The sequence below is a fragment of the Aristolochia californica genome, unplaced genomic scaffold (genome assembly GCF_029961685.1).
Source record: "Aristolochia californica isolate CCGP_79_NKW_82.1479 unplaced genomic scaffold, dmAriCali1.0.hap1 SCAF_6, whole genome shotgun sequence".
NCBI classification, from domain to species: Eukaryota; Viridiplantae; Streptophyta; class Magnoliopsida; order Piperales; family Aristolochiaceae; genus Aristolochia; species Aristolochia californica.
The window spans coordinates 7,322,844-7,381,192 of NW_027182257.1; the positions used below are offsets into that span (position 1 = coordinate 7,322,844).

Here is a 58,349-nt window from a genome sequence, read left to right on the forward strand (position 1 = left end):
CGGGATACGATCATGTCCGGATGTACCCCTCTGATATTGAGAAGATGGCGTTCCACACACATCATGGTCACTTTGAGTTCGTCATCATGCCTTTCGGGTTATCCAATGCACCCTCCACACTTCAAGCTTTGATGAACGAGGTATTTAGCCCCTATCTTCAAAAAAAATTTCTTATGTTTTTCGATGATATTCTTATATATAGCAAGTCGGTTGAGGAGCACTTGGCACACTTGAGGATTATTTTTGACTTGTTACGAGCACATCAGCTCTATTTAAAACATTCTAAGTGTTCTTTTGCGGCTTCACATGTAGCTTATCTAGGACACATTTTCTCACATGAGGGGGATACGGTGGATCCCGAGAAGATCCAAGTTATTCATGAGTGGCCGAAGCCACAATCTTGTTCTGCATTACGGGGTTTTTTGGGTCTTGCGAGATACTACCGCAAATTTATTCACAACTATGGGCCGATGGCAACACCATTGACCAGTCTGCTCAAGAAAAATTCCTTTATTTGGAATGAGGAGGCCACCCAGTCATTTGCGGCACTAAAATCTGCTCTCGCATCCGCACCAATATTATAGCTTCCCAACTTTGACGAATTATTTGTGGTAGAGTAAGACGCTTCGGGCGTGGGCATTGGGGCGGTTTTACAATAGTTGGGCCATCCTATAGAGTATTTTAGCAGACAGTTGGCAGTCCGCCATCACAAGCTGGCAGCCTATGAGCGAGAATTGATTGGGTTGGCCAAGGTGGTCCAACGTTGGAGGCCTTATCTATGGGGCCGGGCTTTTCTCATACGCACGAATCACTATAGCCTTAAATTCTTACTGGAACAGCGTTTGATGACGTCGCCACAGCAGCACTAGATCAATAAGTTGTTGGGGTTTGAATTCTCAGTGAAATATCGTACGGGGAGATTGAATAAGGCGGCAGACGCCTTGTCGTGGTGTTTTGAGGATCAACAGTCGGTCTATTCGATCAACTAGCCGAGATTTCTCATCCTAGACTTGGTGAGAGATGCACATGCCATTGACCCTACACTACAGGAACTGCATCAAAAGATTTTAAAAGGGACAATGAATTCGAAGTGGTCCATCCAGGATTCACTTATTTATTAAAAGCAACGGCTTTTCCTTCCACCTGAGTCCAAGTTGATTCTAGCTATTCTCTCGGCCTACCATGACAGTACACACGAGGGGATGCAGAAGACCTTGCACAGAATTCGAGTTGATTTTTTCTGGCAAGCCATGAATCCCTCTATTGCCACTTATGTGGGCAACTGTCAGGTCTACCAGAGTAACAAAGCTGAGCACTTGAGTCCAGCCGGTCTTCTCCAGCCTCTGGCCCTTCCTACGCAAGTTTGGGCCTATATTTTGTTGGATTGTGTGGAAGGTCTACCCCTGTCCTCCGGTAAATCCGTACTTTTTGTGGTGGTTGATAGATTCTCCAAGTACGGACATTTTATACCATTGGCTCATCCTTATACAACAACACAGGTTGCTCAGACTTTCCTGGAGCAGATAGTCCGCTTACATGGCATTCCAGAATCCATTCTGAGTGACCGAGATGCAGTTTTCATGAGCACCTTTTGGCGGGAACTCTTTCGCTTGAGTGGGACTAAATTGAAGTTCTCCTCCGCCTATCATCCACAGACAAACGGACAGATAGAGGTGGTGAACCGCACCATCGAGATGTATCTACGGTGCTTGGTGGGTGATTGTCTGCGGCAATGGGTTCAATTGCTTCTGTGGGACGAATACTGTTACAACACTTCGTTCCACTCTGCCTTGCAATCCACTCCTTTCCAGGTTATATATGGTTGAGATCCATCTCGCCTTCTCTCGTACAACCCAGGGTCCACCCGAGTGGACGCGATTGATCAGGCACTCATGGATCGGGATCTGCTGCTACAGAATATCACATAACAGCTATGACGCGCCCAAGTTCGGATGAAGGATGTCTACGAAAAAGGCCACCGTGAGGTCTCTTTTGAGGTTGGGGATTATGTGTGGCTACGGCTCCTGCCTACCGCCAGCAATCTCTTGCGGGACCTCCACAACATAAGCTCTCTCCCATATTTTTTGGGTCATTCCCCATTCTTCAACGTGTGGGACCAATCGCCTATCAGCTCAAATTACCGGACGGCCAAACTTCATGATGTGTTTCATGATCTCACCGCGTTCCGGCTCTAGTACTTAACCCCATGACCATTACAATACACCCCGCCCTCCCGAGCCGACGACCACGGCGGCCTTAACACGGCAACAGGGACCGGATCAGGAGCCCATACTCCCTTACGGCGCCCCACCAGGGGCGTGCGGTCCACCTACGCACGCGGGGACTCGAAGTCGGGATGTAGCGCCTGCTCTGATACCAAATGTTAAGCACCTAGCCAATACTATCCAAAAGACAAACCCGATTAGGAGTGGAAGGCATAGGTACTTAACCCCATGACCGTAACAACTGCATCAACAATAGCTATTCCAAGAGGAGGGTCACACTTGCTCCATGTGCCTCTAAATACCAATGCACCCGTTTCCTCATCCATAGCATATTTCTACTCAGGCAAAACCATAGCATCCTGCACTGAACGAGGAATAAAAGACAAGGACAATGACATAGCAAAGGATTTGTATGAATAGAACAAGAAATAAAAGAATACATAGTGAGAAATAGGAAAAGAAGTACATGACCTTTTACCTTTCCAAAGACGGATATGAACATTCAAGTTTGAGGCAGTAGGATCTGTAGCAAAGAACAACATGGTTGGTCATGAGAAGAGAGTTGGATAGACTACTAGTGTTGATATTGGCAATAGACGATGTGAACATCTATTATACACCTGAGTGGTGAAGTGGGACCTATGGAAAGTGCATCTATAATAGCAATAGGAATTGTGTTATCTATATAAAGTTCAAACTAAGATTCTGTAGAAGATGTAAAATATGGAGTAGACTCAAAAAATGTGACATTAGAATAAATATGTTTTCTTTTTAATTGGATCATAACACTCATATCTCTTCTAATTATGTGAACCCTAGAAGATACATTTGATAGCACAAAGAGACAACTTACCCATAGAAGGACTAAAAGAATAGACAAAACAAGTAGATCCAAATATCTGAGGAACAACATCAAACAATTTAAATTCTGGTTTTAAATTTTGAATTGAATTTTTTCCTTGCACAACAAATGATGGCATTCAATTAATAAAAAAAATGGACATCAACATTGCATCTCCCCAATATGATTTAGGAACATTCATATGAAATAATAAAGTATGAGTTACTTCAAAGAGATGTTGATTTTTATGGTCAACAACCTCATTTTGTTAGAAAGTAATACACACATGAAGTCGAATGAATAATTTCATGCAAGGCAAAAAAAATAAAAAATTGTTGGTTGAGGAACTCAAGTCCATTATCAATATGAACACACTAAGGCGTGCATCAAAATAATTTTTTATTCCATTAAAGACTTTACAAATACATGAAAGACTTCAAATTTTTCTCGTAAAAGGTGCAACCAAGTCACCCAACTGAAGTCATCGATGGATAGAAAGTACTTACCAAATGGACTTGGGACTCTACATGGTTCTCATACATCAAAACAAATTAATTCAAAAAAGACAAGAATTACGACTAAAAATGACTTGGAGACTAGATCTATGATGTTTTCCCACTTGACATGACTCACACTCAAAAGAAACATCAGCAAGTAAAGATGGAAAGTATTGACTGGGTTTTCTGGTGATGGATGCCCCAACCTCAAGTGCCATAAAAAAGGTTAATTTTTTATAGATAGTGCCACAATTGTGGAAGTAGATACACCATCCAGCACATTGATGAATTTAGGACCCTTTACTAAAAACTAGAGCAAGGTGAGAGAGGGACAAAGAAAAAAGAACAGAGAGAGAGCTCTCAGGTAGAGAGAAGATAAGAGAAAAAAACAGGGATAAGAGTTTAGGCTAAAGAGGAAGGCTTCATGAGATGAGGAGTGGAGAACTACTTCTTTCTTATTATAATTCGAGTACAAGCACCTCTATTTGTAGTAGAGGAAAGTAGTAGAGTCCCAATACAATTAAACTATTATTCTCCTAATTACACCCAAACTATAACTCTTAAAGATAAGTCTATCATAATTAAATAACTCAATATAATTAGAAGACTAACATAACTCAAATTCAAACTCTTCTATGATGCACATGATTCTATGATAAGGATTTCAACTCGTGGTTATCATGGTGGGTCCCACTTGATCTTCCAACTCATGTGATAAGGATGCCAACTCGTGGTTATCATTATGGGTCCTATTTGATCTTTAAATCTTCCAACCCATGCCATATCACGTTCTCATGGTGGTCCCACATTGTAACACACATAAAGCCCGTCTTTCTCGCATCCTAGAACAAACATGATATAGGAGAAAAAGTTACAAAAAAATGTAGGGATTTAACTTTCCTTTTGGTATTTTGGTACATATGTACATATCAAGACCAATTCACATAATTCGAATCATTCAATTTGATTGAAGTAATCTGAATAGTACTTGAATCCTTACCCCAAATGCCTTAGAATGTCTAATGCAGCAATTTGCGTGCTTGATTTTGTCATTTAGAATCTTAAAAATACTCCAACAAGCATACAAAACTGATGCGGGGAACCACCAAACTCAATTTGAGAACACTTCAAAATTTTCAAAATTAAGGCATGTGCCCACACTTCCAATTAGGGGTACACCTTTCTCAAAGCTCACACAAAAAAAAAATCAACATAGCATATTAATCACTTTTAGCATGATGATGTAGGCGTAGTTAAGATTATGTAGGTAGTTAGGGAAGAAAAAGTATCATCGAAGTCCCCTAGGGACAATTGGGCATTATAACTACTTAAGTAGCAACACTACCTACCAACCAAAGGAGGTTATGGCAGTAGAAAAAAGAAAAATTGAGATTTGCCCTACCATAGAAGAGATCAACTTGAGTTATTCCTTTAGGGTTTATAGATTTGTGAGAGAGACAAAATCTGCAGTAAAAGCCCCTTAAATCCAAATCCATTGCTCTAAAACCATGATAAAATGCAAAAAAGGATGAAGATATGAAAACAGAAGAGAAGAATAAGCAAGGGGAAGGGTTTCTGAGAAGTAGCACAAAAGGTTGCATGATCAGTATCGAGATTGATCCCTATTATATTCACTTAAGTGAAGTTATAACAAAAAGGACATAAATGCCCCTTAAGTACAAACACTACACCTCTCTCTATACAACTCTGATTTTAACACATGACATGAAAACTATCATAGTGGTATAATATGTCACTTATCATGGACAAATGATCAAATTATCCTTGCCTATGTAATTTAATAACAATTTACATAAATCACCAGTTGTGTTTTACGAGAGCTATATAGGACATTTGAATCCAAAACTGTGTTCCCAGAAACAGGTTATCCTCGTGGATCCTCTTCCAAACCAAGCAATTCATCCTTCCATAACATGAATAAAATAAAGTTTAAAAGTGAATCTTAGGTGTTGTTAGTGCATGATGAGTGAAATTGAATACACTTGCACTAGCCCAAAAGCCTTAATGTGTGCCACTTAAAAAGAGTGAAAGTGAGTTACCTTTGTAATTCAATTTCACTCACTCTTAAGTAAAATGACTGAAAGTGAAATCCGATGCCTCACCCTCTGATTTAATTTTCACTCTCGCTCTCGACTCCCTTGCCTCCCATTCTCCCGCTTCCTCTCACTCTTTTTTTCTCTCACCCTTCTCCTCTCTACCCATGCTCCGATGCTCTCCTATTGTTGGCCTTTCACCCTTTAACTTTTTACGAAGAAAATATATGAATTATGTATTTTTTTAATATATTTTTATATAATAAAATATCATATTTATTTATTTATATAAATTTATTATTTTAATATTGTATTTTGATTACTAACTTAAGAGTGAGAATTTAGATATTTTAAAGACATTATAAGAGGAAACATTTTTGTTTAGGTATTTCATTTTTTATACAATTAATTTAATATTTTAAATTTTATTTATTTATTTATAAATTTAGAGAAGTCTAAAATCTATCTTATTTTATTAATAAAAAATTAAATAAAACCATCTTAAAAGTTAAATCTATCAAAGTATTTTATATAATAAAATACCCTCTTTATTTATTTAAATAAAATTATGAATTTCAAGATTATATTTAATTATTAATTTAAGAGTGAGAATTTAGATATTGTAAAAGTAACAATTTTAATACCCTATTTATTTATTTATATAAATTCATGACTTTTAATATTATATTTAATTACTAATTTAAGAGAGAATTTAGATATTTTAAAAGTAATAATTTGATTAAGCATCTAGACATTATAAAAAGTAAACATTTTTGTTAGTATTATATTTTTTATATTTTATTAAATTAATTTTTTTCTACTTATTTATCCTATTTTATTAATAAAAAAGTCAAATAAAACTATCTTACTAACGTTAAATCTATTAGAGTACTTTATTAAATAAACTCATTCTCCACTATCTACTACTTTTTTTATTGTGCATACTAATACGAGAAAATACTTTACACAGTATTTTCTATTGTGCACACTAACATAAAAAAGTAATTCACTTTTATTTTCACTTTCATTAGGGCATTCACTTTCACTTTCCATTTTACTTTGAAAATACATACTGTTACTTTATATGAAGTAATTGACTTATTCCTCTTATGTAAGGACAGAACGTAATAAGTATGTGGCAATAAAAAATCTAATCTTCAATGCATTTCAAAAGAGAAATAAAAATACAGTAGAGATTTAGCTTTCGGAAGTACCAAAAGGAAGCAAAGTACATCATGTAAATCAAACATGAAAGTTCCAAAAATGGGACCCGATGTAGTTTGAAAAATCATCCACTTGAATGGTCAAAATTTCCTTCATTTGCCCGATCAAGAGCACACGGAACAACAAGAAATTCTGTCACAACCAACACAGTCGTTGAGTTAACCACCAACGGCTACAAATTCAAAGCAGCATTTCGACAGACACGTCCTGGGCAAAATCTCCTCACTCCTAAACTCATCCAATTACCGAAAATGGTCAAATCTCTCGTAAAACAGTAAGCAACCACGTGTTTCTATGAAGAACAAGGAAAGTTTTTCCGACAAAACAAGATAACAGTTAAAGAAACCAATGAATTCGACTCATCCTCATTCGCGCAAACACATAACACGTTGTCTAGAAAGCACCAATGAAGAGAATCAGACAGTGTCTTAGGAATTTGTGCAAACAGATGGCATGGAGGTAGAAAGTAACGACACTGCCCACAGAGACTCGTCAAAGGGAAGATGAACTCGACGCGATCCGAAAGGAATAATGTGAATTTACAGTGTGTTTTTTAAAGAATAAATGTACAGGGAAGGCGGTGCTCGACATCTGTCTTTTCCTTCCGGTCGGCTGAGCGCAGTTCAGGATCTCTCGCTCTGCCTCTCGAATTTCTGGAAGGGACTGAAAACTTCTGACAGTCTTCTTTACTCGGTGAACAGAGAAACAAGACGACAGAGAGAAGAGGAAGGGGGATTTGGCAGGCCGCTGGGGGCCATTCTTCTTTTGAAAATCAAGCGATTACCACTAATGGTTTTAATTATGCTAACTAAACACTTACTTTTAAAAAACAAACTTGAATGATCTACAAGAAGTTCAAGACAGGTTTTTGAAGATTCAAGTTACCAAAGTAAAAACCCTGGAGCTAAATATGGAAGAAACTTTTCGAGCTTGCAAAAAGTCATTGCATGTTAAGGTCACATTTTCCACTTAAAACCTCTATTTATCTTCTTAGTCCCAAGTTTTTATGGGCCTTCATGTATGTGCTACATTGAACTCAATTAAATCCCATTTAAATACCACGATTGCTAGTGAAATCTTAAACAAGTTTGCTTCAGTGCCAATTAGGCAAATATTGGCTAAACTGCGTAAGAAAGCTTACGTGCGGCAAAAAGAAAATGTTAACACGCAATTCACCCCCTCTTCAGTGTGGTACCTAGGCCAACATTTCCTAAGTTTTTCAGTGTTTATCAGAAAAGTACTTGGTGGTAATTATCGTTAAGTTTTTCCACTAGTACTGGTAAATTTGTGCCAGATATGAAAAGAAAATCCAGACCTTTTAATCAGCAAGTTACCGTTTGAAATAACATCCCTATAATACAGCATGTGCTTAATCAAAAGAAATGAATCCTCTCCTCAGAATGAGAAAATCAAAACCCCTTAACACCCTCGTTAAAACAAAATGGTAACAGAAACGACCCAATCGCTATCAGTATCATCTGTACCTGAAACCCATATCAAGCTCCGGCGTAATATACAACCCAGGGGCCTGACCAGCACCAACTGGGAGAATTTGTTGTTTTGTGTTGGCTCTTGACTCCATTTCTAGCCATTCCAGTGACTCCGGGTGATTTATTTGCCCTGCAACCAATAAAACAATTTAGGGGAGGTAAGCAGCACAATTACCATGTGCAATGGAAGTTTACTTTCTAAGGTTGGCTGCATCAGTAAGATAGCACAGACTACAAGTGACAAAAACCCACATCAAGCACTCGAGACGCATAAAAACACAAAAGTGATGCGTCATCCATGTGAATGCTCAATCCAACAATATCTAAATCTTTACATATGGGATTCACCAATTCATGCACATCCAGACAAATATATTTTTCTAATGTTGATTAAACAAGCACACCACAAACATTACATCAATAGTCCTTTTTTTTCTAACTAACACATAAAATACTTTCAGCAAAAGCAGGATGGTTACTTGATTTGCCATTTGATGCTCTTGTTGACACGCACTTGTCCAAGCGAAGGAAGCTTAAATTGGAAAGACCATTGGGCCAGATACTGTATGTATTTTTTTACTGTTTATCTTGTTATTCAACATTTTCTCTGTACAATCTCTTCAGAAACAATATAGGACGAATCTTATACCTACTGTTAAGGCTAGGAAGGAGAAGAATTTGAAAAATTCTAGACCCAAATTTAAGCAATTTCCTCAATAGTGAGGCCCAATCAACAAAAGGTAAGTATGAAAATTTCTCTGATGGATCCACCACCTGAAAGAGATTCATACACTCTTGGGTCGCATATCTCGTTATTGTTTTGAGTATGAATTCTGAAATCTGCAAAGCAAATGACACGATAAAGAATAATAGTGTAAAGAAACAGAAAATTGAAGACTAGTACAGAAGCAAAAAAATGACTCACATTAGGGTGAAAACAGTGAGAGCGAAAGAGTGAGAGATAATTAGTCAAACTAGGAGTTGACCTCACTTTTAGACAGAAAATTAAAACTTTGTTCTATTTCACCTGCTAAATTCAAAATAAGTCTTCCAATTTTGATCTTACATGATAAGTATACGCAGTAAAATAGTCAATGAACAAACTCCAAACTGCAAAGTCTATAACAAATTCAAGGGATATACTCTTTCACAGAAAACATTAAAATCATTCTGCATCTATTTCTCCCACATCAATTTATTTTCCTGCTTTCCCAATCAAATAGCCATCCAGCCAACTATGGTAACTTCAATGAACGAGAGAAACACTTACTTCATGTTCTTTTTCTGGGCCCTAAATTGAAATTGAATAAGAACTTGACAACAGAACCTACCTACCACCTACCTACCTTTAGGTCTGGGTCTCACTATGACCAGAGCACAATTCAGAACACAAGCATCACAAAAATAGATAATTCAAGCAACAAAATGAATCAAGTAACATGGGCCCGAAATTCAAGAATCATGGCTTATGATGCAGTTCAAAAACACAGTCGTTGACAGTCCTAGTCATCTGAGTATGCCGTTTTCAGATGGACAGCCAAGAAAGAAGTTTCAAGATCATGACCAAAACACAATCAGAGGTAGGGTGAAAGAAGCTCTCTTATTCTTTTCTGCTCCCCTCTTCTTAATAACCTTATCACTTTTCTTTGAATAAAAAATTAAAAGAGAAAAATGTTGTGACTAAATTACAAGCATATGAGGCCCTGCAAATTCAAACTGAGAGATTTACCTGGTACCATCATTCCACTGTCAGCAAAATTAGGCTGCCGGTGGTTCAAACCAAAACCTCGCAGTGGGCCCAGGTCTTGTGTAATATGACCACCCACGTGACTGATTGGTGGAGATAAAGGTACACCTCTTGGCAATCCTTGGAGCATGTGAGATGGTGGAAAATTTTCATGTAAAGATCGCATCTGCTGCATTACTGGATGAGGAGGAGGATCAAATCTGGGGCCCCCAGGAATGCTAAAAGGATGGGGATGATGGGGGATGTTTTCTGCACCAATCACCTGGGGGTTCCTATGGGTCTGTTGATCTACTGTCTGGGAAAAAGGCCTTGCATTGTGATGATTAATCTGATGATGAGAAAATGGTGGAGAAGAAGGTCGGCCATGTGACTGCTGGAATGGAAGCTCAGGATTTACAGGTTCGTAAGCACCATGGAAAACAGGAAGACCACCATCCACAGCAGGCACCTTTGACCTTTCACCCTTAATTATAGCATTCAAAGTGGTCAGCTTATCAACAATCTCAACTGACGCCTTAGACGCTAAGAAATCCCGAGTCTTAGAGGTTACAAGCTGCACAGCATCACCACCCATAGTGATCAAACTCTCTTCTTCTGGTAGTTGCAGTTCCATGGCCCCGTCAATTCTCTCTTCAAAACCCACACTGCTCAGGTTTGATCTATCAATTCGAGGATTATCAAACGCTAACCATTCCCCCTTAAAGACATCTGATTTTGTGTCAGTATGGTTAAAGGGCATTAGATTAATTTGAGGGTTAATTTTGCCAGGGCCACAATTACCAACTGTAATGCCCATTGCAGTCGTTCCTCTCTGTGCTGATACAGGGGCTCCCACCAACTGCAGCTCCTTCATGAAAACTGAACCAAATAGTGTCTCAAGAGTAAGTGTTTTCTCAGCACTATGAATCTCCTCAATCTTTCCCAAATTTGCACCATTATTATCAGTTGTCCCCACATCAGAACTTGGAGCTAGTGCTGATTCTTTCAATCGAGCACCTTTTTGTAGCAGAGAAAGAAGATGTTGGGAAGCACCATTGTCCACTACATCTGATGGAGGTTCAGCATCTGAGACATCCCATGAACCACCTTGGACCAAATTCTGCATACTGCTTTCACTTGCCTCCGCCAAGATGACCTGTTCAAGGTCTTCACATGTAAGCACAGTTGAGTTTGCTTGTGATGTTACACTTTTATGTGGTTCTACAAGCATCTGAGAAACTTGGCCCTTTTCAAACAAAACAGAAGCGGGGAGGTGCTCCGCAGCTGTTTTGTCAGAAGCTTTAGAAACTCGAAGTGCACCTTTCTCACTAATCAGTGAAAGTAGATCTCTAGATTTGGAAGATGAGTGGTCGTCAGCAATTTTAGGCTCTGAAGCAAGATGAGATAAAACTTTCAGCTGTGTTGTCAATTTTTAATATACAATGGTCTAAAGTCAGAATATTTAAGCCTGTAAACTCGTATATTACCTTCATCCAGAAACAAATGAGCAAACTTGGAAGAAGACATGGGGTTCCAATCGTCCTCATCTAATTTGACAGCTGGATGCTGCAGTAACAAAAAACAATTGTTGTTAGCACATAATAGTTAATATTGTATCTTTAGGAGGTTTGTTGGAGACCAGCAATTACACCATTATATTGGTGAGTAGCTTTTTCTCTTATGGTGACATGTTAATCACATTAAGAACAGTTAAAAATGACAAATGTGTAAGTTACCAAGTCTTGCCACATCAGCTCAAATTAGACAAATTAGTTTTTTGCCTGCACATAGTTGCTCATATGAAGAAACTAGGTGCAATAATATAGATAAACTGCAAAAAAGAGGTTAGCTGTAGCCAGCTTTTTCACCTTTCAAAAAGTCATGGTATTTGCAAGATTGGCACTTGTCAAATAACGTAAATTTCAAGGGTTGGTCATTACGCTTATGGGTAAATGAATAATTTAGTTACCCTCTCACATAGGTACCTTAGTAGAGTGTTAGTCATATTTCTATTTTTATGCATGTGATTCTAATGAGAAGGGTATTTTTGTCTTTTTTGTTATTTTAAGTTAAGTTAGTATCTATCTATCTATCTATTGATGGTCTAATTCCTCCCAAGGTTTTAAAACCTGAATCTGAGCTGTCTGCTTGTCTCCGAGAATCTTTGGTTATTTGTGTTTTGTTCATTATTCTGGACACTAGTCTGATATGTTATCACCCAGAGAGACGTAGAGTGTATTTTTTGGGTACTCAAGGCTTCAAGGGTACAAATGTTATGATCTGATCTCCAGAAAAAAAAAAAGTTGTTGGCAGATATCACAGTTGTTAAGGCACCCCTTATTTTTCCTCTTCTAATGTTCCTATTGTTGCATGTGTGAAGTACTCATCAGACATTCCACCTCTTTCCATCAATGATGCTCAAGTGAAGAAGCCACTAGAGATCTATCAACAGCACTTGAAGAAACTAGTGGTTGAACAACTGTGCATTGTTGAGCCTCACGAACCTCCTCCTATACCATCATTGCTCTTTTTTTGTTTTTTTTTTTTTTTAAATGGTGCTAGATTTATTAAGAGCAAAAGAAATACAAAGGAATAGGGAGGCCTTCCCCTAAAAATGAGAGATTGGAGGGAGGCCCCACTTTTAGCGGCTCGTGGGCAAGAGAATCCACAGATCTTGGCACATGAGCCCGAGTACAAGAAATTACAGAAACAATATCAAAAATAGAATACAAGTTTATCCCAGTGCTTCCAAGGAGGCGAAGTCGAATCGGAGCACCACCCAATGACCACTATGGAGTCACCCTTGATGAGCAGAGGGCCAGAGAGGTGGTCCCTGAAGATAATAAGCCCCTGGCAGAGAGCAAAAACCTCAGCCGATGTAAAGTCCATTATAACCATAGGGCCCGAGTAAGTAATGAGAGTTGTACCAAAAGAATCCCTGAAAGCACCGCTGAATCCATCAATGTCGAGGCAGCCAAGAGCGTTGCCATCAAAATTGAGCTTAATGACCCCCGGTGGGGGGGACCACTCAGTCATGGTGAGGGGTCGAGGAGGAGCCGACATCTGAGTGAGCACACACCAATTGATCCCGAGGGGAACATCAACAAGGGCAGTGAACTCCTTCCTGGTGTGAACCCAAGAGGAAACGAGGCCGATTATGTTGTTAACAGTGTTGCCAATGTTGCTAGATTTACCATTGAAATGCCTGCCATTTCTTTCAAACCACAAACACCATGGGACATGAGCTAGGCAGGTGGATATGAGGAACTTGCCAATTTTGGGGAGGGTGGTTCCTAGGGCAAGCCAGACATTACAAATGAGATCGCATTGAAGACTTGGAAGATAGCCATCTAAACCCACCATGTGTAATCACAGTGGAGGAGGAGATGGTCAACTGATTCATCCAAAGAATTGCATAGGGGGCAAAGGCTGCAAGGGATGAGGTTGGCACCAACATTGCTCATGGCTGCAAATCCTCATCGTAATGAGCTTGATTTGCCTATTGCCTAGAGGAAAGGGGCCAAGTCCAAAACCAAACATCCTATTGGTAAATTTGTTGTTTTGATTTCTTGTCTTCCCCAAATAAACCTCTTACTACTTCATTGTCCTCCATTGTTATTCCCAAGTTTGTGCGCGTCTTGAGATGTTCAAAGTGGACACAAAGCAATAGATGATGCGATGGATGTGTTGCAATCTAGGCAAATTTGTTAGTTTAAGTGTTTTTTTTAATTCTTATGTATTAGGGCATTCATACCCCACTTATATCAATAAGAAAGAGAGGGGGAAGCCCATTAACAAGCTCTCTTCTACCCTAAGCAACTCTCCTCAAACTCGTGCCCTTGCTCTCTTCTTCTATTCTCTTCTTCCTTTCTTCTTCTTCTTCCTTGTTCTTCTTCTCAAACCAAGTTACCTATAGATTAAACCTTAGAATTCAACATGATATCAGAGCTGGAATTCTAGGGTTTAAAGTTAAGTTGATCAAGTTATGACAGTCTAGTGAAAAAGGAGACTCAATTCAGGCTTCAAGCGACAAAGGGTTCGACTAGTCTTGAAGAGGAGCAAAGGTTGAAGACAAGCAGCAAGTTTTCTCCTTAATCAGCTAAGTTACATCTTATGTTTCACATTATGAGGGATTCAATTCATGTTTTTGATAATCACAAAATTGTTTTTACTCGAGCCTAATTATCCCTTCAAAATTCGTTTTTTTCTTTCATATTAAATGGCTGAAATCACTCTTTTTTGTCATGCGCATGAGTTTCCTTCATCCCTTGTCTTTTTTATTTATATTTTATGTCAAAAATTCTTTCTAGGAATTTGAAAAGTCCTCTTGAAACCCTCCTTAAGTTTTGGTTTGTTGAAGGAGTGTTTGTTCAATTAAGTTATTAAAACCCTAAGTTAGGGTCTGAAGAATTGTTTTGGAAAGTAATCACTAGTTCTAGTTTGTTTTGGATTGCTTTCTTACCAGCACCTAATTCGTTTTTTCCTCTTTTCTAATCACCATTGGTTATTGATTGATTAGAATTCTGGTCATGCTCGTATGATCTATTGGCTCATTTCCTTGCTTGTTGTTTGCTGAATTTGATCTCTTGACATTACATAGTTTTGCATTTCATAGTTTTAAATACTTATTAGTTTGATAAACTCTTGTCCTCTTCCCTTCTAAGTTAAACTAAAGAGAACAACATTCAGTCTGTGGACAGGATTATGAGTGGGCCTGATACAATTCAGAGTGGTTGTGTTTTCCTCACAAGTTTCTTCTAAGGGATCAAAGAATGTAGGGTTAGGCTCGTACTCCACGTTTTCCTGCTCTTCCTGCTCTTCCTGCAGGTACTCATGATCCTTGATAAGAAGGGCTCGAGTGCTACAATTGGACACGATGTGCTCAACTCCTCGACACTTGTGACACTGAATCCTTGAATTGAATTTTGACATTTCTTTCCCTACCCCTAAGGTAGGGGGGTCCAAATTGTGATTCAGTCTTTGAGGGGGAGCCCCTAAAATTGACTTTCCTGGGACTTGAGGACTGGTAGTGGGAGATGAAGCAATCAAACAGCTCGTACCACTCAAACAATCTATCCATCTCACGAACCCATGTGGAAAATATCCATGGGTCTAAGTGACAATCAAATGTAGGGGCCTCGACATTTATATGTTTCAACATTTCACCTTCAGGCCCTTCATGGCAAGGGATATAGAATGTGTGGTTCCTAGGAGGGAATATGTGAGGGCACGTACAAGCAAATTCCTCATCTTCGGTGTCATAACCACTAGGAGACCTAACTTCTATACGACTTTTCCCTTTTGAGACTGAACTTTAAAGGCGGTGAGCCTATCATTTATGGTGCCTAATTGTTCTAGGATTTGCTTGAGTGTGTCATCTTTGTTTTTTACAACAAAAAATGAAGCAACGCTTGACATGATGCGATGACTACGCAAATGCATGTAGTAGTGGATCTTAGCAAGTAAAGCCCAAAAAAACTCAATGCACATTATGGTTAATTATTTACTAGCTTGTTTGTGACTAATCAAGATTCAAATCAATGAAATTGCAAATTAAGAGGGCAACCACCGCTAAAGTAAAAAGGGTTAATCCCAAGTAATGATGCAGATTGTACCGACAAGCTAAGCTCTAAATGAATACCAAAGATTGACCGCACACAAGTGCTAAAATCAATTGAAAGAGTTTTTTGGCACGAGTCTCAAGGTCAAATTCGACTCAAGTGGCCTTCATAATAAAGAAGCTAGCTACCAACACAAAATAAATACTTGATGCAATTTAAGACATAGTGGAATACTAAAGAGAGGTATTAACAACGTCACTTTGTAAATTGATCTAGAACTAGCTGAGTTGACATACATAAAATAGGCAGTAAGCTAGAGCTGAACAGCGAGCAGTATTTTTTTTTTGGTAGCCTCTTTTTTTAACCCCCTTTGTGTTTTTTTTTTGGTAGCCTCTTTTTTTAACCCCCTTTGTGCACGTGCGACTCTTCACTTAAGCTCACACGTGTGAATTCCGCACGTGTGGGCTCTTCTCTTTCCAAAGCTTCTGATTAATCAAAAGCTTTTGATTTATCAGAAGCTTCTAATTAATAAGAAGCTCAGTGCCAAGGTCGAAGGGGAAGGATCTCAGCGTTGAGGAGTCGGCTCCGGTGACGGCAATGGGTGACGACAAACGGCTCTCAAAGACTCGGCTTCGGCGACGGCAGTAGTGAGCTCTTCACTGGCTCTTGCAGGCATCTTCTACTACGTAACGAAGGATGGATGGCATCGGCGAGCTCTAGGTGTGGTGGACAACGGGCTGGACGGTAGAGGATTGGTCGTCAACGATCGTAATGGACATCGGCAACAGAAAGAAGAAAGGGAGAAAGAGGAGGGAGGCTCGATGACGATGTCTTGCATACTTGGACTCTTGGTGATGCTATCTAGAAGGCTTGGTCACCGACAGGCATTTCTTTTCTTCCTCAGCTCCTCTGTTGTCAAACGATGCGTGAGAACGATGGGATCTTCGCTCTGATACCAGATTTCATGCGGCACAATGGTGGTGTGTTGTTGCAATGAGGGAATATGGAGAAAATAGAGGGAGAAGAAGAAGAAAGGAGGAAGAGAGGGAGAAGAAGAAGAAAAGAGGAAGAGAGGAAGAAGAAGAGAGGGGAAGTAAGGAGCCGAGAGCAAAGAAGAGAATAATCAAGAGGAAATTTCAATTTCATTCAATCATCTTATTCCAAAACATCACAAGTTTAAATAGAAAACAAAAACCCTAGTTGTCATTTCAAAATGCTCCTAATGACAAAATGCCCTAATGACAAAATTGCCCTTAAACAAATAGAATAATTACATCTAAGGACAATACAAAATATAAATAATAAAATTACAAAATAACACCTAATTAATCCCAAATGATTCATTGGCAACCACAACATGGTGGGCCTCATCGTGGACTGATGTCTTCTAATGTAGATATGTAATACACGAAACACGAGTGGTGTCCTCACCATTCTTCCTCATGTCTTCTTCTTTGGTTCTTTTTCTTCTACTTCCATTCTTCTCTCCTCTACCTTACTGCAACAGCACCATCATCCCACATCAAGTCTGTTATCATAACCGAAGACTCCTTCAACGCATGGCCTCCTATATCAGCAACCAACACCGTCAACTCCACCTTTCCGTCTCAGTTCCCAACATCGCCTTTCTTCCTCTTCAGCCGAGACCACCCAGCCAACGCCGCTTCACTTCATCCCTCCTTTCTCCCAATCCTCTTCCCGTCGCCGACACTCCTAACCTTCGTCAACGGCCCCTCCATCAACCAGCTTCTTTTTGCCAGCACATCACCATTGTCCAGTTCGTCCGTCGGCAACCCACTTCAATAGCCACAAAGCCTTCGTCCAAAACTCCAGGAACTACCATCCACCGCCGTCAGCTGCTAGCCGACCCTGTCGAAGCCACTATCGTCATAGGAGACCATCACTGAGCCATAGAAAATGCTCGTCGCGCCATCACAGCACCATCCTCCTTCCAGTCATCATCCACCACTTCAGGAAACTTCGCCCAACTGTTGTCGAAGCCTCCTTCATCGCCCCTCGCCTGCCACCGCCGTTACCGAGAGCCATCCCCCCCCCCCCCTCTCTCTACCCGTGACTGAACTTCACTTACTCAATCTTCTGATTAATCGAAGCCCCTAAAGGGGAAGTCCACACACGTGCAGATATCACACAAGTAGCTTAAAGGGGGGTTAGTCAACTTGAATCAAGAGATGAACTTCAGCCGCATTACTCAGTTCATCTCCTGACGTCCTTAGTGGTGCACCAGCGCCCCATTCATGTTGATGAATTAGATGAATTCGAAGATAACACCCACGGTTTAATTTTGAATTTCGGATTCCGTAGTATTTTGCGAATCATCCAGATGAGCGAGTGGGACGCATTGTTGCTGGAGGCCAAAAAAAATTTTTCTCTCTCCCGCTCGCTTCTTCCTCTTCTCCCTTTCGGTCTGCGGCGTAGCGTCGTCTCCGTCGCAAGGTTGTCTCCGTCTCAGAGCCTCCATCACAGTGCCCCCCTCCCCCAAGGGCCACCTCCATTGCAGAGCCCCCGTCACAGCACCGTGAGGAAGAAGACGCCAATTTAATTTTTCCTAAGTTAGGAAAAATTAAACCACTGGTTCTACCTAAGTCTCCGGACCGGACCGGACCCGCCCAAGTTCAGACGAGTTAATCCGGGTCAACTCGGTTTAAAAAAAATCCATATTATTGTGGAAATATATTATTAATACTACATAAAAAATCCGTCTTGTGTTATTAATAAAATAATATTTTATTTATTCATATTTATTTTGGTTTAATTAACCCATTTTTATAATTAATAAAACCAATGGTTTTAAATTTAACAAAAAAATATTATTAATTAATAATACATACAAATATATAGTGTGTTAAAGTTAGCATTTGATCAATTCTTTTTGTTTAATCATTCCCTTTTATGTTAAAGTATATCATATGTTATTAATAAATTAATAACTTAATTTATTATATTTGTTTTTGTTATTTTTAACTTCGTTTTTTTTATATAATTAATTATGTGCACAGTTAATTGTCTCACTTAATTACTGTATTAATGTAAATAAATTGCAATCATAAATAATATAATATCTAATTTAATTAATTAGTATATTAATATATTTTAATTATACATTAAATTACTTATTCGTGTAATAATCATGTTTGTTTTACCAAATTTGAGGTTTAGGTATTATGTTTTATTTAAGTATATTATTACAAGTTACTCATTCTTTTGTTTTTTATATTTTTCTCGTTTTGGAGCACTAACACTGGAAACTGTTTTTCAATGGACATGAACTCGTCCACACTAACACCAAATTGAAGTTGAAGTTCATGTAGATGATTGAAATGAATTTGTGAAGTTGAATTTGAAGTTTGTTGACGAACCCGCCTCTAAGTGAATCGCACATGCAAAATTTGCACTTGCGAAAAGAAGGGGGTTTAAAATAAATGAAGGCATAAAAAAGGAAAAAGAAAAGGGGTATCCAAAAAAAAACCCCGCTCGCGCTTGAAGACTGCCCACTCGTTGTTTCAGCTCCAACTCATTGCCTATTTTACGTACGTCGACTCAGCTAGTTCCAAATCAATTTACAAGGTGACATTGTTCCTACCTCTCTTTGGTATTCCACTGTTTATTTTTAAATTGCATTAACTATCTATTTTGTGCTAGTAGCTAGCTTCTTCATTATTAAGGCCCACTTGAGCCGAATTTGACCTCAAAACCCATGCCGATAAAAAAAACTCATTAAGTTGATTGTAGCACTTGTGTATAGTCAATCTTTGGCATTAATTTTAGAGCTCAGTCCATCGATGCAATCTGCATCATTGCTTAGGATTAACCCTTCTTTACTTTAGTGGTATTCGCACTTAATTTGAAACTTTCATTGATTTGAATCTTGATTAGTCACAAACAAGCTAATAAAAATTAACTTTATCATGCATTTAGTTTCTTTGGACTTTACTTGCTAGGATCCACTAGTCAATGCATTTATGTAGTGGTCACATTATGTCAGGTGTTACTTCATCTTCTGTTGTGGATAACAAAGATGACACACACAAGCAAATCCTAGAACAGTTAGGCACCATAAATGATAGGCTCACTGTCCTAGAAATTCGGTCCTCGAAAGGGAAAAATCCTATAGAAGTTAGGTCTCCTAGGGGTTATGACACTGAAGACGAGGAATTTGCCCGTACATGTCCTCACATATTCCCCCCTCTAGGAACCACACAACTTATATACCTCACCATGAGGGGCCTGAAGACAAAATGTTGAAACATATAAAGGTTGAGGCCCCTACATTTGATGGTCTTTTAGACCCAAGGGTATTTCCCACATAGGTTCATAAGATGGACAATTTTTTCAAGTGGTACAAGCTATATGAGAATAGAAAAGTCAGGTTTGTGTAAATGAAATTAACAAGCACCGCTCACTTTTCTGGGAAAACGTTGAGAAGGAAATCGCAAGAAGGCGCAAATGTCCTATTACCCACTGCGAGGAAATGAAACTCCTCCTCCAAACAAAATACCTTTCCCACTCCTATAAGAGCACTTTCTTAGACCAATGGCACAATCTTAGGCAGGGAAATAAGTCAATCGCCGAATACATTACTCAATTCGATGAGTTTCGGAGGCAGCTGTTATGAGATTACCTGACTTCTCTAAGGTGTTTGAGATAGAATGTGATGCGTATAGGCCTAGGAGTACTTGGAGCGATATCCAGTTGCGTACTTTAGTCAAAAACTTAACGCCGCCAGTACTATGACAAGGAATTCTATGCGGTCGTTCAAGCTCTACGGTACTGGTGTCACTACTTCTTTTGCAAGAATTTGTCTTGTACTTTGACCACAAGGCCCTTCACTATCTCAACTCCTAGAAGAAACTCAACCATAAGCGTGGTTTGTGGGTCGAATACCTACAGGAGTATTTGTTTGTCCTGAAGCATAAATCAGGCGGTGTGAATAAGGCAGTTGACGGCCTAAGCCGCAAAAGTAGCCTGTTGTCCACCATGAGCATTCAAATTACTAGCTTTGAGAAGCTCATAGACAAGTACACTTCATATCCCGACTTCGGTGGCATTTACATTAAATTGTGAGAGGGACCGCATTGCTCAATTGATGACTATCACATCTAGAATTATTACTTATTTCGGTCTAACAAGCTATCCATTCCCTGCATGTTGGTGCAAAACTTCTCAATTTGGGAAACTCATGTAGGAGGACTAGGTAGAGATTTCGGGCAAAATAAGACCATTACAGAGGTAAGAGTGTCAATTTTATTGGCCTAGTTAAAAAGGGATGTTGCCAAGTTGTTAGCACAATGTAGGACATGCCAGTTAGCCAAACACAGCAAAAAGAACACGGGATTGTATATTCCATACCAGTCCCCGCATGCCCTTGGCAAGACCTCAACATAGATTTCATCTTAGGCCTTTCCCATACCTTTTGGAAACATGACTCCGTCTTCGTCATGGTGGATCGTTTTTCTAAGATGGCTCATTTTATCCCTTGTACTAAAACTTCTGATGTCTCCAAAGTCACTCGATTTTTCTTTGATGAGATCGTCCAGCTATATGGCCTACCTCAGACCATTGTTGAGATGAGGATGTCCACTTTATGATCTATTTCTGGAAAAGTCCTTGGCACTTGATGGGTACCAAATTAAAATTCTCTACTGCCGACCACCCCCCAAACTGAAGGTCAAACTGAAGTTGTTAAACGAAGCTTCAGAAACCTCCTTCGCTGCCAAGTAGGAGATCACAATTGTACTTGGGATTTAATTCTCCCAACAGCCCAATTTGCCTACAATAACTAGGTCAATAGATGCTTAGGCATGAATCTATTTCAAGTTGTCCATGATTGTCAGCCTAGGAAACCTTTGGATCACATAACTCATGTCACCTCATGCTAGGGTTTTCAGAGTCCGCCACAGCATTTGCACGTGTTCAATACCTGCATGTTGAAGTCACTAAACGAATCCAACCAAGAAATGCCCAATATAAACTTCAGGTCGATGTGCATAAACATAATAAACAATTTAATGTAGGTGATTATGTCATGGTTCGGATTATGCTTGATCGGTTTCCTACGGGATTTGCACGAAAGTTGGAAGCCCGTAGTGTAGGACTTTTTAAAGTGCTGAAAATGGTAGGTCATAAAGCTTATGTTGTTGATTTGCCATCAGAGTCAAGCATTACTCCACTTTTAACATTGAATACTTGATGGCATATAGGGACCACCCTCCATTCCTGAGGACCCCTTTTCATCACTTCCTGAGTCCACTCCATCACCCGATACACCCCCTCCTTCCTCGCCTGATACCCCTTTGGATCATGTTTCATTACCTATATCACCAACACATAAAGAACATATTGATGCTATTTTGGATGAACAAGTTATCTTTACCAGGAGTGGTGCAGTTTAAAGTTTCCCAGAACGATGGATAGGGCGACCAGATTCCGTCTACACATGGATTATGAGAGACATTACAGCAATTGGACCCTGATTTGTTGGGGTACTAATAGAGTCATCAGGAGTCCCACTCAACGGAGTCGAGTTTTCCCCCACCAAGAGTTGGTGAGGACGCCACTCATGTACCACCTATTACACAAGTTTACACCAAAAGACATCGGTTCAAGGTGAAACCAGCATGTTGTGTTGGTGGGTAAGGGGTCATTTAGGATTGATTAAATGTTATTGTATTATTTATATTTTTTATTGTCCTTAGGAGTGATTCTTTTAATTGTTGAGGGGCATTTTTTTCATCAAGGGTACTTTTGTCATTTTGAATTATGAATTAGGGTTTTTATTCCTATTTAAGCATATAACGTTGGAAATGGAAGACAGTGATTTTGAAAAAAAAATCCCCTCCCGATTGCTCTCAATTCCTCCTTCTCCCTCTCTTCATCTTCCTTTGTTCTTCTTCTCCTTCCATTCTTCTCTCATCACCCTTACTGCAACAGCATCATCGTCCCGCATCACAAATATAAAACCCACCTTAGACGCATCACATTCAAGCTCAAAGAGCTTAGTGAAACCAGGTAGTGCTAGTCAATGTGGACCGGTAAGGACTATTTTGACGTCCTCAAAGGCTTTTTGTGCTTTGATCATTCTATTCAAATGCATTTTTTAATAAATAAGTGACAGATGCCACTCTAGTACTAAAGTCTCTTAAAAATCTTCTATAAAAACTAGCAAGGCCATGAACAGATTATACCTTGTGAATGTTGCTAGGGACTGCCACTTTACAATTGCTACCACCTTGGTTCCTTCTGGCTTTGATCCTTCTCCTGACACTTCATAACCCAAGAAGATTACTTCAGTAATTAGTGAACATTTCTTAAGTTCCCATAAAGATTTCTCCTTCTCAAGGGTTTATAAGACCTCTCATAGATGTTCAATATGAGTAGACATGTTGGGGTGTATTGAATACAAGAATACAATCAAAGCATACAATGACAAACTTACCTATAAAAGACCTTAGCACTTCATTCACCACCCACATAAAAGTACCTAGTGCATTCCCAAGCCCAAAATGCATCACTAACCGTTCAAATAGCCCATCTCTTGTTTTAAAAGATGTTTTCCATTCATCACCCAATCAAATTCTGATTTGATGGTATCCACTCTTGAAAGCTTTTAGAGAAGACAGTCGCACCACTTAGTTGATCTAACATATCATCCAACCTTGGAATTGGAAAGCAGTACTTGACACTAATCTGGTTTATTGTTCTACTATCCAAGCACATACACCAAGTGTTATCTTTCTTAGGTACCAACAGATTGGAACAATACAAGTACTAGTGCTTTCTCGTACAAAGCCTTTCATAATTAGCTCTTCTACATTGACTTTGCAGCTCTTCAAGTTCTTTAGAAGACATTTTTTAATGTGGCGATTAGGGAGGGGAGCTCCAGCATGAGATCAATACTATATTGTACCTCTCACAGAGGCAGAAGTCCAGAGCGTAAATCATCACCCAGTACACTCCTGAACTCTTCGAGTAAAGGATTAACATGTTGTTGAATATTACTTTCAGCTTGATGTCCATCATGGTGGCTAGCAGAAATAAGAGCAAAAACCATCTTCTCTTCGTCGATTTACTTCTTAAAATCTGCCCGAGAAAGGCAAACAATAGGCTTAGAACTTTAAGAACTTTAAGCTTCTGACTAGGCTTAGTTGGCAGAAAAGTAAGTTTCTCCCTATTGGCAAAGAAGAAATTAAGTGTTCCTCTAGCCCTTATGTATTATCTATCTATCATACCGTTGTGGTCTTCCAGATAAAAGGTGGTAAGCATCTATGGGAACAACATCGCACCATATATTATCCTTATATTTCTCTCCTAAACCAAAAGTAACTTAGCAACCTTTTCAGACTAGTACCTCATTAGAACTGTTCAGCCATGCAAGTTTGTAAAGTGTAGGTAAGCTTCTATCTCTAAATTGAACTTAGTAACAACACTGTGAAATGACATTCTCACAACTTTTTGTAACAAATAGTGTTAAAGATGTTTTTTAGTAACCAATTCTCTTCTCCCATCTTAGGAGTAAGTGTTAAAGAGAAGATATGGAATGCTTTTACATGACTCTCACAGTAAGAAGTCTCACAAAGCCTAGAATTAATATGGTGGAGTCTTACAAGAGTCTCACAGAAGAGTCTCAATTTAAAGATGTTTAAGTTATGTTAGTCTTCTATTTATGTTGAGTTATTTAATTATGTTATGACTTATCTTTAAGTGTTAGACTTTTGGTGTAATTGGGACAAGGGTACTTTTATTGTAATTGGACTCTATTACTTTCTTCTATTATAAATAGGGGTTCATGACCTTTTCGGCACCTATGAGATAGTTATGGGGATCCGCCTTCCTAGGTTGGGCAAGATAATCCTCTTGGCATGCCTTGCGCATGTCCCATGGTGCCTATGGCTCGAGCGAAATAACCGGAGATTCAACTCCAAGGCTAGCACCCTGGATAATACAGCTTCTCAAGCAGTGGGCCTTATCTCGAGTTGGTTACATACTAGGAAGGAGTTTGCCTCTCTATCGGGTATTTCCCTTCGGGAAAATTGGGGTTTGGTAGCCCATATGGAGGGCCCCTGTAGGAATCCGATTATGGTCACTTGGGATCCTCCCCCTTACGCCTGCATCAAACTCAATTTTGATGGCAGTGCTTTAATTTTGTCCTGGGCCAGCTGGAGTTGGTGGTGTTTTCAGAGACAGCAGTAGAGACCCTATTCTATCCTATGCTGGGCTGGTGCATATTGCTGATTCAAATACTGCTGAAGTGAGTGCTCTTCTATTCAGCCTCCAAATCTTTCAAGAGCGGCTTTATGGCAAGCTGCTTATCGAAGGAGACTCAAAGATTATCATCAACTGGTGTTCAAAAGATAGCTCCGCTCCTTGGCGCCACTGGCCAATCACTTTGTATTGTTGACATTGTGTCATCCAATCATTGTAATTGGAACCTCATTCCTAGATCAGCCAATTCTTTGGCTGATAAATTGGCAAAAGTCGGAACTTCCCAGCAATCTCTCATTGTTTGGAAAGGCTTCCCCTCTTGTAATCTGCTCGTTTGAGCTCTTTTAATAAAACTCAGCATCATTTAAAAAAAAAAATAAGTATGGGCTCATGTACTCAGATTACAACAAGCCAATAAAGTTTTTTCTCAATTTCCAAAAATGCACATGGTATCAGGGAAGGTTTTGTGAGTTGACTTGGTCAACCCACAGATAATGTGATCCTTTTCTGATCTATCATCTATAGTAGTTTATGTTCGTATTCTATCTTTTTTTTCTCTTTTTAGTTCCAATACCCGCTGTTTTCTTAGCGTTCGCACCTCCAGACAAAGCTTTTCATATTGAAAATTATATATTGACAGAAAGATATTCAAGTCAACTTTCAAAAGTAAAATGAATTTTGGAAATCGGAGTTTTCTACAAAGAGAAATCAATATTTGAAGCAGCAAAAGTCGGACTGCAAGAGAGGTTCAAGCAACAACAGAAAGCTTCAACTTCTGAACAATTTTATGCCATCAAGAACAAGACTTTACAAGGAGAATTATATATCCAAAAAAATATTTGTAAGTCTATTTTCTTACCCATTCAACCAATTCTCAATCTGAGTTTTCTAGAGGGAGATATCGATATTGGAAAAGTCAATGATCATGCTGGCCAACGAAGAAAGAGTACTCAATTCGGCCAAATTACAAATTCCGAAATTTATCAGATTCATTATCTCAAAAGAAGTATATTTTATTAAGAGAAGATATACTTATATAAAAGGTATTGAAGTAAAGTTTCAGAAGAGGAAAATTTCATGTCAATCTGATTTATATTTAAGGAGATATTCGCATTGGAGTCAACAAGGGTCAAGATACAGGATGAAGAGAATCAAGAGGACATAAAAGATTCAAGAACGAATATTTTTATGAATATTTTTATGTAAATTTAGATATCAGATTAAAGATATTTGAGTCTAGTTTCTTGATCAACACGCTATTTGTGATTTTGAGCTATATTTTTGGAGATATTGATATCAAAAGTATCCAAGGTCAATTCTGCCAAAAATCTCTCCTTTTTCCCTACTCTCTCTCCTATTATCACTCTAGGCATTGACATGATTTGAGTTTCCTTTTTTTTTATGAAGATTTGAGTTTCCTTTTCTCCTAAAATCCGAGTTTTTTGGACAAATTTGTCTTCTAATCAGAGATTTTTTGTCCAACTTAATCACTCCATGATGTGCTCATTCAAGATATGCAATATTTTGCATCAAAGTTGTTTTTCAAATTTTGTGTTTTTGTTACTGGGTTGAATATCTTCCACATAGTTAACACCGAAAAAGTGTGATCACCTCAAAAAAAGTCATACTTGGTCAAGTTTATTAAGTTCTACCATTATAGTCTCCCCTAGTTTTCCCAAAAAAAAAAGGGTCACTTTGGAAGTATGAGTATTGCATAGTCGCCTCCTTCCGGTTAAAGTTGTTTTCCTCAAGTATTTCTTGAGTTTATCATCTTGTTATTTATCACTTCAAAGCAATGCTTAGACCCACTACCTAAAAAGTATAAGAGTGTGCCCAATATCCAGCTTGAGTCAAGTCTTTTATTCTTCTTCCAAGAGGTGATGTGTTTGAGCTACCCTTAAAAAGTGAGTAGTCTCTTTTTTTTAGCCCTAAAGTTGGGCTAGTTTCCTACCTTTAAAATTGAGCAGAGTTTGTTTCAAACTATGACCATTTTAATTGTTGTATGAAGCTTTGTCGTACGACTAAGAGTGATTTTCTTCTCCCATATTGTGTTTTGTCCAAGCTTGGTCTCTATGTCTTTTTTATCCCCAACTTGAGGGGTCTTTTTTATCCCCAACTTGAGGGGGGGGGGGGGGGGGGGGGGGGGGGGGGGGGGGAAGTAGAAAAAGAAATACAAGAAAGAGTTATTTTGTTCGACATGTTGTGGTAATTTTTATGTGACCAAAATATTCAAGAAAGGGGAAGCACAAAAGATGAAGTTTTTGCCTCTATTAAGATTTTTTGTGGCAAGGAAATTTGAAGACCAAGAACCCTTTTCGTTGCAAGTTGAAGTTATAAACTCCAGCTTGAGGGGGAGTTTTGAAGAGAAGATATGGAAGGTTCTTATATGACTCTCACATTAAGAAGTTTCACATAGCCAGAATTAATATGGTGGAGTCTAACAAAAGTCACATAGAAGAGTCTCAGTTTAAAGGTGTTTTAGTTATGTCCGTCTTCTATTTATGTTGAGTTGTTTAATTATGCTAGGACCTATCTTTAAGTGTCAGACTTTGGGTGTAATTGGGAAAAGGGTACTTAAATTTTAATTGGACTATTACTTTCATCTATCATAAATAGGGGCTTATGTACTCAGATTATTACAAGTCAATGAAATTTTTCTCTTTTCCCGAAATTCAACAGTAATAAAAGCACGTTTATTCACTAAAGATAATCGCGGACCATAGTATTCGGCCTCAAAGGTATGCCTTTTTTAGCTTCTTCTTCTTCATCAAAACCATCTTTATTTTCATTTGAACTCTCGATACATATAAAACTATTTTCCCTCCACTTCCATCTTCATTGACTAAGAGTAATTGTCTAGCTTGTGGACATTGGGTTTTGTGACCTGTCTTTCCACAATTGTAACATGTCCCAATAGGTTTATTTTTTAAGGGCCTTGAAGCTAGTATTGAGGAAACTAGGCAAGCTTTGACGATGAGGATGATAAAGGAGTTGTATTAGGTGGTGGATTATGAGTTGTGGATGAATTGGATGAGTAATGGGAATTTGGTCACTAAAAGATGAAACTTTTTAATCTTCTTCCACATATTGAGCATAAAAGATGAAACTTTTTCATCTTCTTGGTGAAGGCTTCCAAAACACAAGGGTAAGCATAAATAATTTTCTACAAATTGAAGGCTTCAGCCCACTCACACATAGTGAAACCAGTGGATCTTGAGTTTCTCCCAACTGATTCCTTTGAAGCAATTTGTAGAACTCTTTAAATGTTTTGGGACAAAAATATCATACCTTATGTGAGTTTGTGAAGTCTTGCGTTCAAGTCATGACGGTAGTTGAATTTGCAATCTAATATTTATAGCCCTTCAAAAATTGGATCAATAGTTGAATTTTGGAGAGAGTTGGAGGGTCAAGTTGCCAAGTGGAGTTCCATTTTGTTGGTAGGAGACTTTAACACTTTGTAATAATGAGTAGAGTACCATTGTTTCTTGTGTGACATCGGGTATGTGGTTTATTTCTAACTTCATCAATTATAATGAGTTGGAAGAGGTAGTCTCATCAGAAGTTAAATTTACGTGAACAAACAGAATCCTTCCACTGTGACCAATCCCAATGTCCACAAGCTAGGCAACAGCTTTTAGTCTATAAAAATAGAAGTGAAGAAGAAATAGTTTTATATACTCCCAAGGACTATAACAAAATTGAGAATGTGTGGATGAAGAGGAAGAAGCTACTGATAGTATAACTACTGCGGCAAAAGATTATGGTCCTCAATTATCTTTGGTGAGTAGAAGGTCTTTTCTTACTCTAAAGAAGATTGAAGAAAACTAATAACATTAAAAGATCTTTACCACGACTTCTTCCCTTGGAGCTCACACGGCCAAAGTGTGCCTACTAAGCTCAATTGGAAAATAAAAGCTCATCTTCAACCTTACAAGTTTGTACTATTGAATACTTCTAGTGAGGTGTCAATCTCAAAAAGGTGTTTTATTACTTCTGGCATTGGAAACACATATAAGGATAACATAAAATGTTGTTCCCCTGGATGCATGCCACCTTTACTTGGAAGACCATGACAGCATGATAGGGAGGTAATGAGTAAATGCTATGGCGACAGGAGGAAAGAGCTTCTCTCGGGTTTTCTCATCGAAAATCATTGAATTCCAGTTTCGCCCCTTCTCAGCCCTCGACTGCGGAGGGGGAACTGGCTGATGCTTTTCCCCCTACCTCCACCCAATCCAGAATCACTGCCGAAGAGGAGACTGCTGCCACAGTATCGCAACAGATGCATGACGACAACGGGAAATTTCTAGAGAAAGAGGATAGTGGACTTTGGACGAAGGTAGAAGATAGAAATACGAAGAGAAAAGGAAAAAGGAAAACTTTGGATTCTTCTTGGGCCTGCGGAGATTCGGAAATCCTACTAGAACTAAAGCCAGGCCATATCGAAAGGATTTTTTGTCTAACTCTCAGGAATAGGACGAAGAGGTCTTTCATTTCGATTCTGATGGCCACGGTGACGGATTTCGTCTGATGTCTAGAGGATGGTGAATCGGCAAGAGAAACGAGGCTACACGAAATATGAGTAGGAGAAGTCTCTTTTTCCCTCTCTGTATTCCGTAAGAAGGGATAAGGGAGTTCAAAATTATCCAAAGGAGGGGAACGCTTATAATGGCGCACATCTACCTCCCTGAGGTTTTCGGATCCTCCTTCATCGAATTCCAGTTTCGCCCCTTCTCAGCCCTCGACTGCGGAGGGGGAACTGGCCGATGTTTTTCCCCCTTCCTCCACCCAATCCAGAATCGCCGCCGAAGAGGAGACTGCTGCCGCAGTATCGCAACAGATGCATGACAACAACGGGAAATTTCAAGAGAAAGAGGATAGTGGGCTCTGGACGAAGGTAGAAGATAGAAATACGAAGAGAAAAGGAAAAAGGAAAACTTAGGATTCTTCTTGGGTCTGCGGAGATTCGGAAATCCTACTGGAACTAAAGCCAAACCATATCGAAAGGATTTTTTGTCTAACTCTCAGGAATGGGACGAAGAGGTCTTTCATTTCGATTCTGATGACCGCGGTGGCGGATTTCGTCTGATGTCTAGAGGATGGTGAATAGGCAAGAGAACCGAGGCTACGCGAAATATGAGTGGTAGAAGTCTCTTTTTCCCTCTTTGTATTCCGTAAGAAGGGATAAGGGAGTTCAAAATTATCCAAAGGAGGGGAACGCTTATAATGGCGCGCATCTACCTCCCTGAGGTTTTCGGATCCTCCTTCTGTTGGAGAGGGTTGAGGGAAACTATTTGAGACCTCGCTAGAAACCAAGGTACGCCTTCTCCACCAAAGAAAAATCGAAACTTTCCAATTCCCCATCCCGACACCCCCCTAATTTGGACTCCCCCCCACCCCCAAACAAATTTCTTTCCTCCACCCCCTTTGAAAACCCCCCACCCTACCACTCAGAACCCCATCATCCACTTACCCTCCGATGCCTTTTCATCGGAAGAAAAGGCCTTGAACTCAAAACTCATCGAGGAAACCAAGACTGATAACTGGAATATTGTCACCATCACCTCTTGGATCCAGGAAAAATCCCAGTCTGACTACTTACCGAAAATCGCATGGATGACTCCCTGAAAATAGTTAATATTTCTCAGATCGATGGAGGAGGTCGATGTTGCCCTTGAAACTAGAAGGTGGCCGCAAGACCAGGAGATATCTATGTCGAAATGGTTGGAGACCCCGTTGAGCTGCCCTCTTGGACAATGGGTCTTGATCAGAGGATTGTCAATCGAGCTCTGGACGGGAGAGGTGCTGAATCGCATTTTCAGCTCCTTCGGAAATCCGATCCAGTGGGCGGAAACTACAACGGAAAGATCTCGTTTAGATGTGGCAATGGCATTCGTAGCTCCGACCTCGCAGTGGATCGTCATCGGCAGGGTGTTATTTGGATTGAGGCTTCTTCCGGGGAACTTTGTGTTTTGAGCCTGCCAGAGAGCCGTCGAGGAACAGTCTACATGCCGAGTCAACACCCAGTCAACTCAGCACAGTGACTCAAACTCGATCAAGTCAACTTCGCTTCCAAGTTCTAACTCGGATTCAAATTCAATTTTGAATTTTTTCGCAAGCACTTCGAGGTATGCTCTTGTCACAATCCCTAATACCAAGGTTGTCCCCTCGATTTCAAATTTGAATTCCCGATTTTCAAAAAGGAAAAAATGGTTTAATGTCAGTCCCCCCATCCAACTCTCCTTTCCCGAACGCCAATGCTGAAGTTTCCCATCAATCCACCCCCTTTTTTCAAAGTCCGTTAGGAAACTTACTCTTCTCAAGTACCCCTTCATCAGGACCCCTTTCAAATTCCAATGTGGCGTCATCTCCCCCCCCCGTTTTTTCAAATTTTTCGATCAGTCTTGTCACAAATCTTCTAACAAACCCCCTTTTCCAGAAAAGCCCCTACACAAACAATTGTATCCCCCCCCCCCTTCTCAAGATGCAATTGCACGAGGCCCGAAATCTTAATCGAACTGCCACCTACGTCTCGAGATAATGAACAATGAGAAAATCCAGCAAATTGAGGAGATAATTGTACAAGCTCCTCATCCCGAGGTCAGTTCCCCTGATACGTGTAATCTCGAGGTTACCAAAGCTACCCAAGAGAGATCTGGCCAACCTCTATGGCTGCCAGCCTCGGGCACCAGAAGTCCCTTTGGCGCAAGTCCTTCTCGCGCATCTCGTCATACCCCCCCCCCCCCACTGATGCATCATCCCTCATCTGAGAGGTCACATCTCTTGGGGAATCAAAAGGAGAGGAACGGAAATATCATTGAGATGATCGAAAATTTAACTCATGGCATCCCCCTTCCATTAAGCTCTGCTTCTTTCGACAATTGGCATACCCAACTCCAGTTATCAAAATCCCCCCCCCCCCCCCCCCGATGCATCATGCCTCATCTGAGAGGTCACGTCTCTTGGGGAATCAAAAGGAGAGGAACGGAAATATCATTGAGATGATCGAAAATTTTAACTCATGGCATCCCCCTTCCATTAAGTTTTGCTTCTTTCGACGATTGGCATACCCAACTCTAGTTATCAAAATCCCCCCCCCCCAATGCGTCATGCCTCATCTGAGAGGTCACATCTCTTGGGAATCAAAAGGAGAGGAACGGAAATATCATTGAGATGATCGAAAATTGAACTCATGGCATCCCCCTTCCATTGAGCTCTGCTTCTTTCGACGATTGGCATACCCAACTCCCAGATAACAATCCAGTTATCAAAATATTTTTGTCGAACAAGATACAGCTCCTCCAAGTGTCGAAATGGCATCACCTCCCACCTCCCCTTCTTACCCTCATTTGGAAACCAAAGATCCTGGTCATTCCAACCCTGTATCAACTTTCAAAGTCACCACTCCCATGCGCTCTACTTCTCCCCCAGTTCTAGCAACTTACAAAAGAAGAAGGCATCGCCAAGAAAGTGTTACTCTTCACGGTGAAGCCAGTTCGGCTAGCACTCAGCACCCTAAGATAAGCCACAGAACCTCCTCCTTTCCCCCTCCAAATGAAAGGTCATCTCGGCTCATGGAGGAAATCCAAGTTGAACGTCACAAATATGATGATGAGACGTGGCAACAAATGATGAACTTGGCGCGCCTCATGGGAGTTGTTTATAAGGGTCAGCTGCCTGGGGACAACGCCACTCCGGGAGTACAAAAAAAAGTAACAAATGATTTTGCTATCTTGGAATGTTAGAGGAATTGGCGTTGTCCGGAAGCGCGGTTTGATTTCTAGTTTCTTCTCCCAGTATAAGCCCTCAATTGTGATTCTCCAAGAGACGAAGTGTCAAGAAATGACAGATGCCATTGCCTTGGAGTTGTGGGCATGTCCTTCAATTAAGTGGGTGGCAGTCAATGTCATTGGTCACTCCAGCGCCATCTTTGTCGCCTAGGATTCTACTACCCTTGACGCTCTTAATGTTACTGAGGGTCATTTCTCATTGGGCATCCAATTTCGGGATCACTCCTCCGATAGAATATGGTGTGTGGGTGGAGTCTATGGCCGACAAGATATTGAGAGAGAAGATCTTTCTGGGAAGAGCTTGTGGAGCTTTATGAGTCGTGGAATTTCCCCTGGCTATTTGCGGGAGATTTTAACACTATCTGTTTCTGTAATTAGAAGAAGCCTCCGTCAAACTCCACATTTGCCTCAATGTGGGGTTTCTTGGATTTCAATGGTGGATGTAGTCTTGATGAGATATCTCTCTCCGGGAAAAATTATACCTAGTCCAATGGCCAACCCCAACCAATCCTCCCAAAATTGGACCGGTTTTTGGCCTGCCCAGACTGGCTACAGCTTTTTGGTAACGTCATTGGAAGGGTGCTCAATAAGATGGGTTCTGACCACTGGCCTATTATGCTCTCCACCTCCTTCGATAAAAGGGGGCCTACCCCTTTCCAGTTTGAAAACTCATGGCTCTCTAAACAAAATTTTGAACCTCTTGTCAATGGATGGTGGGGTGAAGGTCCGAGCTTTAGCAGAAGGGAGTGGGCTTGCCCTCTAAAGTTGAGTTTTTAAAGGAAAAAAATTAAAGAATGGGCCGCATGCCATCGTGCCTCTTTGGTGGCCGAGAAGACTTCTCTCCTCTCTTAGATTGTTGATCTGGACCTAGTGGAGGAACAAAGGTACGTATCCCCTACTGAGTTCTCTTTCCGAATTTCCCTAAATTCTGATTTGAATAAAATTTTGCATCAAGAGAGAATTCAATGGAAGCAAAGAGCCAAATTTAAATGGCTGAAGGAAGGCGATGCAAGTACAAAAAATTTCCATGTCGTCGCATCGGCAAGGAGGTCCAACCAAATTATCTCAGTATGTATTAATAATGAGGTAACGTCGTGTTGGACCTTGATAACTAATGTGTTGATTCAGTTTTTCACAGATCTATATTCGGAGGAATGTTCAAATAGGCCAAAAGTTCAACACATCAGTCTCTCTCGTCTCTCCCCAACAGCCGCCTCCCCATTAGAGCTCCCTTTCTCTGTTGCAGAAACCGAGAGTGTCGTATTAGGAATGGAAAGTGATAGGGCCCCGGGCCCAGATGGTTTTAATGATTTTCTAAAAAGTAGCTGGCCTCGGCTCAAGGAGGATATTTCCACAATGATACATGGACTTTTCAAGAATGGAATCACTTTTCACAGCATTGGGACGTCTTTCATCACTTTGGTTCCGAAGAAGTCCAATGTTGAGAAGCCATAAGACTTCCGGCCTATCAGCCTAGTAACTAGAGCATACAAAATCATTGTAAGAATTATGGCCCATCGATTGAAGGCCTTTCTCCCGATCGTCATCCACCACAGGCAAGGTGCCTGCCTCAAGGAAAGAGAAATCCTAGATTCCACAATAGCAGCTCATGAACTTATTGATCACTTCAGTCGTAGAAAAGATCCAAGAATTGCCCTCAAGCTTGATCTGGAAAGGGCTTTTGACCAAGTAAATTGGATTCTTCTAGATGAGCTAATGGAGAAAATGGGTTTCGGCGCAAAATGGAGATTTTGGATTAGGAGTTGTGTGGGTTCGGCTTCCTGCTCTCTCATCCTTAATGGATCAGGGGGATCAGACAGGGAGACCCGCTCTCTCCGCTTCTTTTCAACATTATAGCAGAATTCCTCTCCTCTTATGTTTTACTCGGCAGTGAATCTTGGGTGGCTCCCCCCTACTAGCCCCCATCAGGATTTTAATATCCCCATTCTTCAATATGTGGATGATACCATTATTTTTGGGATCGGTAATGTGGAAGGAGCTAGAAGGATCAAAGTTGTCTTGGGATTATTTGAACTAGCCTCGGGGCAGAAAGTTAACTGGGAGAAAACTTCCCTCATGGGTTTCAATGTCAATCCTGTGTTACTAGATGAGATGGCGAATATCTTTGGATGTAAAACATCTAGCAGCCCGTCCACCTACCTTGGTCTCCCTCTTCAATGGCCGCATAAACCAAAGTCTATGGAACCTTGTGGTGGAAAAGATTGAGACTCGTCTGGCAACCTAAAAGGGTCGTTTTCTCAGCAAAGCAGGAAGGCTCATTCTCCTAAAGTATTGTATTGCAGGCATCCTGAACTATGTTTTGTCCTTTATGCCTTGCCCCGCTTCCATATGTAATGTCATTGATAAGTTAAAAAGAAGATTTCTATGGAGAGGATCAAGTGATACTTTTAAGTACCATTTGGTCAATTGGGAGGAAGTTTGTCTGCAAAAAAATATGGGAGGGTTAGGGATTCGGAAATCGAAGGATATGAACCAAGCTATGCTCTTACAATGAATTTGGAAATTCAACACACTTTCTTCTAATCTTTGGAAGGAAATGGTTACTGTTAAGCTTGGTTGTCCTTCTCCATGGAGCACTTCAGGAGGCAATTGAAAATGTTTATCTCCAATTTGGGGATCACTATATCTACTTATCCCCAAATTCTTCTCAACCATCAGATTCTATGTTAGAAACGGCAAATCTTTAGAATTCTGGGATGATTGGTGGGCGAGTCAGGAGTCTTTACAGTCATCGTTCAGGAATTTTTTCCTCCTATCATTACGAAGGAGATATCGATTGAAGATGCTTTCGAGGGGGATGGTTTGAGCTTACACCCTAGAAGGGGTCTTTCTGATACTAAGGCTTTGGAGGCAAGCAGGTTGATGGAATCTTTGCACACTTTCAGATTGAGATCTTCAGTAGCAAACAAGCTGATTTGGTGGCCTGACAAAAGCAGAATTTTCTTTGTGTCCTCTGCTTGCAGATTTATCAATGGTTGGCACTTAAATCAAAGGGATCATGAGATTTTCTTTACATGGTGTCTTTGTGCCTCACCAAAGATAAAAAAATTCTTATGGAGCACCTGCCAAGGAAAGATACTCACGACAAACGTACTCAAAAGAAGAGTACACCCAGCTATTGATCGTCTCTGCCCTTTCTGCAACTTTGAGATCGAAACTGTTAATCACATCCTACGTCAATGCTCTTTCTCATGGAATGTGTGGACTTCCATCCTCAATAAGACGGGGCTGCATTTCTGTATGCCAACAGATCTAACCTCTTTTAGCAAGTTGCTCATTGGTACTCCCTTTCCTGGACTTGGAAAGCTTATAATAACCGCTTCAACTGTTTCATTCTGTGGGGGCTTTGGAATGAGCGCAACTGCATGTGTTTTGATGCTAGAAGTAACTGTACAATAAGAGTCACTGATTGTGTGTCAGGCCAGATTTCAGCATGGCTTCTTACCAAGAAGCCCTTCTCCTCCTTTGTTGGTTCCTCTATTCGCGATAAGTGGAACAACATAGCAAAAATGCGGTTTGGAACTCTTTTCGGGAGATTCTTGAAATTGTCTCTCAATTTTCTTGTAGTTGGTCTCACATTCGGAGATCTGCTAACTTAACAGCAGATGTGTTAACCAAGTTGGGAGCAACCCTTCAATCTCTTATTGTTAGGGATTTGCTCTTCGATTCTTTGTAATTTCTCTGTTAATATATACATCTTTTTTTTTTAAAAAAAAAAAAGAACACTTACTCCTACCTTGCCAATGAGGAGAAATTAGCTCTTTTACCAACTATATGGCCAAAGGATCATGAAAAGTACAAACCTATATTCTGCCTCTCTCAAACAGATTTTGAAAAGAAAATTAATGAAGAAAATAAGGCCTTTGGACTTATTTCTACCATCCAACACAATGAGCAGCAAGCTGTAATTGAGTTCCAGAATAATTTATGCATTCAATATCACACATCCATCACGTTATTATGTAGAGCATGAAGCTAAAAGTAAGAACTCGAGGTCGAGCTCTTTTGAAAAAAGGTTGATGTAGAATGTGGCTTAGTTGTGGAAAAAGAAAGTCATCCAAAACAATTGAAGGTGTGTAAAAGAAGGAAGAACAAAAAGGAAAGAAGAAGACTGAAATACAGTTGTTTCTATCTTTGAAAAAGCCCTATTTCAAGAAAGTACTCTATTGTAGTACTTTCTGTATAGGGAAAATCAAGATGTTTTTACTTTTAGTAGTTTTCTAGTTTGTCTATAGTCCCAATTAGAAGAGTTTTCTTTAGGAAAGTCTTTGGTCTCAAATCTTCTTTATTAATAGTCAATTTAGGAAAGTTCCAAAGTTCGTAAGCCCATTATCAGTGGTTTTCATCTAAATTTGTTGTGAAACTCTTTCTTAGCTTGGCTTCAATATAGAAAGCCAAAATTCAATTGTAATTAGGATGTCTACTCTTAGGAAATGTCCATTGTGGAAAGGATACTTATTTTGGTAAATTTTTGGATGTTTTAGAGCCTATGAATAGGTGAATCTGCTTTAACTTTGAACAAATTTTTACGATTAATACATGTTTTTGTTTTTGGTTGCAGGGGCACCATAGGTTCACTTTCCTTTTGCTGAGAATAGTTTCTTGTACGAACTACTGCAAGTTAACAAAAACAGCACCTGAAATTTCACATTCTTCTTTTCAAACTCTGAAGACCAGACAATCCTTAAAGAGTTGAAAAGCTAGTAGCTGAGTTACTCATACTTCATCCTTGACCGTCAACTTTATTGTTTGAGTCGTTACAGAGCCTCTAACCAGAACCATAGTCAAGGTTCAGCCAATTCAGCTTTATATTACCCAGTCCAAAATGTAAGGGTTCAGGGTCAGATTGTTTCAAGCAAACTAACAAAACTTCTACTCATTTAGATAAGGCTAGGTGATTGTGAGAGAGCTCTAAGGCCAAACTCAGCTCAACTCAGCTGCATGTTAACTGTAGCAATGAGACTAGTTCCAAGTCATGACAAGTTGTTGGAGCTGCATCAACATCAACACAAGCAAAAAGACAAGTCCCAAGTCATGACAGGTTGTTGGAGCTGCATCAACATCAACACTAGCAAAGAGACTAGTCCCAAGTCATGACAAGTTTTTGGGTTGAAGCAAAAGTGCAGAATGTAGACTAAAAATATGAAAAAACATTTTTTCCAATAATGGCATTTCGATTAGACAGCTGGAGTAAGTCCAAAAATTTAATGTTTTCTTGTTAAATATCTTTAAGAACATAAATTTGAACAGATTCATAAGGAACAGCTTCCAGGTTACAAATATCACTGGCAAGTGTATGGTTAAATAATACTCCTTATGTGTTTCAATCTGATGAAAAATCAAGCTTGGCACTTGTTCAATTCCAGCTTATCATAAAGATGAGAAAAACTTGTTAATCCTGCTGACTATGTTAACATAACAACGCCAAGTGAAACTGCATCAAATTATTCTATTAGCATGAGGGTGTGAAACTGCTTTAAAAGAACTGAAAATCTAGAAAACTTTGCAAAGAAGATGGGTTAACCATATAAGTTAGCTGCATACTTTTCTACTAGAGGAGCAATTTTGAGTTCAAGTACACAAGATGCAAGAAAACAGAGACTACATTTCATAATGATGCTAAACTTCAAGAGTTTTTTAATTGTATTGTAACAATGCAATGATGTGATAGCAGGACAAAACAAAGAAACTTTCAGCCATAATGATGAATAATTAATATGGCACCTCTTTTTATTGCCTCCTTTTTTGGTGCTATCACATGTACATTCACAATTATAAAAGTGATTTAGATAATCATCATTTCTAGCCTAACATATCTTTTAAAACAGAAATAGACAGTAGAACCAAAATAAGATCAACAACTTCAAGCCAACTACACGTACCTCAGCAGAATTAAGTGACTCAACACCATTTAGGGTCAGAGCACTATCAGAAAGCTTTTGCAGGATTGATGTACTCTCACCAAGAGTAACCATTCTCGCACCCATTGCCAATTTTCCACCCTCAAAATCAGTAATGACACCATGTGGCCAAACACCATTAGCTTCCCTTTGATTAGAAATTTCATTAACCCTTGTATTCTCAACTGGAATTGAATAATCAGACACTTCCACATCCATTGATAGAAATACATTCTTCTCACCGGTGTCCTCACATCTTGTTGAACTTTTCATGCTATCCTGATCATCATGCAAGCCTTTTGCGATCCAAATGGACTTGGTTTGACTAATGTCATCCTCATCTTCAGAACGCCCAACCTGTGATACTAACACAAGCATCAAAAAATCCATTATCTAACACAAATCAAATCCTACACTACAGAATAAGGCACCAAATACCTCTGGTGCCGGGGAAGGGACCAAAAGATTTGCCCCAGTATTCTTCTCCAGCATTGCACTAGTAAAACCAGGGGGGATCAGAGGTCTGGCTGCTGTTGCTTGGGTGGGCAAAGAACATTTCATAGACTCATTTTCAAAAACAGGTTCAACATGAGTGTCCTCTGATTTATTCAAGTTACTGTTCCAAGAGATGTTCTCAGCTTCAGAACTTTCCAACAGTACACCAATATCAGTGCCAATCTGATCTTTATGCTTGTCTGTACCATGTTTTGGTTTCTCCTGTAGTGCTGTCCGTTGCTCCTTTCTCATCAATTCAAATGAAGCTACAAAAAAACAATAATTAATCATGACACTAAGCAATAACAAGTTGCCCATAGTCCAAAAAATAAATATTGAAACACCAATAAGAAAAGGGAAAAAAAGAAGAAAAAAGGGAGAACCATGAAGAAGAAAATGAAGAAGAAGCAAACCTCTTCGTTTTTTTTCCTCTTCTGCCCTATCCTCACTAGAGCATTCAGAAGGGCCAAATGTTTCATCATTAAACATGTCAGTGTTAGCTCTTCGTATGTAGGGCAGCACCTGGAAAGAACAAGAGAGAAGAGAAGTTGACAATATAAATACAGGGATAGAAATCATCATGGCTGCAAGGAAAAATAAAAGAACACGTAAGAAGGTCCTCAAGGTAGGGCAGAGAAAAACCTTATAAGGGCGTGGGGGTTGATAAGGTTCGGAACTCCTGTTCAGAGGGTAATGACCATTTCCTCGAATCCTTGGAGCAATGGAACCTCCAGTACTATATCCAGATGATCTTGGAAAAGCACCACTTCCCAGAAGCCCATCATGCTCTGGAATTTGCCACAACCTTTGGGATTTTCCATAAAGTTGTCCAGTATCTGCAAGGTAGAAAAGAATTAATCAAAGTCCCTAAACCAATTCATTAGTATATTAGGAAAGATTTACTCCTTTTCTTCATTAACAGGGAAGCTGGGACTTTAACATGCATTGTACATGACGAGGCAAAGTTCCTTACCATTGAGCTACAGTCCCAACTCAAATACATCTAACAGCAGAAAACAATTAGGTAGTATGAGATTCAGTACTACAGGGGAAAAACATGTAAAAAATAAAATGAATAATGCAGTGGTCAATGCTCCACCGAGCAAGACCCTATGTAGCCATGTACCAGGTGAGAAGAATGGATATCCTATTAAACATTCCTAGAGTCTGCTCTCCCAAAAGAAAAAACATACCTAGAGTCCAAACAGATAAAAAAAAACCCTTTGAAGTAGGTCAGCAAGCCAGGTTCAGTTGTGAAAAGGTTTAATATTTCACATTCAAGCTTTCACAACTCATTAAGATTATCTTTTTCAAAAAAAAAAAAACAACTTATTAAGATTTTAGGGTCAAACAGTAGACCTTTTTATGCTCTTGATTATTACTAATGCTTTAAATTGTATACAAACTAAACAGCTATTGGAATAGTTTGAACTCACCTTGCCTTACCACTCAGGAAACATTAATAATGTTTGAAACATGTAAAAGAGCAAAAGAGAATTAGAAAGATGCATTTTAAAAATCGATACCTTTATGAACTCTTTTATGAAAAAATTGTAACCATATGTTGCTCTCATCTTTTTGTTAACTTGACCAGGGTGGTCTGACCGTAATGAGCTTAAAATTAAATGAGGCATGTGTAGAAGATGATTTTAACTTTTCATTGAAGTCATCGCTAAAAAATAAAGACATAAGCTTTTCAAAACAAAAAAAATATTAAAAAGAAAAGAAAAGGCCACCTAGCTTCCAATAAAATAGACGTATGCCTTCAGGCAACCATATCCAATTTGCATTCAGATTGAGCATATTAGTTTTCAGTGTAACAGAGGTATATTATGAAGTCATCACTAAAAAGAACTATGTCAGAAAGTAGTTCCACAAAACAATTTCATGAACAATATAATGAAAGAGCACATTGTTTTTCTATTTCACTTGGCCTAGGAGGAGACATGAATGCACACCTGATTCCCGATCGGATGGGAAATCCCCATCTCTGTCATTTGAACCAGAAGAGCGAGCATCCCACCTTCCTTGGCTTCCTTGAGAATAGTTATTTGGTGGGGACGAACCATACTCACTGCACTTTGAACTTTGTAAAGATAAGCATCCCGGTACTCTCTGCCACTCAGGAATATTATAGGAAGTATCCTCAAATTCACTGCTTCAATTGAAAATTGAAGTAACTTAGTGACCAAGCCTAATGCAAAAGTGTAAACTACCAAATTTGAAGATTTTAGAACTCAGTGATACCTCAATATTGATGTGTCAAATCCAGAAGGCAGCTTCTTGCAGATATCTAGATCACTAAAAGATATGAGGAACTCTCTTGTATAGGAAATCTTTATCTGCCTGAAATCCATTTGAAGAACATAACTAGTTTCGTTTTTTTAAAAGCTTGAAGAACATAAATATGCTATTAAAAGAGATAAAATGTATGTATTTCAAGAGATAAGAGACAAGAGTGAGAGTCTGGAAGTAGTTACTTAATAGGATGGTTTTTGCTTTCAATAGGAGACACAATGAAGCACTGATCTTCAACTTCTGAGCTCATTCCAAAACACTCTAACTTGTTAACTAAAAGTTAGCTTTTTATTGACTGCGAGGATGAGACAGCAGGCGCTCCCTGGTTCCAATTGCAAAAAGTCAAAACCATTAAACAGCTTGACAAAAGCCAATAGGTTAAAGTACGAGCAATTTGAACTGCAATCTCAAACGTAATGATTAATATATAAAAGTGAATCAACCACAAAGCTTAAACCGGTTTCTTAACTTCACAAGCTTGCAAAGGAGCCTAAGAACACCAAACAGTCAATGTGTGCTTTTTTACTAAATCCACTCCACTTTCTTCATTTATCGTCCAAAGGTATTCACGTCCAAATAATCACAAAATGCATCCAAAACCTAAAAGCTGGTAAGGAACTTAGGCATTTTCTAGTACGGATATTATCTACAATTGGATGGCCCGCACACACCCATATACAAACTCCACGCAAAGCAGTAAATAAAGCAGAACCTCCCTCGAAAACTTATCTCCAACCACAACCCGTGAAAAGCCTCTCCAGATCAAAAATACTTCAACCATTCCACAAACAAGACAAAGAGATCAGAGAGAGCGAGAATTGTTCACTATAAGTGCGCCAATTTCCAAATAAGGAGGTGGAAAAGAACCTTAAAGATAAAACTGGCGGCGTCTGTTTTTTGCCACTGACCCTAAAAAGTATCCTTCAAAACGCGACCAGATAGAGGTAGAAGTAGAAAAACCTAAAAGCTGGTAAGGAACTCAGGCATTTTCTAGTACGGATATTATCTACAATTGGATGGCCCGCACACACCCATATACAAACTCCACGCAAAGCAGTAAATAAAGCAGAACCTCCCTCGAAAACGTATCTCCAACCACAACCCGTGAAAAGCCTCTCCAGATCGAAAATACTTCAACCATTCCACAAACAAGACAAAGAGATCAGAGAGAGCGAGAATTGTTCACTATAAGTGCGCCAATTTCCAAATAAGGAGGTGGAAAAGAACCTTAAAGATAAAACTGGCGGCGTCTGTTTTTTGCCACTGACCCTAAAAAGTATCCTTCAAAACGCGACCAGATAGAGGTAGAAGTAGAAAAACTACCTCAATCAGATAAGAATAAAGCAGAGGAAGTACAGAGCGATACTTGAATTATGATGCCGATGTAGCTTTATGCACTTTGTTGCAGCTCTGACGGTTTGAGACAGGCAGGCTAGAGAGAAAAGGGATTTCTGTCGCAAGAACCGCTTGCAAAAAACCAGAGAATAGAATGACGTTCTGTTTCATTCATTTCATTTTCAGCATCAATAAGAAATAAACAATCTTCAGGAAAATGAGTAAACAAAGAATAAAAAACCTAAACGAAAAACGAACGCGAGCTCGCCTGTGGCGTTGTCGAAATTATATGGACATGTTAGTGATTTTTCTAGGAAAATAAATAAATAATAATAATCAAACCATACTTATCCAATAAATTTTTAGTAAAATAAAATATCAAATATAAAATTATCATAAAAATTTGTCTCGTACCATCAATTATTAAATACTTATTAAAAAAATATATACATTTTTCTGGCTCATGTTGGCTAAAAAAATCTTACCTAAAAAATTATATGATTTTCTTAGTAAAAATCTTCAACTAGAAAATGTTTCAGGAAAAAAAATTAAAAATATATTTCTACTAGAAAAAAATTTTCAGTATTTCTTGGAAAAGCTACTAATAGGGCCTCAATTTCAAAGGAAAATATGGCATTCCTTTTAATTATTAAATATCTAAAATACCCTCCTAAAAAGTTTTAAAATCTAAAAAATCAACTAACTGAATTACAATTCAATAAACTCACTAAATGATAAAATTAGTTCTATTAACCTTTTCAATATAATTCATAAACACAATTTACTTGATATGTTAAAATACATAAAAAAAGTCCTTACTAAAATATATAAAAAACTAATTATAAAATGTTTACATTTAATACCCATTTTTATATGTAAAAATACTTTTAAATTTAAATAAAATTTATAAATAATAAATTAGATTTAACTATAATTTACAATTTTATCTCTTTACAAATAATTTTTATTTAAATTCACTAAATATATGATATTATATAATCATTGGTAAAATAATAATTTTTATTAAAATTAGAAAAAAGTGAGTTGAGAATATTCATCAGTGACTATTATAAATAATTAAATATATATTTTTATAATTTCATTGTTAAAATATTAAATATGTTGATAAGGCCAATTTAAGTTTTTCCTTATTAAGTAAATGGGGTTAGAGGACATCATAAAATAAGGAAACAAAAGAAATAGTTTAGCATTTAGTGGATTTCAATTAACACCAAATTACAGCAGATACCACCAACCCATGTTTTCGAATAACTGTTTTGAAAACATGCAAATGCTTAAAATGAGCATCGATAGATTCTGAATAAACAAGTATATCATCAATATAAACAATTGTAAATTCAGAATAAGGAGCAAAGATATCATTCATGATATTTTGAAATTCAGATGGAGCATTTTTCAAACCAAAAGGCATAACATTTCATTCAAAGTGACCAAAAGGGACAGTGAATGCAGTCTTATATTTATCCTTTTTGTTAATTTGAATTTGCCAATATCCATATTTCAAATCAAATTTTGAAAAGATTTTAGCAGAAAACAATCTGTCTAATAAATCTTTTTTTGTTTGGGATAGGGTAGCAAATCCATCTCAAACAATCATTAAGTGGTTTATAATTAACCACTAGTCTAGGAACACATCGTTCCTTTTCTGCATTTTTATTGACATAAAAAGCAGTACAACTCCATGGGGAGTATGATTTTCTAATTAATTTTTTATCCAAGAGATTCTGGATTTCCTTTTTGCAAAGGTCTAGTAAGGCATGTTTCATTTGACTAGGTCTTGCTTTTGTCGGAATGGTTCTTTTATTGAGCCCATCAATATATGTTAAAGACACAATATATTTATGTCTATCCCAAAAAGCTGTAGGAATGTCACTACAAATTTCTTGGCAAATACATTCTGAAGAGAACTAATTTTCTCTTTGATCTCTGTAGTTTCCAGCTGTTGTTCTAGAGTTAAAAACTGAATTTCTTTATGCAGGAAACTAAGGTGATGTTCTTTAACATTTCTCAATTCTGAAATCTCATTTATGAAACTGATTTGATGTGGAGATTTGAAAGAGAAATATATAGGTTTATTATTAACCTGTCCAAGAATTCCATGATTGTCAATGCCTTTAATGGGCATAATTTTCTCCAAAAAAGGAGTGCCTAAAATGACTTGTTGAGTCATATTTTTGACTAACAAAAAGTCGGTAATGATGCACTGATCATTAGTGCATATGGAGGCATTGTTTAATTTATATTGAATTTTCATTTAGTCTCCGTTGGCATTGGCCAATGTTTGAGTTGTTTTCTCAAAGTATTGGGTTGGAATCAATCCTTCCTGGATGCAGTTTAAGTCTGCTCCACTATCAATCAGAGCTGTCAGCTTAGGAATGACAAAGTTCTGATCAATAACTAAATTAATTACCGTATGCCATCTTTGATTGATGACTTTGGTAATTTGATTAAGAAAAGACTCCTCAGATTTCTTTTCTTGATGCAAACAATTTTGTTCACATTTTTGTGCAAGCTTTTTATAAAGGGATTTTAATTCTTTTAATTCAAGCTTGATTTCTTTAATTTCTCCTTGTAATGAGGAGATGGATACTTGTTGTTTTGAAGAATTAGTTTCTTCATAACAACCAATAATTTCCTTCAAAGAATACGGTTTAACTCCTTGGATGAGAGGTATCTTTGAAGTCCTTGAAGTACTTTGAATTTGTTCAAGATATTCTTTAATTAAATATCTTTTGGTATGAGGATCTTCCTCTTGATCAATGTTCTTAAGCATAAGTTGTTGGTCATTAGTAAGAACATTAATCTGATGTATTTGTGTCACAGATTGTAAATGAGAACAGCTATAATCTTGGTCTTCTTCTGATTGGCTGGATGAGGCATAATTAATATCATCCCTAGAATCAAAATTTAAGAGAATTTTGGCCAACTGGATTATTAATCCTTCATCAATCTGCAGTTGGTTGAGTTTCTCTTTTGTTTTGCATCTATTTGAATAGTGGCCTAATTTGCCACATTTTTAACAGACAATTTTCTTTTTGTCTAGAGGGTTGTTTCTAGGAGCTGGTCTCTGACGAGGAGGAGGTCTCCTAGATTCATGACGAGGCTCATGACGAGTTTTGGGATGAGACTGTCATGACTGTCGTTTGGGATATCTCCTAATCTGGTGACAGTAGGGTTCCTGTCTCTTAGAATGAGAGACCTTACCTTTTCCTTTCCTTTGATTGGAAGGTGGTCCTCTATCACAAGCAAATTGTTCACAGAATTCACCAAGCTCACGCTTTCCAGTAAGATTTTGTTTTTTAAGCTGAGCTTGAAGTTTTAAATCATTACATAAGGTCAGTCCTTCTTGGATGATAGCACTGGTAAGGAGACCATATGTATATTGATGGTAGTTGATAATTCCTACCTCATTAACTAACCTTTTTCTTACCTTACTGGCAAAAAGAGTTGGTAATCCATCAATAAATTTAGTTTTCCAATATTCATTATTGACATCTGGTCTTTGCATAACCTTAGTGAGGAAAACATCTTTGTACCATCGAAAATGGCTAAGTGTTCTACACCTAACATTTTGCAATACCTCTCTTCCCTTATCTGATTGGGAAGTCAAAATTTCCAATGAAATGATGAACAATACAGGAAATCAAGGTATAAACTGCATCGTCCTCACCTAGGTAGGCTTGGCCAGATTCAGTTTTAATAACCTTTTTGGAAGTGTAAATTTCCTGATGTTGTTCAAGGGTGAGGATATTATCCCACCAACCTTTGAGGGTTCCAGAAAACCTTGCAGTGAGCATTTCTGCAATTCCTTGATCGGAATTCTTATGTTGCTGACAGATGGTACAATATATAAGCATATGGTGACATTGTTCCAATATCTGATATTCAGATAATCCATCTATATTCCATTCATAAATGGATTTTTCATCTTAGGCCTTTTGATCTAAATAAACATTTTCTTCATACAATAGGTCCTGAGGTGTAGGCCTATGGTAATAATGTTTCTTAGGTAGATCCCATTGTCGGGTAGACTTTTTCTCATATTCCAATTTGTGTATACTCGAGTCGTGAATCATTTCCTGAAGAATTTCTTCAGTCTGATTGACATTAGTTAAACCTAACTCTTTGAGGTTAGAGTTTTGACCAACATTAGCAAAAGTTGGTCAAACAAGTTTTACTGTTAAAACATATTTTCTAGCATGCATAAAAGTCAATTTAGGCTTCAATTCAAGCTCGTTACATCTCCAAATTTTGTATTTTACCTATTGTTGTAATTAGCAAGTTAAGTTGCACATTTTAAGTACTTTTTATGATTTTTATCAAATATTTGGCAGATTTTATAAGAGAATAAAAACTTCATATCTAACCTAATGACTAATTTATTTTTTAACTTTAGAGCTTCATTTATAAAATGATTTTTTTGCCTCATTTCATAAAAGAAGTTTGTCATATTACTGCAACGCTTTTTCAAAGGTACTTCATTCTTTCAAATCGTCTTGGGAAGTCAATTTAAGGATTTAGCAATTCAATCCCTCAATTATTCAAAAAAATAAAGTATGTAAGTGTTAGCGTTAATTTTAAATCTTTGATATATCTCTACCTAGATATGGTAGAACTAATTCTTGTACGTGTTAAATCAAGTCAATTTGAGCTTTGACTTTCAAATTTTGGCATGAATGAGTTGATTTATATGTTAAGCAACTTATACCTTTTATTTTCAGATCATTGATTATTTTAGCTTTTAGATTGTGTTAGAATTGAATTTCCTAGATTGTAAAATTATTTGCAAACATCTAACAACTATTCTTGAGCCTTTATTCTTTGTTTGATTGAGTTGTTATAAAGAATGTAAGTACCATAAAATTCTTATTTCAAAACTTTAAAAAAGTATTTGGTGAATTTCAAAACTTATGCCTTGAATTCTAAACTCGATAGTATAGTTCACCAACCATTTTGGATTGGTATTTTCTAAATCTTAGCTTTGGGGTTGTTGAGTATATGGGAAAAAGAAATATTTCTCAGACTTGTTTTAATTTGAGTACAATGAGCCTCTGTTTATAATAGAGAAAATAAGTGTAATCTTATTACAATTAAACTACCCTTGTCTAAGTTATACCTATAGTTAAACGCTAAAAGATAAGTCTTAAAACAATTTAATAACTAAACATAAATAAAAGAGTAATACAACTGATACACCATTAAATGAGACTCTTTGTGAGACCTCCTCCTGTGAGACTCCTATAAGACCATATTAATTTTGGCTTTGTGCGACTTCTTGTTGTGACGGTCATGTAAAACTCTTTTGTACCTCCTCTTCATTACTCCCTCTCAAAAAATAATTCTAACTTATAATGAAAAAATTCTTGGTCTTCAATCTTCATTGGTTAAAATTTTTTCATAGATGTAAAATCTTCTACTTTTATTCTCCCCCTTTCTTGAATATTTACCTCACATAAAAACTGCCACAAAATATGGAATAATATACATTTTTTCTTGTACTTCTTGTACTTCTGCCTCTCTAGATGGGGATAAAAAAACCGTAGAGACCTAGCTTGAATAAAACACAATATGGGATATGAAAATCATTCTTAACAGTAAGATAAAGCTCCACACACTAATCAAAATGGTCATAGTTTAAAACACACTCAACTCAATTTTAAAGGTGGAAAAATGACCCAACTTTCTGGCACAACAAAGTGACTACTCACTTTTTAAGGGTAGCTCAAATAAAAATCACCTCTTGGGTGAAGAATAAAAGACTTGACTCAAGTGAAGAATAAAATAATTGACTCAAGTTCAATGTTGGGCACATTCTTATACTTTTTAGGTAGTGGGTCTAAACATTACTCTGAAGTGATGAACACAAGATGATAAACTAAAGAAAAATAACTTTAATTGGAAGGAGTCGATTATGCAAAACTCATACTTCCAAATGAATCTAGAATGTGACCTTTTAAAAAAAACTAGGAGAGACTATGATGATTAAACTTAATAAATTCGATCAAGTATAACTTTTTTTGGGTGACCACATTTTTCGGAGTTAACTATATGGAAGATACACAACCAAGTAACAAAAATACAACACTTGAAACAACATTGAAGTAGGATATTGCATACCTTGAATAAGCACATCTTGGAGTGATTAAGTCCGAACAAAACTCTTTGATTAGAAGAGAAATTTGGCTAAAAAAATATAATTCTAAGAGAAAAGAAAACTTAATTCACGTCAATGCATCTAGAAATAATAGGAGAGAAAAAAGGAAAAGGATAAATTTTTGGCAGAACTAACCTTTGGTACTTCTAATTAAGGGTGGCTTCGTACTGAGCAGGCTCATGAGCGGCTCGAGCTCCGCTCGATTTTGGCTCGATACGATTCAGTATACCTGAATCTTGAGTTGAGTTTGAGATCCGGGATCTGCTTGTTTAAATTAATGAGCCGAGCTCGACCGAATCAAGATTTGGCTTGAAAGCTCGTGAGTCAGCTCATTAATTTAACGAGTGGCACGGGATTCGGGGGAGTCGGGACCGGAGTGGGAGCGAGAGCGAGGGGGGAAGATTCTTCCTCCCCTTGTCACTACCGAGCCCCTTCGGCCGCTGTTGTGGCCGCCTCTATCACCGTCTACAGCTGCCTCGCTGGCCTTCTTCTGCCTTTCCGTCACCGCTGATTCTATGGCCATCACTCAATTTCTTCCCTCGTCGTCTACCTTCACCTTTATTTCCGTCGTCCCCGCCTCCGTCGCAGCCGTTATCCCTGACAATCGTTGGCATTGTTCCTCGTCTAGGCGGAAAACTAGAACCAGCAGAGATACCTAAGTTAAGGGGAGAAATAATTCCCCTCCCCCCCCCCCGCGCGAAGATGATTTCGCACGTGCGAGATCATAAAGTGAAAAAAAACTTTTTCTTAAACTCTCCTTCCTCATGGTTCTTGAAGAAATTGAAAATATATTTTAGTAGAAATACGTTTTTAGGGACTATTAGTGTCTCATGTTTTTTGTAAACATTTTCTAATTGAAAAGTATTATTAAAAAATCATATAATTTTCTAAGTTAGATTTTCCTGCCAAGATGAGCTAGAAAACTGTATAGAAAATTTTTGAATATGTATTTGATAGTTGATGCTGTAATACTTTTAGCATGAGGCAATTTTCATAATAATTTTGTGTTTGACATTTTATTTAATTAAAAATTTATCGATAAGTATAGTAATATATTAGATTGATTATTAACTTTTATTTATTTCCCTGGAAGAGGCACTAAGAGGTCCATTTAACTTTCCTAAGAAAATTTTAAAATATTTCTTATAATTTTCTAATAAGTCACTAATAGTAATAGGATTTTTTAAAGGTTTTTTTTGGAAATATGTATAATAGAAAAAACATTTCTAGTTTTTCCTAGATTATAAAATTTCAACTAGTGGCACAAAGGAGGCCATAGAAAATTTATGGCCAGATTCAAAAATTACAAAATAAGCTAGACAACATTTGGAGTAACAAAGATTAATATTGGTGCGTTCTAATTCCTTTTTGAAATTCAATCTTAACCTCCCATATCATTCTTCTTTTAAAATGTATGCATAATTTTATATATAATTTATTTGACATATATTTTATATGGTATTAAATGTAGGTTAAGCTCGAACTCAACTAGAGCTTGAGCTCGAACTCGGTTAAAATTATTAGGCTTGAGTTTGTTAGAAGATATGCCCAAGCCCACACGAAAAAGGAAGACACACATATCTAAGAGTATTATAAGATGGGCCACACAACCAACGAAGTCCCACAAGATGAGCCCAAACACATAAGAAGTAGGACCCATAATGAATACCATGAGGTTGCATCCTTATCACATCAATTGGAAGATCAAGAACGACTCACAAAGGCATATTTATCTTATGGTCACATCCTAGAAGAGTTCTAGTTTGATTTATATTTGTCTTTTATCTATATTGAATCATTTAATTATGCTAGGACTTATCATTAAGTGTTAGAGTTTGGGTGTAATTGGGATAAAAGTAGTTTTATTGTAGTTGGACTCTACTACCTTCCTCTATTATAAATAGAGGTTCATGTACTCTGATTACAACAAGTCAATGAAGCATTTCTCTTTTTCATAAATTCAACATGGTATCAGAGCGGGTTCTGTGAGGTGACTTGGTCAACCCATAGAGATAATGAGATCATTTTCTCTAAACCCTAAACCCTAAACCCTAAGTCTAGGTTTGTAGTTATTTTTTTATGTCCCTACTCCTATAGATTTCTTTGCTTTTTTATATCTATTATGGGATTTTCATATTACAAATTATATATTGACGGAAAGATATTTGAGTCTAATTTCCAAAAAAAAAAATATTTTTTCCAATCGGAGTTATCTACAGAGAGATATTGATATTTGAATGAGAAAAAGTCAGATTGCAAAAGTGGTTCAAGAAGCAGCAGAAAGCTTCAACTTCCGAGGTATTTTTTGCTATAAAGAACTAGAATTTATATGGAAAAAATATATCAAAAGAAATGTATGTAAGTTTATTCTTTTAACTATTCAACCAATTTTTTATCTGAGTAATCTACAAAGAGAAATCGATATTTGAAGCAGTGAAGGTCAGATTGAAAAAGAGGTTCAAGTGGGAGCAGAAAGCTTCAACTTTCGAGATATTTTTTGCTATCAAGAAAGAGACTTTATATGGAGAATTATATATCAAAAGAAATATATGTAAGTCTATTTGATTAAATATTCAACAAATTCTTGGTACAATTTTTTTATAAGGAGATATTGATCTTGGAATAGTCCATGGTCATTCTATAAAAAAAGGAGAAACAATACTTAGTTTGGCCAAATGATAGAGACCGAATTCTATCAGATTATTTATCTTCTGATAATTGTATTTTTTTAGGAGAAGTTATACTTGGATGAAAGGTATTCAAGTCTAGTTTCAGAATAATTTTTTTTATGTCAATTTGATCTATATTTAAAGATATATTCGCATTGGAAGAATCAAAGGTCATGCTGGTATTCTGTTGCATCGAAAAATCCGAATTTATGCCCATTGTTTTGCGTCACTATTTGAGTTTCTATTTCAGAAAAATATCTCACTACTCCCTGTTTGAGGGATTATTTATACGTCTATGTTATTTTGGCTTATTGCTACATCTATGATATTTGGTTCAAGCTGGGATCACTGCCATTACCTCCCAGTTTGAGGGGGAGAAGTACAAGAAGTACAAGAAAGAGGTATTTTATTCCATATGTAGTGGATGAGTTTATGTGACCAAAATATTCAAGAAAAGGGGAACACAAAAGATGAAGCTTCTGCATCTAAGAAAAAATATTTATATTGGATTATGATTATTTCATGGGTCCTTCTACAAGGTTTATTATTTTGGTTCGTGTTATATGAGTTGGAAGATGGTTGTGTTATATACAATTGTTGCTATTATGTCTCTTTGGATGAGACCTTATTATTGACGAAGAGGAGGCCTCAATATACGTTACGTCACCGTGATGGAGGACCTTATTACTACATCCACTACCCGTAAGGACATCTATGTTATTTCACCGTGATGGAAGAGTTTATTACTAACTCTATGTTATACCCTCATGAATTGACATTTATTACTCCTACCACTTAGTGGAGGGACATGGTGATGGAGGAGTTTTTTTATTATTACACTTCCGAACAACATATAGACCCACTACCTATAGAAGATAGGAGTGTGCCGAACATCCAGCATATAGACCCACTACCTATAGAAGATAGGAGTTGACTAATTAAAGAGCAATGTCGTATGACTTGAAGTGATTTTACTCTCAATTTTCTTATGCCAACTGGGCCTCATGAATGAGAGCACCAACGTGAGGGGGAGTGTTGGAAGATATGCCACATTATACAAAAAAAGATTATATATATCATTTTGCAGCAAGCTAGGAGTTCATGTTGTTCTCTCACCCCCAGCTTGAGGGGGAGTGTTGGAAGATATGCCCAAGCCCACACGACCAAGGAATGCCCACATATCTAAAAGTATTATAAGATGGGCCACACAAGCAAGAAAGAAACAAAATGGGCCCAAGCACATAAGAAGTAGGACCCACAATGGTTACCACAAGCTGACATCCTTATCACATCAATTGGAAGATCAAGAAGGACTCACAAAGCCATATTTATTTTATGGTCACATCCTAGAAGAGTTTGAGTTTGATTTATGTTTGTCTTTTATCTATATTGAGTCATTTAATTATGCTAGGACTTATCTTTAAGTGTTAGAGTTTGGGTGTAATTGGACTCTACTACCTTCCTCTATTATTAATAGAGGTTCATGTACTTTGATTACAACTCGTCAATGAAGTATTTCTCTTTTCCATAAATTCAACAGAGTTTGATTACAATTTTAGGTTCTAGGCCAGGGTCGATCGAGCTCGAGTTCAAAATATTTAAATCAAGCTCAGCTTGAACAAGGTTCGGACTCAACTGGATTTGATGCCACCCTTATGCCCAATTTTAACTAGAGGTCATTCCCAATTTTCTGTAAAATGTATGTATGAGTTTATATACAATTTATTTGACATGTATTTTTTGAAAAGTTTTAAATGTATATTGGAGCACGAACTCGAGACTTGTATTTTTTGAAAAGTTTTAAATGAATGTTGAAGCTCAAGCTTGGCTCGAACTCGGTTAAAATTATTAGGCTCATGCTCGATAATAATTTTAGGCTCGAGCCTAGGCTCGGCTAGAGTTCGAGCTCGAAATATTTAAATCAAGCTCGACTCGAACATAGGCAGGTTCAGGCTTGGCTTGACTAGATGCCACCCCTAATTCTAATGTCCATATGTCTTAAAATATAGCTTAGAATCATAAACGGTTTATTACTTAAGAAACTAGACTCAAATAGCTTGAATTTGATATCTATTTTGATATAAAAAAAACTTCATTCTTGAATCTATTATGACCACTTGATTTACTTCATTCCATAGCATAACCCTTGTTGACTTCGATGAGAATATATCTTTCCATATAGATCAAATTGACATGAAAGTTGATACTTATGAAAATAGACTTTGATACATTTTATTAAAGTATACTATTCCTTCATGAAATATACTTTTCTAAGATAAAAAATCTATTTTGAATCTGTAATATGATCGAACTAACTACTCTTTCTTCTTTGACAATCATGACTATTGATTATTCCGATATTGATTTCTCTTCCTAAACTAATTAGATTGAGAATTGGTTTGATAGATTAGAAAATGCATTTATATATCTTTATTTTGATATATAATTTCTCATATAAAGTCTCATTTTTATGGCATAAAATGCCTAAAAAATTGAAGTTTTTTGTTGTTGCTCGAACATCTCTTGTTGCCTGACCTTTGTTGCTTCAAATATCAATTGATCTTTGCAAAAAAATCTGATTGCCAAAAACCTTTTTGCATTGGAATGTTGACTCAAAGATCTTTTTGCCAATATATAATTTTTAATATGAAAAATTCAATGTAGAGGTGTGAGTGCCAAGGAAACAATAAATATTAGGACAAGAAAGAAAGAAAAAGGTGGAATGTGAACCTAAAGTAATGTAGATAATAAAGCAATAAAAGGTTACATTGTCTCTGTGGGTTGATTGATTCAACATGTTGAATTTCTAGAAAATAGAAATACTTCACTGACTTGTTCTAATTTATGTACAATGGGCTTCTAGTTATATTTAAGGAAACAAGTAGAATCCAATTATAATTAAATTACCATTTTCTAAGTTACACTCAAAGTTAAACACTAAAAAATAAGTCTTAAAGCAATTAAACAACTGAACATAAATTGAAGACTTATATAAGTGAAAGATCTTCAATTGAGACTCTTTTGTAAGATCTTCTCCTATGAGATTTTTATAAGATTCCACCACATTAATTTTGGCTCAGTGAGACTTCTTGTTGTGACAGTCATGTAAGACTCTTCCATACCTGCTCTTCAATAGGGGGTATTTATAAATTAAGCTTATACTTTGAGATCTATATTTGAGTTTGAAAATTTACCTTCAACTTTGACATTGTTGGAAGGTATAATAAGGTATATTTATTTAACTTTATTTACTTTAAAAACTAAAGTCCTAATTTTCATAGTCTACAAGGATATTATTGTAATTTTATTTATATTTAAGTTATAAATAAGGGACATGATCTCTAAACCCTAATCTAACCCCTCTTTTCTTCTCAAAAATTGCAACATGGTATTAAAGTAGGTTTTCATTTAGGTCTACGTTTTGATTAGGTTGAGTATGAGAGATGAAGAAGTTTTTCTTCTTCTTGGTTTAATTCCTCATAATTTTTTTCTTTTATCATATTTTTATATGTTTTCTTCTTCATGTTTAACAATATTACCCTACATCCTACTTTATAATTATTTGCCATATTAAGTTTGTTAGGTTCAAAATTTCATAAAGATAATTGTGATGATAATAAATACTCAAAGTCACTAATGAAATACATAAAAATTGATTTGCAACTCATTATTAAAGCCCTCAAAAGATAGATCCTGGCAAACACTTATTTGACTGGCACATAACTAATTGAATGACTTACACAAAGAGGGGAGCAAACAACCCATATTAGATTGTACACTACAAATGGGCCTAGTGGCACCATTTGCCAAAGCAAGAGAGCATGAGCAAAATAAGCACTCAAGTCCCAAAAATGAAAGAGAAAGAAAAGAAAAAGGAAAAAGGATAAAATGGAGAAAAAAGAAGAAAAATGGAGAAAAGAAGTAAGTCATTCAAATGGGTTCAAATTAACCAAATTATCTATGAAAATCAGTTGTCCATGCAAAACAACCCAAAAAAATACAATTGAAACCAGAAGTATGTTGGTTGTTCAAGTCAAATCAGTTAGATGTTACATGTAAAAGTTAAAAAAGAAGATAAAGAAGGTCAACCTTTTGACTGCAAGTCATTTGAAATAAGTTGGAGAGAGAAAATGTCCTATTAGAAGTGATACACCATAATGAATTAGAAACAAAAAATAAAATAAAAAAGTGTGACTTGGTTTTGCTTTATAAAGCTCTCGCAATGCAAGGGGCAATATTTATTGATTTCCTTTTTCTGCATGGAAAGAAAGTACAAAGAATAAACAAAAAAAAGTATGACAATATTCATTATTTTTTTGCTTACACTAGGAACAAAAGTACATAGAAGAAGCTAGACAAAAGTACAATAATATTTATTGTTTATCTTCTTACACTAGGAGAGAAAGAACTAATAGAAGCAAAAAAAAAGTATGACTTTTCTTTGTTTTATTAAGCATTCACTATATAAGGGGCAATATTATTATTTTTTCTTTTTTGCACTTGCAATGGAAATACCAAGAAGAAGCAAAAAGAAAAAAAAGTACGATAAGATTTATTGTTTTTTGTCTTGCACATGGAGAGAAAGTACCAACTATAGAAAAAAAGTACAACTTTGTTTTGTTTTATTAAGTTCTTGTAATGCAAGGGGCAATATTTATTGTTTTTATTATTGCACTTGGAATGAAAGAATCTAGAAGACACAAAAAAATGTATGACAATATTTATTATTTTTCTATTTGCACTAGGAACGAAAGAACCAAGAAGAAGCAAAAAAAAGTACGACAATATTTATTGTTCTTCTTTTTGCACTTGGAGAGAAAGTACCAACAGAAGCAAAAAAAAAATTACGACCTTGTTTTACTTTATAACGCTTTCGCAAAGCAAAGGGCAATATTAATTGGTTTTCTTTTGTGTTTGGAAAGAAAGTACAAACAAGAAGCAAAAAAAAAGTACGACAATATTTATTGTTTTTGTTTATGCACATGGCGTGAAAGTAAAAATAGAAGAAAAAAAGTACGACTTTGCTTTTCTATGCAAGGGGCAATATTTATTATTTTTATTTTTTCACTTGGAATGAAAGTACCAAGAAGAAGAAAAAATAAGTAAGAGAATATTTATTATTTTTTCTTTTTGCACTTGGAGCGAAAGTACAAAGAAGAAAGCAAAAAAAAGTACGAGAACATTTATTGGTTTTCTTTTTGCACTTGGAATAAAATTACCAAGAAGAAGTATGACAATATTTTTTGCTATGACAATATTTATTGCTTTTCTGAATGAAAGTACCAAGAAAAAGCAAAAAAAATGTGTGACAATATTTATTGTTTTTCTTTGTGCAGTTGGTGAGAAAGAACCAACAAAAGAAAAGAAAGTAGGAATTTGTTTTGCTTTATTAATCTCTTGCAATGTAAGGAGCAATATTTATTATTTTTTTTGTTTGCGCTTGGAATGAAAGTACCAAGAGGAAGCAAAAAAAAAAGTACGAAATATTTATTGTTTTCCTTTTTGCACTCCGAGAGAAAGTGCCAACAAAAGGAAAAAAAGTACAACTTTATTAAGCTCTCACAATGCACGGGGAAATATTTAAACTTTTTTTTTTTTGCACTTGGAAGAAAAGAACGAAGAAGAAGCAAAAATAAAAAAAAAAGTGTGACCACATTTATTAGTTTTATTTTTGCATTTGGAATGAAATTTACCATGAAGAAGCAAAAAAAAAAAAGTACGACAATAATTATTGTTTTTCTATTTACGCTATGAAACAAAATTCCAAGAAGAAACAAAAAAAGTATGACAATATTTATTGCTTTTCTTTTTGCACTTGGTGAGAAAGTACCAATAGAAGCAAAAAAAAAAAAGGAATTTGTTTTGCTTTATTAAACTCTCGCAACGCAACGGGCAATATTAATTATTTTTCTAGTTGCACTTTGAATGAAAGTACCAAGAGGAAACAAAAAAATTACAACAATATTTATTTTTTTCCTTTCTGCACTTGGAGAGAAAGTACCAGCAATAGGAAAAAAAAGTACATATTTTTTTTTTTGCTTTATTAATCTCTCACAATGCAAGGGGAAATATTTATTGTTTTTTTGCACTTGAAAGGAAAGTTCCAGTAACAAGCAAAAAAAAAAAAATCAAAATTTTTAGGTTTTCTTTTTGCTTGTGGAGTGAGATTACCAAGTAGGAGCAAAAAGAAGTACTAAAATATTTATTTTTTTTCTTTTTGCACTTGGAGAGAAAGTACCAATGGAAGAAAAAAAATATGACTTTGTTTTGCTTTATTAAGATCCCACAATGGAAGGAGTAATATTTATTGTTTTTCTTTTTGCACTTGGAACGAAAGTATATGAAGAAGCAATATATATATATATATATATATATATATATATATGACAATATTTATTAGTATAGTTTTTCACTTGGAAAAAAAGTACAAAGAAGAAGCAAAAAAAGTACAATAATATTTATTGTTTTTCTGTTTGCACTTGGAATGGAAATACCAAGAAGAAGCAAAAAAAAAAAAAAATTATTACTAAAATTTTTTTATTTTTATTTTTGCAGTTGGAGAGAAAGAACCAACAGAAAACAAAAAAAATGTGACTTTGTTTTACTTTATTAATCTCTCACGATGCAAAAAGCAAAATTTATTATTTTTCTGTTTCCACTTGGAACTAAAGTTCCAAGAAGAAGCAAAAAAATAAAAAATGTACAACAATTTTGATTGTTTTTTCTGTTTTCATTGGGAAAGAAAGTACCAAAAAGAAGCGAAAAAAAAGTTTGATAATATTTATTATTTTTATTTTTGCATTTGGAGAAAAAGTACCAATAGAAGTAA

At 37.2% G+C, this 58,349-nt stretch overlaps 1 protein-coding gene across 3 annotated transcripts; it reads right to left on the minus strand.

The window, feature by feature from the left end:
* Positions 1-8,138: 8,138 nt before the first annotated feature.
* On the minus strand, positions 8,139-42,842 carry LOC137935034 (uncharacterized). 3 transcript variants are annotated; one of them, XM_068779666.1, is made up of 12 exons: positions 42,708-42,842; positions 41,524-41,663; positions 41,291-41,389; positions 41,002-41,198; positions 39,686-39,879; positions 39,457-39,565; positions 38,987-39,309; positions 38,531-38,905; positions 11,545-11,623; positions 10,061-11,446; positions 9,106-9,171; positions 8,139-8,461 (listed from the first exon to the last, which is right to left on the minus strand). In XM_068779666.1, exons 2-12 carry the CDS (start codon positions 41,589-41,591, stop codon positions 8,316-8,318), a joined length of 3,042 nt encoding a protein of 1,013 aa, XP_068635767.1. In that variant the 5' UTR covers positions 41,592-41,663; positions 42,708-42,842; the 3' UTR covers positions 8,139-8,315. The 3 variants fall into 3 exon arrangements, with proteins under 3 accessions (XP_068635767.1, XP_068635768.1, XP_068635769.1); XM_068779667.1 differs by lacking the exon at positions 42,708-42,842 and adding an exon at positions 42,209-42,421; XM_068779668.1 differs by lacking the exon at positions 9,106-9,171.
* Positions 42,843-58,349: the final 15,507 nt, after the last annotated feature.

Coding starts and splice junctions, on each gene's coding strand:
- LOC137935034 (XM_068779666.1), bottom strand. CDS start 41,591: ATGAGCTCAGAAGTTGAAGATCAGTGCTTCATTGTGTCTCCTATTGAA. Junction 41,199..41,290: donor TTTGACACATCAATATTGAG/GTATCACTGAGT, acceptor CAATTGAAGCAG/TGAATTTGAGGATACTTCCT. Junction 11,624..38,530: donor AGTCACTTAATTCTGCTGAG/GTACGTGTAGTT, acceptor TTGTTACTGCAG/CATCCAGCTGTCAAATTAGA.